This window comes from Pipistrellus hanaki, assembly GCF_964339955.1.
Source record: "Pipistrellus hanaki genome assembly, chromosome: 16".
NCBI classification, from domain to species: Eukaryota; Metazoa; Chordata; class Mammalia; order Chiroptera; family Vespertilionidae; genus Pipistrellus; species Pipistrellus hanaki.
In genome coordinates, this window is record NC_140518.1 from 15,242,706 (window position 1) to 15,312,997 (window position 70,292).

Below are 70,292 nucleotides of genomic sequence, written 5' to 3' on the forward strand. Positions count from 1 at the left end.
CATCTCGCCAGTTCCACTGATCATTTTGCCCCCTAAACACTTTTAAACATTCGTTGAGGGCCATGCACTGTGTTACACACTTCCCCATCCGATGATATACCCGATCCTTCTGTTGGATACGATCTCCCTCTTTCACTTTTCAGATAAGGACATTGAGACTTTGGGACTTTAAGGAACCTGCCCAAGGTTGCCCAGCTGGCTATGGCAGAGCTGGGAGAGGCACTGTGTTTCCCACCGCCTCGTCTCACTTCTGTACATAACTCTGTTGCTAGTGGGAGGATCTGTCGCAGAGCTGAAAAGCTCCCTCTCGTGACGGATCCTCCCACTCAGGTCTCACCTGAGGCTCCGTTGTGTCCCCGAAGAGAGAGAGAGAGACACACACACACACACACACACACACACACACACACACACACACACACACACACACACACACACACACACCGCCCCCTGGCGGCAGGTGAGCGCCAGCGCAGGGCATGCTAACGAGCCCGCGGAGCGGCTCGCTGATTGGCTGGCGCGGATTCCAGCTGCTTCCCAGGGGCGGGAGCTCCGGCGAGTAAAGGGGCGCCGCAGGCAGCAGCCGCCCCCGCCCCGCGCTCTCGGGGTGCCCCCTCCGCACCTCCTTTTGGGCTTAAGGGTGTGCGCGAGGCACGCCGGCCCTTTCACTGGCGGGCTTCTCTCTTCTTCGGTGTATCTGGCTCTCTCCCCTTTGTGCTCTGGTTCTGAAATCCTCCCGGGTCCAGGATGACAATCCGGCACCAAGGCCAGCAGTACAGGCCGAGGATGGCCTTTCTCCAGAAGGTGAGCTGGTCTGTCTCCGGGCCCTGGGAGGTGCGCGGGGACCCAACTCTGAGAAGTGTCCGCGGAGATGCTGGACAGGCTCAGTGCGATCGATCCTGTGGGCAGGAGCGGAGGGCATCCCCTGCGGTCCGTTAATGACGCTGCTGCTGCTATTAGACGACTTCTTTGCAGTGTGTGTGTGTGTGTGTGTGTGTGCATGCCTGTGTGTGTGTGTGTGTGTGTGTGTGTGTGTGTGTGTTTTAAAGACTATCATCATTAGGTTTCCACGTAACCTGTCTGCTGGAGATGGGAAGCCAGGGGCCATGGTGTGCAGCAGGCTCAGAACTACCTGTTACTCAGGAGAGGAGGGTGCCTGAGGCAGTTCAGCCCAGGCTGTCACCTGCAAGACTGTCTCCGGATATCGGATATCGTTATAAGGCACCCAGATGTTAAATTAACATTTTGGGGGGTTATTTTTTGGATCCCAAGCTGCAGTGTTTTTTGTTGTTTTTTTTCCTGTAGTGAAACCGAGTATAATTTTATTTCAGATTTGGAAAGAATATCAGTATCTGTGAGAGAAAAATCCAATTTAAAAATATGTAAACAAACATTTCTGCATGTAGAAAGAAGAGCAGAATAATTGTTTCATTAGGTTATTCTCTTCGCTACGCCGGCTTCCCCAGAGAAGCCGCTGGTGGCTGGGCCCGGGATGGCCAGTCCCCCAGGCCAGGCCGGACGCTCTCAGAGCAGGGCCTGGGGAGCAGGTCCCGCCATGAGGCAACGCCGAGGTTGCCTACCCTTGCCAACTCTCTACAGAAGCAAAAACGGTGGGAGATGGCACCAAACTGTGGTATTTTAAAGTGTGTGTGTGTGTATGAGTGTGTGTGAGTGTGTGTGAGTGAGTGTGAGTGAGTGTGTGTGTGTGTGTATGGTGACTGTACACATCGATCATGCAATGATATATTTGTAGAATCAAGGACACCCCCGCTCCCAGCACCCCCAAATCCCCCATTGGAGCATGTGTATCTGCTTATCTCAGGTCTCCGTGCTGGCAGCAGAAGTCGGACCCTTTCTCTTCGGCCACAGACTGCCTTGGCCCCGCACCGGCTGTGCTGTGGTCGTGGGGGAGGTGGTGTGTGTCTGGCAGGGGGATGTGTTTGGAAACAAAGCGGCTGGTTTTGTTGTGAACTCTTCAGATAAGCAGTGTCTGGAGAGATCGCCGGGGGATTAGGTCCTAGGTCACTCGTCTGCCCTTCCTTCCGTCCACAGCCGCCTTTCCGGGCGCCGTGTCCGCCACCTGAGGCTTATCTTGTTGAGTGGCATTAGCCGAATGCTCCGTGACAAGCGGAGCCCTGGGCCCCTGGAGCTCAGTTTGTGGGTGTAGTCAGTGCCCAACTGTCCTGATTGCCTGGGACGTTCAGTGCTAAAACCTGGACAGTGCTGGGTGCACTGGACCGCTGCTCACACTCCTTTGCCCACTTCCAGGAGCTGTGTTTGTATCCAGGCAGTGGAGGTGTGAGGCTTCTCCCTAAGACAGGCGAAGGTTGTCAGAAAGGACCCCAGGGCTGATATCGCAGACACCAGTTTCTAAACGCAGGGCAGACCACCTGAATCCCTGTCTGAAAGCCATGGGCATCTTCCAGGATTCCCCAAGGCTGTCTTCTTCCTCCGCCCCCAGACAGGCAGGCTGGGAGCCCAGGAGGAACGGTCTGGAAAGCATCTCCTTGTCCTCTGAACCTCAGACGTTCTTGCCATCATGGCTGTTGTCTAGCAGAGTCTCCTCTCTTTACCTTGGCCTTCTGACTGGAGTCTGGTCACCAGCCTCTTCCACCACCATCGCACTCTTACCTCCTCCACCCCAGCCTCCTCCTCCAGCCCCCAGCTTCATCTTCCACCCCTCCCACTCTCCCCCTCCTCCACCCCAGCCTCCCCCTCCTCCATCCCAGCCTCCCCCTCCTCCATCCCAGCCTCCCCTCCTCCACCCAGCCTCCCCTCCTCCACCCAGCCTCCCCCTCCTCCACCCCAGCCTCCCCCTCCTCCATCCCAGCCTCCCCTCCTCCATCCCAGCCTCCACCTCCTCCACCCAGCCTCCCCCTCCTCCATCCCAGCCTCCCCCTCCTCCACCCCAGCCTCCCCCTCCTCCATCCCAGCCTCCCCCTCCTCCATCCCAGCCTCACCCTCTTCCACCCCAGCCTCCCCCTCCTCCATCCCAGCCTCCCCCTCCTCCACCCCAGCCTCCCCCTCCTCCATCCCAGCCTCCCCCTTCACCCCAGCCTCCCCTCCTCCACCCCAGCCTCCCCCTCCTCCACCCCAGCTTCATCTTCAACCCCTCCCACTCTCCACCGCTTCCACCCAGCCTCCCCCTCCTCCACCCCAGCCTCACCCTCCTCCATGCCAGCCTCCCCTCCTCCACCCCAGCCTCCCCCTCCTCCACCCCAGCCTCCCCTCCTCCATCCCAGCCTCCCCTCCTCCATCCCAGCCTCCACCTCCTCCACCCAGCCTCCCCCTCCTCCATCCCAGCCTCCCCCTCCTCCACCCCAGCCTCCCCTCCTCCATCCCAGCCTCCCCCTTCACCCCAGCCTCCCCTCCTCCACCCCAGCCTCCCCCTCCTCCACCCCAGCTTCATCTTCAACCCCTCCCACTCTCCACCGCTTCCACCCAGCCTCCACCTCCTCCACCCAGCCTCCCCCTCCTCCATCCCAGCCTCCCCTCCTCCATCCCAGCCTCCACCTCCTCCACCCAGCCTCCCCCTCCTCCACCCCAGCCTCCCCCTCCTCCACCCCAGCCTCCCCCTCCTCCATCCCAGCCTCCCCCTCCTCCACCCCAGCTTCATCTTCAACCCCTCCCACTCTCCACCGCTTCCACCCAGCCTCCCCCTCCTCCATCCCAGCCTCCCCCTTCACCCCAGCCTCCCCTCCTCCACCCCAGCCTCCCCCTCCTCCACCCCAGCTTCATCTTCAACCCCTCCCACTCTCCACCGCTTCCACCCAGCCTCCCCCTCCTCCACCCCAGCCTCCCCCTCCTCCATCCCAGCCTCCCCTCCTCCATCCCAGCCTCCACCTCCTCCACCCAGCCTCCCCCTCCTCCATCCCAGCCTCCCCCTCCTCCACCCCAGCCTCCCCCTCCTCCACCTCGCTACTGAGGTCCTTGCCAGGTGCACAGCTCCCTAGAGCAGGAGGCAGGATAGAACCAAGGTGTGCAGAGCAGGTCTCAAGAGCCCGTGCCAGGGGATCCTTAGTGATGAACCTGCTGCACTAGATGCCCAGCCTGCTGTGGGCCTGTGTGCACCTGCCATTCACTACGCAAAGGAATGGAAAGGAGTATTTATGAAGTATTTGTATTCCCCAGCGGGGGCCTGACCTACACCCTCTCATTTATCCCTTACGACAGTGGCATTATACAACATGGACGGGTGAAGCAGCAGGATGGTTCGCAGACTCACCAGGGCTTGGGATGGTCCGGAGCGGGCAGGGGGCTGACGGACAGGAAGGCTGGAGGGAAGGGCCCAGAACTGGGGCTTCAATGTCGTGCGGAGGAGTCTGAGGCTCTCTGTGCTCAGGGAGAAGCTGTTTGATGTTTTACAATCAGAGCTGAATGAAATGAGTTGGTTTACAGGTTAGAAAGGTGATTCTGATGAGAGGGCATGAGTTCTTCTCTACCCTGGCTGCTCTTTGAGAAATATGGCTCTCAAGTTACCCTCCTTAGAGTTTCTGATTCACTTAAAAGGTAATTAAGTGGGGTAGAGACCAAGCATTGGCCTTTTTAATGGTTTTTAAAAAAGTATTTTTTATTGATTTCAGAGAAGAAAGGAGAAGGAGGGAGAGAGATAGAAACATCAATAATGAGAGAGAATCATTGATTGGCTGCCTCCTGCATGCCCCCTACTAGGGATCAAGCCTGAAACCTGGGAACCAAACCATGACCTCCTGGTTCATAGGTCAACCCTCAACCACTGAGCTGCCCCAGCTGGGCTAATTGATTTTTTTTTTTTTTTTTTTGAGAGAGAGAAACATCCACTTGTTCCACTTGTTTATGCAATCATTGGTTGATTCTTGTATATGCCCTGACTGGGGATCAAACCCACAATCTTGGCATATTGGAACGATGCTCTAACGCCACATGTGTCAAACACAAGGCCTGCGGGCCAAATCCAGCCAAATCCAGGCCTTGCAATGTGGCCCGCACCGCGCTGTCATCACTGCACTCCGCTGTCAGTTTATGACATTGTCAGTTTATGACTGTTCAGTAAACCATTCGGCCCGCGATTTAGGCTGGATTTTAGATTTTTGGCCCCTTCTCTGATTGAGTTCGACATCCCAATGGTTGGCAAACTGAGGCTCCCGAGCCACATGCGGCTGGCTCTTTGGCCCCCTGGAGTGTGGCTCTTCCACAAAATACCACGGCCTGGGCGAGTCTATGTTGAAGAAGTGGCGATAGAAGAAGTTTAAGTTTAAAACATGTGGCTCTCCAAAGAAATTTCAATCGTTGTCCTGTTGATATTTGGCTCTGTGGACTCATGAGTTTGCTGACCACTGGACTAACCAACTGAGCCACGCCAGCCGGGCAGCATAGGTGTTTTAAATAAAGTCTCTCTAGTGATTTGAATGCAGAGCTAAGATGAAAGCCCCTGGGGCATTTGAGCAACTCTGGAGACATTTTGGGTTGTCACCGCTGGGGAGGAAGATGCTGTGGGCATCTTGTGGGCCAAGGCAGGTGCACAGGACAGCCAGCCCCACAGCCCAGACTGACCCTCCCAGCGTCAGCGGCACCGGCTGGGGGTGCATTTCAGAGTGCAGATGCCAGGGGGGCGGAGCCCGAGAGCCAGGATGGGGGCCAGAGAGGAGACAGGTCGGACACAAAAGCAGAGTCAACAGATGTTGGCCGCTGCCTGCCGGGGTCACCGAGGACGCTCCTGGGGCTTGTGACCAGGGTGTAAAGGGCAGGTTTTGGGGAAAGACTGTGAGCCCCGATTAGGGGATGGCGCTTTCGAGGGTCTTCCAGACGCCGAGGTCCGATGGCCGGGAGGTCAGCTGGCCTCCGTGTAGCCAGACGCATTAGCAGGAGCCCCTCCCGCTTTGTTTGCAAAATCACCTCCTGGTTCCGGTCACTGTCCCCATCTGGGTACAGAAACGTCCTGATTGGTATCACCCCTCCCGGGAGCCTTGCTAGGCTTAAGGGAAAATTCCAGCCCCACAGATCTTGCGCATGAGTGACAGGTCCTTAATGCGAGGCGCCGGCGTGGAGGAGGATGGGGTGCGGAGGCCGTCAAAGCCATCCTTTCTGCTCCTTCGTGATGTGGGGGTTCCCTGTCATGCCGAATGTCACACCGCAGCACGTTGGCAGTTGAGAGAAGCAACGTGGGCCTGACACCCCACCGCCCCTGCCCCCAACACGGGGTCTGGCGGGTCCGGCACAGCCTGGTTCCGTGACATTTCCGTGTTGTCTGGGAAGGCGACGCAGCTGCCTGGAGGTGCCAGGAGCTGAGCCTGACATTTGGGGTGGGGTGGGGATGGCCATCCTCTCCCTCATTCCTAGCGGATTGCCCGCTGGACAGAAGTTGGCAGAGTCAGCAGAGTTGGCAGCCGTTGGGAGCGGAAAGTCATGGACTGGTCGCTCCCTGGAGGGCTTGGGAGATCACCAGGCTCTCTCCTGTCTGCCATGGGCAAAGGGCTTTCGGATGGAGCCAACGCTCAGACCAAAGCAAACATTCGCTCACTTGGGCTGCCGGGACCAAGGGCCACAGGTCGGGGGCGCCCAACAAGGGGACTTGATTTGCTCTCAGTTTTGGGGATCTTGGTGTTGGCGGGGTTGGTTTCGTCCTCGGCCTCTGCTCTGGGCGGCCAGAGGGCTGCTTTCTCCCGTGTCCTCACGTGGTCTTTCTTCTGCGTGTGTCCGTGTCCCAATTTCCTTCTGGAAAGGACACCAGTGGTAATGGAGTTGGAGCCACAACGAATGGCCTCATTTTAATGCCATTACCTCTTATATTTAAAACAATATATTTTATTGATTTCAGAGAGGAAGGGAGAGGTAGAGATAGAAACATCCATGATGAGAGAGAATCATTGACCGGCTGCCTTCTGCACACCCCACACTGGGGATGGAGTCTGCAACCCGGGCGTGTGCCCTGACTGGGAACTGAACCGTGACCTCTTGGTTCATAGGTCAACACTCAATCACAGAGCCACCTGGCCGGGTTCCATCATCTTCTCAAAGATCCTCTGTCCAAATGGGGTCACATTCCCAGGTCCTGGGGGTTAGGACTTCAACATATGAATGTGGAGGGGTCGCAGTTCAGCCCCTGACAGTCCCTCAGAGGTGGTGCCACCAGCCAGAGCCTTTCCTCACTGGGTGGCTGGGAGGCCCTCCAAGGAGAGTCCTGAGGAGAACGACTGGCGTCCCAATGGGCCCGGCTCCCTCAGAATGTTCTTGAGGTCCCTGTAGGCCCCCTCCTTTCTGGGAAGGGTGATCCACCTGCCAGAAAGAAATCTGACTCCCCTCATTGTGTTGTAAAAATAGCTCTCATTATTCCTCCTCGGAAGGTTATTTTCAAGCTCTTTATAACTAGATTTTAATTTAAAATTTTTTTTTTTTAACACTAAGAGAAGGGATCAAATTCCCTGACTTTCTCTCTCAGGGAAACGCAGGTTTCTAACTCATGGGGTGGGTGTCTACATCTTCTCCAGTATCAGGGCCCTCTGTTTCTTCGAAATGCTGCTGTTTCACCTAAAAAATCATTTAAAAATAAATGTGGGATTTCACCCAGCAGGCCCTCAGGCCCCAAAGGCAGGCACTTCTTGAAGCAGCATTGGAAACCACAGCTCAGGGCTAGTTGAGAACTCGGAAGGAGTGACTCCCGCAACCTGTGGCTGCTGTGTCCCCTGGCCATGTCCAGGGCGAGTGAGGCCACCTCCCAGTCCTGCACACCTCCCTCTTAGCTCCCCTCCCTGCTGTGGCCTCTCTGCTGGCCCAGTGGCCTGAGATACTGTGAAGCCTCGACATTGCAGACCAAGAACCGAGGCTCCGAATGGAGCGGAAGGGAAGTCTCCATCCCAGAACAAGCCCGTGAGCCAGGACAGTGTCCTCGCGGAGGAAGCCAGCCTGCAGTCAGTCTTGCACAAGGAGCCCCAGAGCGACCTTGACCATGCGCTTGACCCTGGTTGTTTCTCGAGATGCTGGTTTAGCAACAGATTGAAAGTGGACTCTCAGCCCTCAGCCGTGACTCAGGACGTCGTCCCACACCCTTCCCTCCTCCGGGAGGTGGGGACCTTCCAGCCGCAGGAGCTGTGGCCGAGGGGCCGGGGGCAGGTCTAATGTGTCCAAATCAGGCTTTCTTGGCATGATTTCCCCCCACCCTCCCATCCAGGGCAGCTGGGTCCATCTCTCTCTAATGTTATATCTTTTTAAAAAATCCTCACCTGAGGATGTTTTCCCCATTGATTTTTAGAGAGAATAGAAGGAAGGGAGGAGGGGGAGGGAGAGAGAGAAAAACATTGACCGGAGAGAGACACGTTGATCGGTTGCTTCCCACAGGCACCTGGACTAGGGCCGGGGACTCAACCTGCAATTGAGGTACCTTGACAGGGAATTGAATTCTCAAGTGGCCGATGCTCTAACCCAGGGGTCCTCAAACTTTTTAAAGTGGGGGCCAGATCACGGTCCCTCAGAGAGCTGGAGGGCTGGACTATATGAACTACTAATTCCTACTGTAACACCTTGGGCTGCGCTCACTGCCCAAAAAACCTGGCGGGCAGGATCAGATTCCTCTGCGGGCCGCATGTGGCCCACGGGCCGTAGTTTGAAGACCCCTGCTCTAACCATTGAGCTGCCAGCCAGGGCGCTCATGCTCTATTTTTAAAATTTACTTAATTGCCGGGGAACACTTCTTACAAGAATTTTCAGTGTACAGACGATGTGGTAGCGCAGATCCCTATAATCTATCCATGTTGGTTAACTGACACTTTATGCCCTTTTGCTAGCAACTCCCTCTTCCCCACCCTCCACTCTTCCATTTATGTCGCCTGTTAGACACTTCACTACATGCTTTCACTAGTGGAAGCATGTAGGCTTTCTGTGACTGGCTTAGATCACTTAGAAAATGTCCTCCAGGTTCATCCGTGATGTTGCATGTGGCAGAATTTCTTTTTTTCTTTAAAGCCTGAAAAAGATTCCATTGTGTGCATGCGCCACGTTTTCTGTACCTGCTCATCCATCAGTGGACAGAGGCTGTGTGCCCATCTTGGCTACAGAGGATTATGCTGCAGTGCACACGGGAGTGCTTACAGCTCTTCAGGATCCTGATTCCAGTTCTTTCTGAGAAATATCCAGAGGCGGGGTTGCTGGGTGGCACGGTGATCCCGTGTACTTTTTGGAGGGACCTCCTTACTGTTTTTGTTTTGCATTCGCATCAGCAGTGGACTGTGAAGGTCCTCATTTCAATGTCCTCACTTTCCTGCCTTCTCACTCTTCCCCCTTCCCCCTCTCTCCCTTGGAGCACAGCCCTCCATCCCTGTCAGGGAAATCCGACTCTCTCCATGCACACTGCTTTTTCATCCTCTCAGCCTCCTCTTCTTCCTGGTTCTTATTCCAGTCAGTATCCTCCCTGTTTTTTTGATGCAACATTCAGCCGGCCTTTGCCATCTCACACATGCTTACTTTGTGCATGGCTCGATGCTAAGTGCTTTACACGGATCGATCTCATTTAATCTTCGCATCATTCCTCTGATGGCGAGGCACCTGCAAACTCCATTTTATGGAGAAATGAGTCTTAGTGAGATGTAGCAATTCATCTAGCGCAGTGGTCAGCAAACTCATTAGTCCACAGAGCCAAATGTCAACAGTACAATGATTGAAATTTCTTTTGAGAGCCCAATTTTTTAAACTTAAGCTTCTTCTATCTCCACTTCTTCAAAATAGACTCTCCCAGGCCGTGGTATTTTGTGGAAGAGCCAAAGGGGCCAAGGAGCAGCATATGGCTCGAGAGCCGCAATTTGCCGACCACGGATCTAGCGTATACTTTGGAGCAGGGGTTTGAACGGAGAGTTTTAGCCACCCAGATCCCTAGCATTTATCTCAGTTAAATTTCTGTTTTCCTACAAATGTCTTCCCAGCTCTCCGAAGATGGGCACTATCTCTTTTACTTTGTTCTGTCCTCCGCAGTGCTGGGCATGCCATACATGCTCCACAAATATGTGCTTAATCAATGAATATATTTAATGGGTGAGTAGAGCTAGGTTTTTACTCCCAGGCGTCTGAATGCAGCCCTATATGCAAAGTTTCAAAGATGCATTCATGGTACAAATGCTACAAATGACGATTCTGTCAATAACCACTAACATATGTCTCCTTATAAAGCATCTACTTAGGTTTATATGGCTTTGTCCTTATCTATCTTTATGCAGTATAACATATATCATGCCTTATAAAGTATTTTCACACAATTAGATTCTAAGAGATGAGAAAACCATACTTTGTAATGCAGGGCTGCGCTCAGAGGCCTAGAGAGTGTATTTTATGACGTAGCAGGAGAACGATGGTGATGACACCAGGTGGGTAAAACCAAGGGGAAGAGGTAGACCAGTGAGCTCTTTTAGTGTGGGGAGCAGACAGGTTGGTTTTTGGGTGCAGCCCTCCCCGAGGACAGGTCCAGCTGTGCACAGCTGCCCCGGCTTCCGGAGGGGGAATCTCGGCCAGCGGTTCTGGGAGAAGTGGCCTTGCAGGGCTTCGAGCACAGAGGTGACATGTTCTAAAATGATGAAAGACTCGCTCTGACTGCTCAGTTGAGACTAGCCCGAAGGGTTGACGTGTCACAGGGAAGCCCCATCACTTTCTGCCCAGACTACAGCGACCTCCTTTCTCTCCTGGGGCAACCTTCTGCAGGCTTCAGGGACTTCCCTCTGCCATAGACCACGTTTCTGAAACCCAGGCCAGACTATTCAACCGCTCAGAAACGGCTGCTGGAACAAAATCCACACACTGGGCGTGTTATTCAAGGTCCCTGCCACCGGGCCTCCACCTGTCCCTCCACCCTCACCATCTGACGGCTTTCTCTCCCTCTCACACTTTCCCATGCGTTTGCTCATCCTTCCCCTTTCTGTCCAGGAAAAGCCTTTGTTGTCATGTCCCATCTTCTCCTAAAAGTCTGTGCAGAATCTCCAAGTCAGGAGGAGTCTCCCAAGCACTCCCACAGAGAGGGCACGTGGGCCTGGAGCACACTGCTCCTCTAGTTCCGGTGGCCCTACTCAGTGCCACCTCGTGGTTTGCTGTGTGTCCCTCGACCCCTCAGCCTCTGATACGGTTCCCCTGAGCCACACGGTTTGCTTCTGCCTTGCAGATTGAAGCGCTAGTGAAGGACATGCAGAGCCCGGAGACGGGGGTCCGAATGCACAACCAGAAGATCCTGGTCACCAGCATTCCTCACGCCATGACAGGTAACCCCATCCTGTGACTTAGTCTTCTCCTGGAACAGATCACACAGGGGGCCTGGCAAACTACTGCTCCTGGGTCACATTGGGCCCGCGGCCTATATTTATAAATAAAGTTTTATTGGAACATGTCCACATCCCCACTTATGTATTGTCTTTGGCTGCTTTTATATGACCATGTGGTCGGCAAACTCATTAGTCAACAGAGGCAAATATCAACAGTACAACAATTGAAATTTCTTTTGAGAGCTTTTTTTTTTTTTTTTTTTTTAACTTAAACTTCTTCTAACGCAACTTCTTCAAAATAGACTCACACAATATGTACACAGATAATAATTTAACTTTTTTAAAAAAATTAAAAAAAATTAGGCTTAGGCTTAGGGTTAGGCTTAGGCTTAACTAGGCTTAGGCTTAGGATTAACTAGGTTTAGGTTTAGGCTTAACTATGTTTAGGCTTAGGCTTAAGCTTAACTAGGCTTAGGCTTAACTAGGCTTGGGTTTAGGCTTAACTAGGCTTAGGCTCAGGCTTAGCTAGGCTTAGGCTCAGGCTTAACTAGGCTTAGGCTTAGGCTTAACTAGGCTTAGGCTTAGGCTTAACTAGGCTTAGGCTTAGGGTTAACAAGGCTTAGGCTTAGGCTTAACTAGGCTTATGCTTGGGCTTAGCTAGGCTTAGACTTAGGCTTAGGATTAGGTTTAGGCTTAACTAGGCTTAGGCTCAGGCTTAACTAGGTTTAAGTTTAGGCTTAGGCTTAGGCTTAACTAGGCTTAGGCTCCGGCTTAGCTAGGCTTAGGCTTAGGCTTAGGCTTAGGCTCAGGCTTAACTAGGCTTAGGCTTAGGCTTAGCTAGGCTTAGGCTTAGGATTAACTAGGTTTAGGCTTAGGCTCAGGATTAACTAGTCTTAGGCTCCGGCTTAGCTAGGCTTAGGCTTAGGCTTAGGCTCAGGCTTAACTAGGTTTAAGTTTAGGCTTAGGCTTAGGCTTAACTAGGCTTAGGCTTAGGCTCAGGCTTAACTAGGCTTAGGCTCAGGCTTAGCGAGGCTTAGGCTTAGGCTTAGGCTCAGGCTTAGCTAGGCTTAGGCTCGGGCTTAACTAGGCTTAGGCTCGGGCTTAGCTAGGCTTAGGCTCCGGCTTAGCTAGGCTTAGGCTTGGGCTTAGCTAGGCTTAGGCTCGGGCTTAACTAGGCTTAGGCTCGGGCTTAGCTAGGCTTAGGCTTAGGCTTAGGCTTAGGCTCAGGCTTAACTAGGTTTAAGTTTAGGCTTAGGCTTAGGCTTAACTGGGCTTAGGCTTAAGTTTAGGCTTAACTAGGCTTAGGCTTAGGCTCAGGCTTAGCTAGGCTTAGGCTCAGGCTTAGCTAGGCTTAGGCTCGGGCTTAGCTAGGCTTAGGCTTGGGCTTAGCTAGGCTTAGACTTAGGCTTAGGCTTAGGTTTAGGCTTAACTAGGCTTAGGCTCAGGCTTAACTAGGTTTAAGTTTAGGCTTAACTAGGCTTAGGCTCAGGCTTAGCTAGGTTTAGGCTTAGGCTTAACTAGGCTTAGGCTTAGGCTCAGGCTTAACTAGGCTTAGGCTTAGGCTTTGCTAGGTTTAGGCTTAGGCTTAACTAGGCTTAGGCTTAGGCTTAGGCTCGGGCTTAGCTAGGCTTAGGCTCGGGCTTAACTAGGCTTAGGCTCGGGCTTAGCTAGGTTTAGGCTAGGGCTTAGCTAGGCTTAGGCTCGGGCTTAACTAGGCTTAGACTCGGGCTTAGCTAGGCTTAGGCTCAGGCTTAACTAGGCTTAGGCTCGGGCTTAGCTAGGCTTAGGCTTAGGCTCAGGCTTAACTAGGCTTAGGCTCGGGCTTAGCTAGGCTCAGGCTTAGCTAGGCTTAGGCTCAGGCTTAACTAGGCTTAGGCTCGGGCTTAGCTAGGCTTAGGCTTAGGCTTAGGCTTAACTAGGCTTAGGCTCAGGCTTAACTAGGCTTAGGCTCAGGCTTAACTAGGCTTAGGCTCGGGCTTAGCTACGCTTAGGCTTAGGCTTAGGCTTAGGTTTAGGCTTAACTAGGCTTAGGCTCAGGCTTAACTAGGCTCAGGCTTAACTAGGCTTAGGCTCAGGCTTAGCTAGGCTTAGGCTCGGGCTTAGCTAGGCTTAGGCTCAGGCTTAACTAGGCTTAGGCTCGGGCTTAGCTAGGCTTAGGCTCGGGCTTAGCTAGGCTTAGGCTCGGGCTTAGCTAGGCTTAGGCTCGGGCTTAACTAGGCTTAGGCTCGGGCTTAACTAGGCTCAGGCTTAACTTGGCTTAGGCTCGGGCTTAGCTAGGCTTAGGCTCAGGCTTAACTAGGCTTAGGCTCGGGCTTAACTAGGCTTAGGCTTGGGCTTAGCTAGGCTTAGGCTCGGGCTTAGCTAGGCTTAGGCTCGGGCTTAGCTAGGCTTAGGCTCGGGCTTAGCTAGGCTTAGGCTCAGGCTTAAATAGGCTTAGGCTCGGGCTTAACTAGGCTCAGGCTTAGGCTTAGGTTTAGGCTTAGGCTTAACTAGGCTTAGGCTCAGGCTTAGCTAGGCTTAGGCTTAGGCTTAGGCTTAGGCTTAGGCTTAACTAGGCTTAGGCTTAGGCTCAGGCTTAGCTAGGCTTAGGCTCGGGCTTAGCTCGGCTTAGGCTCAGGCTTAACTAGGCTTAGGCTCGGGCTTAACTAGGCTTAGGCTCGGGCTTAGCTAGGCTTAGGCTCGGGCTTAACTAGGCTCAGGCTTAACTAGGCTTAGGCTCGGGCTTAACTAAGCTTAGGCTCAGGCTTAACTAGGCTCAGGCTTAACTAGGCTTAGGCTCGGGCTTAGCTAGGGTTAGGCTTGGGCTTAGGTTTAGGCTTAGGCTTAGGCTTAAGTAGGCTTAGGCTCAGGCTTAGCTAGGCTTAGGCTTAGGCTTAGGCTCAGGCTTAACTAGGCTTAGGCTCGGGCTTAGCTAGGCTTAGGCTTGGGCTTAGCTAGGCTTAGGCTTGGGCTTAGCTAGGCTTAGGCTTAGGCTTAGCTAGGCTTAGGCTTGGGCTTAGCTAGGCTTAGACTTAGGCTTAGGCTTAGGTTTAGGCCTAACTAGGCTTAGTTTTAGGCTTAACTAGGCTTAGGCTTAGGCTTAACTAGGCTTAGTTTTAGGCTTAACTGTGCTTAGGTTTAGGCTTAACTAGGAAAAAAAAAAAAAATAGACTCGCCCAGTCTGTGGTATTTTGTGGAAGAGCCATACTCAAGGGGCCAAAGAGTGGCTCGAGAGCCGCCGTTTGCCGACCACTGCCCTAGCCCTTTCCAGAATATGTTCGCTGATGGCTGGGCCCAGGCCCCTTCTTTCGAAGGGGTCAGAAGGGACGAAGAAAAGGACTCAAAAGGTCACTTTGTGAAGCCATTCCACCCAGGAGGTCATTTTAAAAAAATGTTTACTGGGAGTTTCTGTTGCTTTTTTGTTTTTGTTTTTATTTTAACGGAATCAGGTAGCAGAAAATAACTATTTGGCAGTAAAAAAAAGTGGCCTTGTTCTACCCTCCCTTACCTTCTAATTTACATTCAGACCCTTCTTAACCACCGTGGGGATGGCACCCAGGGGCAGACTCTCCTCTTGCTCATCTGGGTAAACCCAGTGCTTAGCAGAGTGCGGGCCAGCGTAGAGATCTAATAAAAATTCACTGAGTGAGTGAACTAATGAGTGAGTGAACCTGGTCTAGCACTTGACATTGAGTCAGGCTCCCTGGGATTGAGTCCGTTGGGCGCCTTTTCTAGCTATGTAGCCCTAACCTCCATGTTCTCACTTTAGAAGCAGAAGTGGCAATTCCTGCCTAAGAGAACGAGTGCAGGAATTAAATGAGATAGTTCCATGCCTGGGGCCAGCACACAACGGAGGCTGGAAGAGTGGCAGTAGCTCACAGCTTCCCACACTGTGTCAGTTGACAGACACTGTCAAGTTAGAGAGAGATACAAGCGTCCCCATTTTGCAGCGGGGGGGCCCCGGAGACGCAAAGAGGTCTAGCAACTTGTCCCCACGTCACTCGACTCCTACGTGGCTGAGTTTGGACTTGAGCCCAGTTATGTGACTCTGGTTTTCATCCTCTTATTCCTACCACTGTGCGCTCACTGCTTCCCTGCCTTGCAGGTTCCTGGGTGAGGTGCCCACCTGCCATGCTTCCCTGCCCCTCCTCCCCCCACTCCTCCTGTGCAATTTTTTAAACTTAAGCTTCTTCTATCACCACTTCTTCAAAATAGACCCGCCCAGGTCGTGGTATTTTGTGGAAGAGCCAAAGAGGCCAAAGAGCAGCATATGGCTCGAGAGCCGCAATTTGCCAACCACGGATCTAGTGTATACTTTGGAGCAGGGGTTTGAACGGAGAGTTTTAGCCACTCAGATCCCTAGCGTTTATCTCAGTTAAATTTCTGTTTTCCTACAATGTCTTCCCAGCTCTCCGAAGATGGGCACTATCTCTTTTACTTTGTTCTGTCCTCCGCAGTGCTGGGCATGCCATACATGCTCCACAAATATGTGCTTAATCAATGAATATATTTAATGGGTGAGTAGAGCTAGGTTTTTACTCCCAGGCGTCTGAATGCAGCCCTATATGCAAAGTTTCAAAGATGCATTCATGGTACAAATGCTACAAATGATGATTCTGTCAATAACCACTAACGTATGTCTCCTTATAAAGCATCTATTTAGGTTTATATGACTTTGTCCTTATCTATCTTTATGCAGTATAACATATATCATGCCTTATAAAGTATTTTCACACAATTAGATTCTAATTGTAATGCAGGGCTGTGTTCAGAGGCCTAGAGAGTGTATTTTATGACGTAGCAGGAGAACGATGGTGATGACACCAGGTGGGTAAAACCGAGAGGAAGAAGTAGACCAGTGAGCTCTTTTAGTGTGGGGACAGGTTGGCTTTCGGGTGCAGATCACACAGGGGGGCTGGCAAACTACTGCTCCTGGGTCACATTTGGCCCGCTGCCTATATTTATAAATAAAGTTTTATTGGAACATGTCCACATCCCCACTTATGTATTGTCTTTGGCTGCTTTTATATGACCATGTGGTCGGCAAACTCATTAGTCAACAGAGCCAAATATCAACAGTACAACAATTGAAATTTCTTTTGAGAGCTTTTTTTTTTTTTTTTTTTAACTTGAACTTTTTCTAATGCAACTTCTTCAAAATAGACTCACCCAATATGTACACAGATAATAATTTAATTTTAAAAAATTAGGCTTAGGCTTAGGCTTAGGCTTAGGTTTAGATTTAACTAGGCTTAGGCTCAGGCTTAACTAGGCTTAGGTTTAGGATTAAATAGGCTTAGGCTTAGGCTTAACTAGGCTTAGGCTTAGGCTTAACTAGGCTTAGGCTCAGGATTAACTAGGTTTAGGCTTAGGCTTAACTAGGCTTAGGCTTAGGCTTATGTTTATGCTTAACTAGGCTTAGGCTCAGGCTTAGCTAGGTTTAGGCTTAGGCTTAACTAGGCTTAGGCTCAGGCTTAGCTAGGTTTAGGCTTAGGCTTAACTAGGCTTAGGCTTAGGCTTAACTAGGTTTAGGCTTAGGTTTAGGTTTAACTAGGCTTAGGCTTAGGCTTAGGCTTGGGATTAACTAGGCTTAGGCTCAGGCTTGGCTAGGTTTAGGCTTAGGCTTAGGCTTAGGCTTAACTAGGCTTAGGCTCAGGCTTAGCTAGGTTTAGGCTTAGGCTTAGGCTTAGGCTTAACTAGGCTTAGTTTTAGGCTTAACTAGGCTTAGGCTTAAGCTTAGGCTTAACTAGGCTTAGGCTTAGGCTTAGGCGTAATGAGGCTTAGGCTCAGGCTTAGGCTTAACTAGGCTTAGGCTTAGGCTCAGGCTTAGCTAGGCTTAGGCTCAGGTTTAACTAGGCTTAGGCTCAGGCTTAGCTAGGCTTAGGCTCAGGCTTAACTAGGCTCAGGCTTAGCTAGACTTAGGCTTAGGCTTAACTAGGCTTAGGCTTAGGCTCAGGCTTAACTAGGCTTAGGCTTAGGCTCAGGCTTAACTAGGCTTAGGCTCAGGCTTAACTAGGCTTAGGCTTAAGTTTAGGCTTAACTAAGCTTAGGCTTAGGCTTAACTAGGCTTAGGCTTAGGCTCAGGCTTAACTAGGCTTAGGCTTAGGCTTAGGCTCAGGCTTAGCTAGGTTTAGGCTTAGGCTTAACTAGGCTTAGGCTCAGGCTTAACTAGGCTTAGGCTCAGGATTAACTAGGTTTAGGCTTAGGCTTAACTAGGCTTAGGCTTAGGCTTATGTTTATGCTTAACTAGGCTTAGGCTCAGGCTTAGCTAGGTTTAGGCTTAGGCTTAACTAGGCTTAGGCTCAGGCTTAGCTAGGTTTAGGCTTAGGCTTAACTAGGCTTAGGCTCAGGCTTAGCTAGGTTTAGGCTTAGGCTTAACTAGGCTTAGGCTTAGGCTTAACTAGGCTTAGGCTTAGGTTTAGGTTTAACTAGGCTTAGGCTTGGGATTAACTAGGCTTAGGCTCAGGCTTGGCTAGGTTTAGGCTTAGGCTTAGGCTTAGGCTTAACTAGGCTTAGGCTCAGGCTTAGCTAGGTTTAGGCTTAGGCTTAGGCTTAGGCTTAACTAGGCTTAGTTTTAGGCTTAACTAGGCTTAGGCTTAAGCTTAGGCTTAACTAGGCTTAGGCTTAGGCTTAGGCGTAATGAGGCTTAGGCTCAGGCTTAGGCTTAACTAGGCTTAGGCTTAGGCTCAGGCTTAGCTAGGCTTAGGCTCAGGTTTAACTAGGCTTAGGCTCAGGCTTAGCTAGGCTTAGGCTCAGGCTTAACTAGGCTCAGGCTTAGCTAGACTTAGGCTTAGGCTTAACTAGGCTTAGGCTTAGGCTCAGGCTTAACTAGGCTTAGGCTTAGGCTCAGGCTTAACTAGGCTTAGGCTCAGGCTTAACTAGGCTTAGGCTTAAGTTTAGGCTTAACTAAGCTTAGGCTTAGGCTTAACTAGGCTTAGGCTTAGGCTCAGGCTTAACTAGGCTTAGGCTTAGGCTTAGGCTCAGGCTTAGCTAGGTTTAGGCTTAGGCTTAACTAGGCTTAGGCTCAGGCTTAGCTAGGCTTAGGCTTAGGCTTAACTAGGCTTAGGCTTAGGCTTAACTAGGCTTAGGCTTAGGCTTAACTAGGCTTAGTTTTAGGCTTAACTGTGCTTAGGTTTAGGCTTAACTAGGAAAAAAAAAATAGACTCCCCCAGGCTGTGGTATTTTGTGGAAGAGCCATACTCAAGGGGCCAAAGAGTGGCTCGAGAGCCGCCGTTTGCCGACCACTGCCCTAGCCCTTTCCAGAATATGCTCGCTGATGGCTGGGCCCAGGCCCCTTCTTTCGAAGGGGTCAGAAGGGACGAAGAAAAGGACTCAAAAGGTCACTTTGTGAAGCCATTCCACCCAGGAGGTCATTTTAAAAAAAAGTTTACTGTGACTTTTTGTTGGTTTTCTTTGTTTTTATTTTAACGGAATCAGGTAGCAGAAAATAACTATTTGGCAGTAAAAAAAAGTGGCCTTGTTCTACCCTCCCTTACCTTCTAATTTACATTCAGACCCTTCTTAACCACCGTGGGGATGGCACCCAGGGGCAGACTCTCCTCTTGCTCATCTGGGTAAACCCAGTGCTTAGCAGAGTGCGGGCCAGCGTAGAGATCTAATAAAACTTCACTGAATGAGTGAACCAATGAGTGAGTGAACCTGGTCTAGCACTTGACATTGAGTCAGGCTCCCTGGGATTGAGTCCGTTGGGCGCCTTTTCTAGCTATGTAGCCCTAACCTCCATGTTCTCACTTTAGAAGCAGAAGTGGCAATTCCTGCCTAAGAGAACGAGTGCAGGAATTAAATGAGATAGTTCCGTGCCTGGGGCCAGCACACAGCGGAGGCTGAAAGACTGGCAGTAGCTCACAGCTTCCCACACTGTGTCAGTTGACAGACACTGACAAGTTAGAGAGAGATACAAGCGTCCCCATTTTGCAGCGGGGGGGGCCCCGAAGACGCAAAGCGGTCTAGCAACTTGTCCCCACGTCACTCGACTCCTACGTGGCTGAGTTTGGACTTGAGCCCAGTTATGTGACTGTGGTGTTCATCCTCTTATTCCTACCAATGTGCGTTCACTGCTTCCCTGCCTTGCACAGGGGGTGCACTTGGTTCCTAGGTGAGGTGCCCACCTGCCATGCTTCCCTGCCCCCCCTCCCCCACTCCTCCTGCTGGGGAACCCCAGCGGCTGTTGGAACAGGACGCAGGGAAGGAAGGCCTTGTCTTGCAGCTGCAGATCAGCTGAGTAATTGGCATCCAACTCCTCGGATGGCAGGTGACCCAGGACTTCTGGGGTCGAAGGTGGCTGATGCGGGAGCCCGCACAGACCATGCGGTGCGGATGCCAGCGGCTTGTCAACTCATTTGACTTATTTCAGGGAGCAGTCAATTGGATGACAAACCCTTGGCTGCTTGGCGGAGAACACTAATCTGTCTGCTGTCTGTCTGGGTCTTTCTCTCTTGGTCTGCATAACCTGTATAGCGTTCAATGAGATGTGGGTGGAAAGGCTAAAACAGCCAGTCCTCCCCTGGCCCTAGCCGGTTTGGCTCAGTGGATAGAGCATCAGCCTGCAAACTGAAGGATCCCAGGTTCGATTCTGGACAAGGGCACATGCCTGGGTTGCGGGTCCGATCTCCAGTAGTGGGTGTGCAGGAGGCACCTGATCAATGATTGTCTCTGAACACAGTGGGGGTGGTTGGGTGGGTGGAGGTAGGGAGTCCCTGAAAGTATTGAGCAGAAGAGGGACGTGATCCCAGCTGAGCAGGGTGGGGAGGCCAGCCAGGCAACAGCGTGGAGGCCAGCGGGTGTGTTAGGAGGCTCTGACAACGGCCTGACATTTGTTTTTGCAGGAAGCGATGTTCTGCAATGGCTCGTCCAGCGGCTCTGGATCTCCAGTCTGGGTGAGAGCCCGTCTGGCACTGGGTTACCAAGGTCTGCTGTGTGTGCAGCCCACGGGAATCTGCATGGAGGCTTAGCCCAGGTCTCTGGGAAGCTGACATTTGAATTGAACAGACGAGGCCTTCCTGTCTAAAACAGCCAGAATCCAACTGGGGGGACAGACTTGTTTCGTACAAAATATTGGCCGGGGAATCCTCCTTATTGGCACGTTCCCCAGCTGATCCTCGCCCACAGCCGAGTCCAAGAACCTCATTCCCTCCCTCCTTGATTGACGTGCTGGTGGGATGGAGGCATCTCTTTTGGAGTCCGGGGTGCTGTGTGTGTGGGCCGGGTAGCGAGCTGCTGCCTTCGGCCTCTGCTCTTAACTCCCATGCTTCCACCGCTTTTCCCCAGAGGCACAGAACTTGGGCAACTTCATTGTCAAGTACGGCTACATCTACCCCCTGCAGGACCCCAAGAACCTCACACTCAAACCTGATGGCAGCCTCTACCGATTCCAGGTGAGTAGTGGCCTGGACTCTGGATGTTAACATGGGGGCACTCTTATCTGAAAAGATGGTTGCTTGGCTTCACAGCCTCCCAGAGCAGGACTTTGGAAATAAGTAGAGGGCACGAAGGATGTTTTATCTGTTAAACCACATGGCTGGGGCCTTCCTGGGTCAGAGCCCACTGTCTAAGCGAGGTCTCTTGGTTTCTTTTGCAGACACCGTATTTCTGGCCGACCCAGCAGTGGCCAGCGGAAGATACAGACTACGGTAACTGCCCTCCCCCTTGCCTTTGCTAGTGCTTAACGTGCTGCTTGCTTACTTGCTGCATTTGGTGGCATTTGTCTTGCTGACATCTTGACCTTATATCAGCACACACCTGTATTGGGAGTGTTACTGCGGGAAGGGAGAAGGCCTGCTGTGTTCTCTTCACCCGGCTGAGCACAGCAATCCCACGTACAGAGAGACTACACATGTGGTTCTGAGACAAGATGATGGGAAATGTCATTGTTTTCTCCCTCAGCCATCTATCTGACCAAGCGAAATATCAAGAAGAAAGGGGTTTTGGAAGAACACGAAAAGGTACAGAGATACTTTCAAGTAAAGGTTATTATACGTGAGTGGAATATAGTATTGAGTTGTTGTTTTCTTCCCCATTTCCCTCATTGCTATATTCATATGTTTCCTCATCCAATCACCCAACCATCCATTCATCCATCCATCATCCATCATCTATCCACCTATCATCCATTCATCATCCATCTATCCATCATTTGTTCATCATCCATCCATCATTTATCCATTCATCTATCATCCATCCAGTCATTGTCCATCCATCCATCCATCCACTCACCCACCCCTCCATTCATCCATCTATCCACCTATCCTCTGTCCATTATCCACCCATATATTTAGAAGCAGCTTCCTGAAGTGAATTTTTCCCTATGTTGAGCTTCAGTTTCTCATGCTGTAATTTAAGCCTTTGCTGTTCCAAAATGATATGAATTCATATGTACGATAATGCATGTTATTTGGTGAACAGGTTTGAATTTGAGTTTGTATTGGGAAAACAATAGTATAGGCTTTTGTTTTAGGCTTGAGAAATCATTTCTCAAAGAATGCATCCCAGCCCTCTGTAGGCTAGATTTCTGGGTAGATGGCAACAATTCTGCTGTATTTTATGCATTATACACATGTTTTCAGAAGAGCCAGCATCATACCAAAGTTAGGTCTTATCTTTGTGGATTTGTGATGCTTAGTTGTTGAGTATTGAGTTTCCATGTTCCTCAACACACTGTATTCCCTTCTTCCTAATCAGATTTGAGAAACATACATATATATATGTGTATATATATATATATATATATATATATATATATATATATATATTTTTTTTTTTTTTTTAAAAAGGCTTTTTTAGAATTTGGAACTACCCCCTGAATGAGCAGCTTTGCAAAGCTGGGTGAAGGCTTGTTGGCATGCCCTCATTGACTTAGGGCTTTCTGCCCGCTACATGTGGCATACCGTGTTTCCCCGAAAATAAGACATCCTCCGAAAATAAGACCTACTTATAGGTTTCCTTCTGAGTGAAATATAAGGCATCCCCCCGAAAATAAGGCCCCCTCTCTAGGCTAAACATGAGAGATTTGGTCCACTGATTCTGAAAGAAATGGAGTCACAAGAAATTCACCAGGAAATTCAGGAATTGGATTGTTATGATGATGTTCCAGAAGATGATGACATGATTGTCATTGAATAAATGAGTAAATTAAAAAAAATATATATTTTATTGATTTTTTACAGAGAGGAAGGGAGAGAGATAGAGAGCTAGAAACGTCAATGAGAGAGAAACATCGACCAGCTGCCTCTTGCACACCCCCCACCGGGGATGTGCCCGCAGCCAATATATATCCCCTTCACTGGAATCGAACCTGGGACCTTTCAGTCCGCAGACTGATGCTCTACCACTGAGCCAAACTGGTTTCGGCTAAATGAGTAAATTCTTGATACTGTAGGGTTCACAGTTTGTCTGGTTTGTGTTGACAACTACCGTACTACTGTATCGTATACAGGTAATAAATTTCCTTTATTTTCATTTAACAATAAATGTGTACCGTATTCTTCTTCATGGGAAAATAAGACATCCCCTGAAAATAAGACCTAGCACATCTTTGGGAGCAAAAATTAATATAAGACACTGTCTTATTTTCAGGGAAACAGGATATGTTATGGGCCTTGGTGTTCTCACTGTGTTTTCCTTCCTTAGGAAAATTACGATTTCTTGAACAAAAAAATCAACTACAAGTGGGACTTCGTCATTATGCAGGCCAAAGAGCAGTACAGGTGAGTGAACGGTCCTGGTTGTCCTCTGTCCTTCCTCCGTCCCTTCCTTGTGTCCTTCTGGTAAAATAACCCTTTATTGGGTATTGAATAACCCAAGCATTGGGCTAGGCAGAGGGAATACAGGACACAGTCTAGTGGGTCAGGCTGATGGTTGTGATGCTGCAGTGGTATGAGAGCCACAGGTAGGAGTTTGCAGAGGCGCTATAGAAATGACATCGAACTTGGAGGCATCCAGGTGAAGGACGGTGATGGTGCATGGAGTGGCGAGGTGGGAGACACCGTGTTCTAGGCAGACAGGACACGCTCAAGCCTGACGGCAGGGGATGGCAGAGGGTCTGGAGGCAGGGGATGCCCACTTGACGCAGGTTCTCATAGCAGAAGTGAAGAGCGTGAAGCTTGGAAGTGGCAGAAGTGGGGATGGAGATAAGGGCCATGGGGAATATTTTAAGCAGGGGAGGTATGTAATCAAACTCACATGTTAGCACCACCCACTGCTGCTCTCATTTGCCTGCTGTTCACATTAGAAATGGAGCTAACATCCTTCTGGAGGGCTCTGTCTCTTTTATTTTAATATATATATATATATATATATATATATATATATATATATATATATATATATATTGACTTCAGGGAGGAAGGAAGGGGGAGAGAAAAATAGAAACATCAGTGATGAGAGAGAATCACTGTTCGGCTGCCTCCTGCACATTCCCCCACTCCCCTCCACTGGAGACTGAGCCCTCAACCTGGGCATGTGCCCTGACCGGGAATTGGTCAATTGCGTTATTCACAGGACATTAGCTTCTAGTTCATAGGTTGACACTCAACCACTGAGCCACACTGGCTGGGCTGAAGAGCCCTATCTTGTCCACAAGAGCCAGATGTAAATGCTGGGAGGGTCTATCAGTCAGGATGAGGTTAGGCTATTGTAACAAACAGTCCCCACATCTCAGGGGCATGAAACCACAGAGCTTACTTGGTGCTAGTGTCCCAGGGCCACTGTGGGTCACCCGGGACCTGTGCTAAGGAGCAGCACCGTCTCGGCTTTGCCTGTGTCCAGAGCAGTGGGGGAGAGGCTGTGAGGATCACAGGTGCTGCATGTCATCTCTGCTCACGATTCATTAGCTAAAGCAGGTCCCATGATTAAATCCAATTTCAAGGGAGGATGATGGGTGGGGGTGTACAATATTTTCTTGTGTGTGTGTGTGTGTGTGTGTGTGAGAGAGAGAGAGAGAGAGAGAGAGAGAGAGAGAGAGAGAGAGAAATTGACTTGTTATTCCACCCAAGCATGCATTCATCGGTTGATTCTTGTACTCTCCCTGACCAGGGATTGAACCCCCAACCTTGGCATACTGGAAAGATGCTCTAACCAACTGAGCTAACCAGTCAGGCCACGGGGATGTACAACATGATTGTGTGTAGGGGTGGGAGTCAGGAATATCTGGGGACTGATGCAGTGGCCAGCAAAGTGGATTAAGGCCAGGTGGCCCACCTTCACTCACCTTGCCGGGTCCAGATCCTGGCAGCTCTAGACTGGCTAGCACATGGCGGGGCTGGATGGTGGGGACCCCATTCTCAAGAAGCAGCCTGGAACCAGAGTGGTGGTGGATTAGTCAGGGTTCTCTAAGAAAAGAGAGCCAATTGCGTATAAACACACAGGTTAAGTTCCAAAATCTCTAGTTAGCAAACCCAGGAGAGTGAATAGTTGTAAGTGCCCGGATGGTGTGAGTGCCCAGCACGAGCTGGGATGGGGCACAGACATTCTGTCCATAGCAGTCCTTTTTTTTTTTTTTTTTTTTAAATCCTCACCTGAGGATATTTTTTCATTGATTTTTTAGAGAGCATGGAAGAGAGAGAAATATCAATGTGAGAGAAGCACATCAATTGGTTGCCTCCTGCACACACCCCAACCAGGCCCCGGGCCAGGGAGGAACCTGCCACCGAGACACATGCCCTTAACCCTTCAGTCTGCAGGCGGATGCTCTATCCACTGAGCCAAACCAGCTAGGGCCATCGCAGCCTGTTTGATTCACCACTGTACTCCCAGTGCTTGGAACGTGGTGGGAGATCAGTACATGCACGAATGAATAAGTGAATGTGACGCTGTTGCTGAAAAATCACAATATGAAAAAAAAAATCATAATAGGACACACTAAAATCATTCCCCGTTTACTGGCTCCCTTGGGTTCCATTTGCTACATCTGTCTTCCAGTAACACCTACGAGGAGAGCAGCAGAGTGAAGCCGGGAGGGACATGGGAGTAAATTAGCGAGCGACTCTGTTTACAAGACTGACCAGCGTGATGGACACCTCACAGTGCCCCAGGCTCCGGAGGACAGGGGAGGGGGGGCGGGGAGTGAACCTGGTAGAAAATCCAGTTAGGTTGGCAAGGGAGGGTAGGAGTGACGCGGTGTTTGTATTGAATTTCCCCACTGGCGCGGCCCTCCCCACCCATCAGGGAGTCTGGATGTGGTTGTTATTCACAGGACATTAGCTGGCGAATAGATCTGTGGCTCTGTCTGGCCTGAGGCGTGTGCGTCATCCCAGGTTGCCTGGGAAAACAAGCGTCAGCCAGAGCGAGCGCAGGTCGCCGTGGAAATGGTGCTGAGTGGGGCCCCGGGCAGGGTAATGGACGTGGCCCGGCTCCTGTAGGAGCAAAGCGCGGTATCGTTTTCTCTCCATCGTGGGGGAGGGGGAGACCGGGAGACAAGAGGGAAAGGAAGAGCCCGCTGGAATAAGGAGTTGGGCTCAGACAAACCCTGGCTTGGCACACAGACTTTGAAGTGACAGAGCGGAACTGACAGGCAGGGAGGCGGGGACACGCCCCGAGGCCAGCGATCTCCCGATCTCCCCGTCAGGGGCTCTGGCGATGCTGGCTGCCTGCGAGTCCAGATGTCACGCCTGTCTGTCGTTTAGCAAAGCAGGGAAATGAAGAAGGCAGGCGGGCAGACGGCGGCCCAGAGTGCCACCCACGTGGGCCCAGAGGTGAAGGCGGTGGAGTGGATTGGACTCTAAGTTTGCACCCCAGCACCACCATCTCAGGCAAAGCTGCTCTGTCTGGGACCAGAATCCCAGTTCAAGTCTTCCCCCAACCCCCACTTACTGATGGTGGGTCCCCCAATGGGACATTCAACCTCCCACGAAAAGGTCACTGGGGGGATTAAGTGGTTAGACAGGTGAAAGCGTTGAGCAGGGCACGGAGCGCCCCCTGTCGGTGAGCATTGGGTGTTGCCATCACCATTACGGCACACGCGGATTAGCCGGGCAGACTGGGCGAGTGCTGTGGCTCCGCAGGCATGGGGGCCGTCACAGAGCAAAAGATACAGAGTCTCCCTGGCCTTCAGCACAGCGTCCAAAAGAAGGAACTCTTACCCTTGGCGACAGCATGGAAGGGCACAGAGGGCAGGATGCTAACTAGACGCTGAGTTAGCATCTGAAGAACAAACAAAAGAGAAACAGACTCACAGATACAGAGAACAGACTGATGGTTGCCAGAGGGGAGAGGGGAGGGGGGATGGGTGAAAAGGGGGAAGGGATTCAGAAGGACAGATTGATGGTAACAGAATAGTCACGGGGATATCAAGTACAGACAGAGAATACAGTCAATAATATATATATATTTAAATATATTTAAAATATATTTTATTGATTTTTTACAGAGAGAAAGGGAGAGGGATAAAGAGTTTGAAACATCGATGAGAGAGAAACATTGATCAGCTGCCTCCTGTACACCCCTTATCGGAGATGTGCCCGCAACCAAGATACATGCCCCTGACCGGAACTGAACCTGGGACCTTTCAGTCCGCAGGCCGACGCTCTATCCACTGAGCCAAACCGGTTTCGGCTAGTTAATAATATTGTACTAACTATATATGGGGCCAGGTGGGCACTGGAGATAACAGGGGGGAACACTTTGTAAAGTCTATGGTTGTCCCACCACCATGCTGTACACTTGAAATGAATACAAAACAGATCGCGTGCAAGCTGTAATCGAAAGAAAACTTTAATTACTAATAACCTGAAAAATACACACAAGGAAAACATGGCTTTTGGCTTTTCAGGACCGGGAAGGAGAGGAATAAAGCAGACAGGTATGCCCTGGACTGCCAGGAGAAGGCGTACTGGCTGGTCCACCGAAGCCCTGTGAGTATTCCTCCCTTGGTCTCACCGTCTTTCCCCGGCCTGCACCCCCCCCTGCCCTCTCGGTGCCCCCTCCCCCAATGCCTCCCACCCCACCCTGCCCTCTCCGCCCCGATGTCTCCCACCCCCACCCTGCACTCTCTGCCCCTGATGCCTCCCATCCCCACCCTGCACTCTCTGCCCCTGATGCCTCCCATCCCCACCCTGCACTCTCTGCCCCCGATGTCTCCCACCTCATCCTGCACTCTCCACCCTGATGTCTCCCACCCCCACCCTGCACTTACCGCCCTGATGCCAGCTCAGGACCCACTGGAGCTGGAATACTGAGGCATGGCAGGGGCTGCCCAGTGTTGAGTTAGCGTGCAGTGCCTTGTGGCTGGAGGAGTAACACACGCCTGGATGGGCGCTGCTCATGGCCGTTCTAGTGGTGGTTGAACCACGTGAAATTCCTTAAGCCATTAAACCTCATTAAACTAGAATGAGTTTGTCTTTTAAGGGGACGAGGCCTTTTTTTTGGGCCAGAATACCTTGAAAAGAAGTCTTAAGAAGAAGGAACTAGGACATAGGCTCCAAAGCATGAAAACAAAATGCTGTGGTGGAGAGCTGGCACTCTGCAGACAGAGCCAACGCCATGGCTCCCCCTCCTTCCCTCTCCTGGTCTGCACCCCCCGCCCCCACCCTCAGGCTGGGATGGGAGGAGGCGAGAGGAAGAGTGAGTGCGGAGCCACATCTCTGGCGGTGGGGCTTTAAAGAGCCCAGAGAGACAAGCTGTACATAGTGATGTGACTTGTCACGGCTCATCCCTGGGAAACGGTGGCCTCATCTGCCACTGTTACCCCCGGGGTTAGCTCTGCTGCCTCTGTTCACGCTGTCAGGCCCATGTGCTGCCATGGACCATGGTGGGTGGGAGATGGGGAAGGCAGATGGGGGAAAAGTGAAGAGTTCAAACGTTCTTCGTCTTCCTCCTTGAGTTCTCTTGCTCACCAGGCAGCCAAATTCTCAGAGCCGGGCAGCAAACCGGGTCAGTTGAGGTGCCAAAGCTCCTGGGTGATTGAACGCCAGGCCTGTCAGATTTTGGCTGTTTGGCTTGTTTTCTTTCTACACTCAGATACCCCACAGGGGTCCCATCTTGGGGGCATTGGCTCGGATGACTTGCTGCCGAGGTTAAGGAAGGTCCTGGGGTTGATCTCCAAGAAGCTTGCTTGGTGTAGCTTGGCTTCAGCGCCCTCCTCTGGGTAAACCAGTTGACCATCGCCCAACACGGGGGCCGGGAGCTGGGTGACGATGGATGACCGGGCCCAGGGCACGGGAGCGCAGGAGTGAGCTCTCTGTCTGAGAAGGGAACCAAGCGTTGTACAGCCTGCCTTCAGACGTCCGTTCCTAAAGGGGGAGTCAGGGGGAGCCTTGGGGAGGATAAGGGCCAATGGCAGATAGGCCACTCCTTTGGCAAGATGCCCTGGTGCCCGGTGGCAGCCGGGACCGAGAGGATCCTGGTCCCTGCAGGGTGGGGATGGCTTCCATTGTACACGTGGGACTCCGTGGTGGGGGGATGCCCATGCGACTGCATCCCTTGCAAAGTGACACAGACTGACCCCGAACATGACCTTCCCCGGGTCCTGCTCCTCTGCTCTGTCCCTGAACCCCAGAGGCCTATGGGGAACAAAATGGAAATCAGATTATCCAAGTTCTCCCCAGTTCTCTCGGGGTAAGCACTCAGCCCCCGCGCCAGGCAAATGGCTGAGTGGCTCCGCACTGGATGACTCAGAGGTACCTAAACCTGACAAGGTGTCTCTGTGATGACTGCTTTCACCATCCGCTCACACCTCCACCACCTCCCACATTGCCCCACTGTCTCCACCTCCATCCCCACCATCACCACTGTTGACATGGTCGCTATCATGATCATGATCATGATCATCATCATCATCATCGACCTGAGTCGAGGATTTTCATTGTGCTGGACACATCCATCTACAATCTCTGCCTTTTGAGTATTTCATTTTTGCAGTCCGGTGTGGGAGGCAGTATTATTAGCCCCATGCTGCCGATAAGGAAGCTGAGGCTCAGGGATGTTACTTAATGGCCAGAGGCACACAGCTAGTGGGCACCGGAGTATCAGAACCCACAGACTGCACGGCCTTTCTCTCTTAGGCCCTCTACTCTGGTCTCCCAGGACCACGCCCCGTGATGTCTTAGTGCATGCAAGACCCTTTGGCAACCTCCGTGGTGATGAGGGCGTGGCATCAGTCACTGCTGCTCCACCAACCAGGCCGCCAGGGCTCACAGGAGCCTGGTCCCTCTGCGATAGCACCGGGGAGCCAAGTTCAGAACGAGGCCTTGACGCACGCGGAGCAGTTGTAAAAAATCCCTTGGACACAAAATGCTTCACAGCCAGTCTCTCTCTTACTGCTCCCTGAAGTCGAAACCGGATCGTCCCAGATGAGGCCGGAGGGCCTGTGGGTCCTGCTCCCTCCACTTTCTGAAGACACTCACAGCCTTTTGGGGTTAGGGCCGTGCTCTGCTTGGAGAGTGTCCAGTTTGAGGTCCGTCTCGGCCTTCAAGCTGAGCAAAGCCAGGAAGCCCGGGAGCTCAGCACTGTCAGACCGTCTCCCGGAGACCCAAACAGACTCTCAGTCCCCTGGGAATGAAGCCAGCCAGGCAGACAAAGCACTTGGCTCAATGGCCTGTGGAACAGATTGCATGTGAACTGACGGGGACCCATTGCTGTGGGCGGGGCACGGCCTGCAGTTACCGAATCAGTTCATTCCCCTATTCACTGGTCTGTGCACTAACCTGTGAAACCTTCAGGAGGCCCTGACTCTGTGCCAGCAGAGCAGTGAGGGTCCTGGCATAAAATAACTCGAGCTAGAAATCATCGTCGAGTGCCTACTGGGTGCCTGTTAAGCTTTTGGCACAGATGGTCCTATTGGCCCGGGGATGATGCTGTGAGGTAGGGAGTAGCCTCATCCCCATCCTTGTCCAGATGGGGAGATCAAGGCTCAGGGAGGTTCAGGAGCTTGCAGGGGTGAACCTGTACTGCACAGAATGCCAGGGCAGCTGGCTGCGGGAGACGGGGTCCTGCCTCAGATCGGGGATCCGGGAACACCTGTTTGAGGAAGTGATATTGAAGCCAAGATCTGCTTCGAGCAGGCTTCTCCAGCCCGTGCACCCAAACTCATCTCCCTGCTTCAGCCTCTTTGCCTGGTTTTATTTTGTTTAATGAAACTATTTGGAATTTTATTTATTACTAGAGACTCCGTGCACAGATTCATGCACTGATGGGGGCCCTCAGCCTGGCCTGCACCCTCTGGATCCTCGGGGGATGTCCGACTGCTGGTTGCAGCCCAATCGCTACAGGTCAGGTCGAGGGACCGCACTGATGCAGGAATCTGTGCACCAGACCTCTAGTATGCATATAAGACGTTTGGTTAATCTCTTCTCACCCTCTCCCCTTCCGCCTCCCCCCTTCCCTCTGTTTCCATGCCTGTGCGTTGACATCCTTCCCCTGGTAGTCAGTGTGCATCATAGCAACCAGTCACATGGTTGCACGGTTGCTTAGGCTTTTATATATAGATGGAGGCCCGATGCACAAAATTCGCTCATGGAGGTGGGGTTCCTCAGCCTGGCCTGCGCCCTCTTGCCATCTGGGACCCCTCACTCTTAACTGCTTGTCTGCTTGCTCCTAACCATCCACCTACTCGCTCCTTACCACTTGGCTTACCAGCTGTGAGCCCGGCTCCTGGCTGAGCGGTGCTCCCGCTGTGGGAGCACACTGACCACCAGGGGCAGCTCCTGTGTCAAGTGTCTGTCACATCTCCTGATTGTCAGTGCACGTCATAGCGATTGGTTGTTCTGGTCGTTTTGCCATAACAGTCACTGGGCTTTATATATATATATATATATATATATATATATATATATATATATATATATATATATATATAGATTTTGTTTTCTGTCCCATGCACCAAAGGTTCTTAACTGATACGTTAGGGAAGAGAGTGATGATGAGAGAAAGTGAGGCGAGCACGAGAAGGGCTTGGTGGAGTGTCAGCTGGCAGTCACCACAGGGATGCCATTGCCCTTGTTTCCTGGGCACTGACAGGCCGCTCTGGGTTATCTCCGTTCAAGCATCTCCTTGCGTACCAGACACCACTTCAGCTGGCTCTGGTGACTATCATGGGAACAAAGACTTTATGCTACCTGATGAATGAATGAATGAATGAATGAATAAATGAATGGAGCCTGGAGGTTTTCCCCATCTGGCAGAAGCAGAAAGGCAGCCCCCAGGGGAGTTCCGAAGGCAGGGTGCTGGGATGGAACACAGCTCTATAGGCATTGCTGAGACTTATGCAAAGGCCGAGAGGAGGCACGTGCCCAGGCAGCAGGGCAGCCCTTCTGTAGAGCTGAAGAGAGCCGGGAGGGCTGGCCCTGGACAGGCTGGCAGAATAACAGAGCCCCATGGTCAGCCCAGCTCTGAGTCCAAGGCTGTCTGGTCTGCGCAGCCCTGTGCTGATGATGGTTACGCAGGTGCACCACTGAGCGCTCGGGCGGCCACAGTTACATAACAGCATGAGTCAAGTTCAAGAGAAAGACTTGGAGAACTAATTCGAGACTCAAGATGACTGCACTGGCACCGTGGAAGTGGGAGCATGCGTGCACTCAGAGTGGGTCTGAGTGTGACAGAGTGTGTGTGAGGGTATAAATGCGACTGCGTGTGCTAGCGGATGTATTTGTGTGAGATATGAAAGTGGTATGAGAATATGTGTTTGTGTGTGTGTGTGTGTGTGTGTGTGTGTGTGTGTGTGTGTCTGTGTGTGAAGTCTTCAGTTAAACTGGGGGTTTCTTATACCAGATGGAGGGGGCAATTTCTGGAACCGACTGTAGGTAAAGGCCCTGATTCTGATGCCCCCGGCACCCCATATGCTGGGTTAGAGCAGTGGTCAGCAAACACATTAGTCAACAGAGCCAAATATCAACAGTACAACGATTGAAATTTCTTTTGGGGGGGGGGCAATGGTAAGATATGTACACAGATAATAATTTAATAATAAAAAAAAGATTAAAAAAAGAAATTTCTTTTGAGAGCCAAATTTTTTAAACTTAAACTTCTTCTAATGCCACTTCTTCAACATAGACTCGCCCAGGCCGTGGTATTTTGTGGAAGAGCCACACTCAAGGGGCCAAAGAGCCGCAGGTGGCTCTTGAGCCGCAGTTTGCTGACCACTGAGTTAGAGCCCACTGAAGGCTGGTTTGGACTTCTATACTGTCCCTTCACAACACTTGTTATAACTGTAGCTCATCATTTGTGTGATTAATTGCTGAGTGGCTGCCTCCTCCTGCTGGGATGTTGGAGGCAGGGGGTCCCTGTCCCAAGCACCATGGGCTCCCCAGGGCTGAGCACAGAGCCAGCCACCGGAAGTAGCTGCTAAGTATGTTGATTGAGGTCCACATGTAACAACAACTCGGGTGAGGACGGCCATCCCCTTTCATTGTCCTCCTCCCACCCACCTCCTACTTCTTTCTTTCTCTTCCCTGCCTAGGCGGTAAGCCCAACATTGGCCCGCATGGTAGCCTGCTGAGCTAAGTTGCCAGATTTAGCAAATACAATCCATTATGCCCAATTAAACTTGCATTTCAGATAAACAGCAAATGATGTATGTCCCAATATTTTGATACTCATCGCGTGCTTCTACTAAACACATATGGAGTCTATTTTTTTAGGCAAAACCATATAATCAAACTATTTGTTATTTATCTGAAATTCAAACTGAACCGGGCATCCTAAAGTTTATTTGGCAGTCATTCTTCTGAGCTGAAAAATGTGACTGATGCTGCTGATGAGGCGGAATCTGATGGGGAGAGAGCCCAGAAGCTTCCTGTCTCTGCTGCAGTGAAATCGGCCTTGTGAATCACACGAGAACTTGATGGCTGCCTGGCACCCAGCCAGCACAGAGGGAAGTGCAAGACCCGAACTGCCGGCCTCAGAGAATCGGGAGAAACCAGGCCAGATGGGCTGGAGAGCGGGTGGCCTGATGGAGAAGGGAACTGCCCAAGCTTGAGACCCAGCGGTGGGCCAGGCCTCTGTTTACGCACACCGTCTTGGAATGAACACAAGCCCTTGCTCAGGAATAGCGGCCTTCTGCCGAGCGAGCTTCACACTCCATCTTATTAAATCCTCACAAGAACCCGACAGGCGGGAGCAGCATCGCCATTTCTCAGAAAGGAAGCGTGTGCAGAGAGGAATACGTTCTAAGACCTTCCTCGGAGCTAGGAAGTGGCAGGACTGGGATTAGGTCCCAGAGGTCCCTGGCTGAAGCCTGGGCTCTCTGAAGCACTGCACTGTGGAGTAGGAAGGAGCACCCGGGGAGAAGTTGGGAGTCCCAGGTGTTAATCCCAGTGAACTCTTATTGAAGTTGAGTTTTATTTGTACATCAGATCATCCATCCACCTACCCATCCATCCATCACCCATCTACCTCCTCATTTATTCATCTATCCATGCAACCACTCATTTGCCCACATACTCACCAGAGCATCCATCCACACATCTATCTACCCTTTACCCACCTACTGACCCATCCCTCCCTCCATTCATCCTTACACCTACCCACCTATCTACCCATCCACTCATCCATCCATCCATCTACCCACCCACCTATTCATCTACCCATCACCCACTTACTCACTCACCCACCCGTCCATCAGTGCATGCATGTATCTCCCCATCCCACTGTGTTAGGGTCTGGGGATGCTGTGGTGGCAGAATGCTCAGGAAGCTCACCAGAGGGTCTTACTCCCTCGTAGCTCCCCTTCTCTGGGTAAACCAGGGACATCAGCCCTTCTCAGCTCACTCTCACAAAGTTAATTGGAAACCGGAGACTCTCCCAGCAGTGGTCCTTATGTTATTTTTATTCCCTTCAGCCAGGAATGAACAACGTGCTGGACTATGGCCTGGACCGAGTGACCAATCCGAATGAAGTGCAGGTAAACCAGGTAGGTCTCTGCTGCCTATGTTGGGCGGACAGGGCCTAGGTCAGGGTCTTAGTCTGGGAAGATGCCCATCTGTCTATTGTCCAGTTGTGTCTGTTGGGGCAATGACATCTCCTCTGGGAGAGTGCCTAGGAGAGGAGGACTATGGGCTCCGTGGCATCAGTGTTGGGGGCGGGGACGCCATGGCCAGGGCCCTGCATAGAGAAAGACAGGAGATCTAGAGTGCAGGTCGGAGCCAATGGGATCCAGACGGTTGGCTTTCAGATTTTTCGGAATCACTTCTTCCTTTGAAAATCTGATGAAAGTTATGAAGCACTCTGCCTAAAGACTCCTAGCAGACATTTTGCATACCATTTCAGCCAGTTCCCGGGCTCCCTGAAGCTTTATAGGCCCCAGGCTTACAACCTTGGAGTCAACTTTGGGTTTAAACCTTCATCCTCCACAGGACCTGGGATGCCACTTTTTTTTTTCTTCTTCTTTTCATCTCAGTAGGCTGGGATCTTTGCAGAGGTTCTCCTAAGCTTTTGTTTTAAAGGGACTCTTTCCCCCAATACAGCTACTATTGATGATGGATGGCCAATGTCCCATGATGGTTTCTTACGTAAAGAAAAGCAATTCATAAGCTGTTGAAACAGCGAGCATTCTGGGCAGGGTTTCTCAAAGCTGGCGCTACTGTTTGGAGCTGTCCTGGGCAGTGTAGGATGTTTAGCATATCCTGGCCTCTCCCCACTGGATGCCGTTAACATGGTGCCTTTCCCTGCCCACCTCCCAGTCCTGACAGTCACAGATGTTTCCAGACGTTGTCCCATGCACCCTGGGGGACAAAATTATCGTGGGTGAGAACCACTGATCCCAGTAAACCAGCCTAAACCCCACTGCAACTGGTTTCATTGGTTTTTGTCTAACGTTGTCTTTGGGCAGCAAGGGGTCAGTGACCTCCTTAGCCTAGTGTGTCATCTCTAAGCATAGGTATTGCCTTAAGGCCTGAGTGGGAGCCAGGAGGGAGAAGGGAGCCAGCGGGGAAAGAAAAAGAAGCAGGAACAAGCAAGCCAACAGGCAGCTGTGACATGTATACTTTTGCCCTCTGGGACCCAGAACTCAAAATGGCCCTGGGGACTTCTAACCAGTGCGTTAGACAGATGCCCAGGGATGGAGTCCATCTGGAGAGAGATTCCGTGTCCCCAGAGGGCACCACGGGGTTGGGTGGCATTGCTAAGCCCCTTGTCCCCACTCAGAGTGACCCTTCCTTTGATACACTGTCAGCCTTCAGCAGCCTTTTCCACGTTCCCCTCGTCAGATGATAGATAATTGCTGAGGCCTTGTCGCTTGGTTGCCACGGAAACAGAATCATCAAGGCAGATACTGAACCTGGCTTGAAGATGTGCTTTTCGCGTTTTCATTTTTTATGGGTAGAGCTGGCAGCTCTGGAAACCGCTGTGGTGGAGGTGGGGAGGGCAGAGGCGGAAAGCACAGCACCCTCCCTGGTCAGGCTCCCAGGAGAGGGTGCCCTCCGCTTTCAAAGCCCATTTGGCCAGTTGCTGGCAATTTCCTCCCCTGGGTCAGAGGTCGGAGTGTGTGGTTTGGGCAAAGGGCTTGTATGTCTGCTGATGTTTGCCATGGGGCTGCTTTCACTTGTTTACCATTGTTCTCTCTCTCTCTCTCTCTCTCTCTCTCTCTCTCTCTCTCTCTCTCTCCATCAGCACCCTTTCTCCTGTCTGCACTCTGGCTGTTGTGGAGAATTGAGAAGAATTAAGAATTCTCACGCAGGCGGGGCCCTCCTGCCTGTCCCCTCAGCCTGCCCCAGCGGGTGCCTGATCGGCTGTTAGGGAAATAGAGGCTGCTGCTGGGTTTATCTGTCTGCAACATTTCCCCAGTTTGACTCAGCGTTCCCTGTTTTTCGGGTTTACCTGCCCTGAGAGGAGGGGGTGGTGGGAATGTGGAGTGTCTCCTAGCATAGCTAACTGCCTGCCTCCCGGCTCCTTTCTTCTGCTTTGCATTCACTGCGTCCGTTCTGAATTTCCTGGTTCCCCACTTGCTCTCAAAGCTTGCCCACCCCAATTCCTTAGGCCTCTCCCCGTCCCATGTTTTGCTCTGTGCTTGCCTTTGCTCCCTCCCCTCTCCCCTCACCTCTTGTTTTTGCAGCTCCCCGCCTGGCTGCCTGATCCCAGGGTCCTGGCTTGTCCCTGTTCTGGGCTCCTGCACTTCTGGGCACAGTGGCCCGAGGCCCTCACAGGCCAGGGCCCTGACCCCTGCTGCCCTGGGATTATTGGTGCAGCCCGCATCCGGCGCTCAAGGTCAAGGAGTGGGCCGCGGAGCTGGGTAAATAAGCTCCAGCTCTGCCCCTATTTGGGCAAATCTGCAAGCGAAAAATAACAAGCTAGAATCCCAAGAATGTAGGGCATTTGGAGATTTCTTAGACTGAGCATCTCACTGTGCAAAGTGTGTTACCCAGATGAGGAATAGAGAGAAATGACCCCAGTCCAGGAGGGCCAACTCTGGGAAGGCAGGGGATCTGTGTGTGAATTCCAGGGTCAAAAAATGTTATTATTTTACCAGGAGGTGGCTTACTTTGAATTGCTTACAAGAATGTGTATGTATTTTTTATTTTTATTTTTATTTAAAAAAAAAAAAAAAATATATATATATATATATATATATATATATATATATATATATATATATAATTGATTTTTCACAGAGAGGAAGAGAGAGGGATAGAGAGTTAGAAACATTGATGAGAGAGAATCATCGATCAGCTGCCTCTTGCACACCCCCCACTGGGGATGTGCCCGCAACCAAGGTACATGCCCTTGACCGAATCAAACCCGGGACCTTTCAGTCCGCAGGCCAACGCTCTATCCACTGAGCCAAACTGGTCCCAGCCCGTGTGTATGTATTTTTTAAATAACTTCACTTTATTTAAAACTAGAAGCCCTGTGCATGAAATTCATGCACGGGTAGGGTCCTTAGGTCTGGACAGGGATCAGGGGCGATTAAGGGCCTTCTGGCTGCTGGCTGGGGCCATCCTTCGTTCTACGCTGCCCTCTGGTGGTCAGCTCATGCCATAGAGAGCAATTTGACTCCCTGTCTACTGGTCAAATTCCCAAGGGGACACTTTGCATATATAGATTAATGTTTCTTATGGCCTTGGGCTAAGTAATAATTTTGATAGGTTTATGAAGTTTGGCAAATGAAAATGTAGGGTGGCCAGTTACATTTGAATTCCAGGTACATAACAAGTACCTTTTGTAGTGTGTACCAAAGATCGCACGGGCATCCTGGGTTTTATCTTGTAAGTAGGGCCAAAGCCATGCCACGTGTGTTCTCAGCAGTATGTGACTCCTACGCCACTGGCCACAGTCACTTGTCTGTTGTCTCTCTTAATCTCTCCTTTTCCATCTCCTTTCACCAATGAGAAAGCAGAGGCTTTGAAATGCTAAAAATCTCATCCAAAGTCACGTAGCCAACAAACCACAGAACCAGGATTTTGACCTTGGCTTGATCCCCACATCCACTGTCTTTCTTCCACCCACCTTTCCATCAGATTTTCTCTTGGTCTTTTAAAGACGTCCAGAACACTCACCCCCACGGCCCCATACACCCCCACCCCCATACACATACCCCTACAAGGACAGAGATGCCCTGTGTCCATCTAGAGCAGTGGTCAGCAAACTGCGGCTCTTTGGCCCCTTGAGTGTGGCTCTCCCACAAACTACCATGTGCGGGCGCGCACGTACTACGATTGAAACTTCATGGCCCATGCACAGAAGTTGGTTTTCGGCTCTCAAAAGAAATCTCAATCGTTGTCCTGTTGATATTTGGCTCTGTTGACTAATGAGTTTGCCGACCACTGATCTAGAGGAAGCTATCCTATGGGCAGCTGTCTTCAGAGCTAGAAATAAATGCTCCAGTCCACTCCCACGTGGAGGTGGGGAAACCCCAGATGCAGCTGTGCCTTATGATCAGAGAGCTCGCTGCAGTCCGATTCCCGGAAGGTTGCTGGTCATCCCGGGAATCTGAAACCCAACAGCGAACCTCACCGCCCAGGCAGGGCCCTAAGAGGGTAATAAAAGCCAATGCAGGGCATTAGCCTATGAAACATTTGGAACCCGGAAGACTGAGAGAATGGCCCCAGAAACAAGCATGTGAGGCCAAAGTCCGACCACGCCAGGTAGGATAGAAATGCCCGCAAGGACAGCCCGCCTCGGAGCCTGGAGAACATCAGGGCGGACTTGTCTGTGACTGTCCACGCGGGAGCCCCGTGGCCACAGGACGGTGGCCGACAGGAAGTTGGACCTTGGGAACCAGGCACTTGGAAGGAGGGTGTGTAGGATGCTGGCTGCCGAGCGCAGGCCTTGTAATGACCTTTACCATCATTCCCATCTCCCCTGCTCCCAGCTCCACGGAGATACTGACGTGTAACATAGCTAAGCTTAAGAGATGATTAGAGACATGTGGCAACACATGACCACAGTAAGATTAGTGAACACCTACCTCTGTCCCCTCGCATAATTAGGATTGCGTGTGTGTGTGTGTGTGTATGTGTGTGTGTGTGTGAGTGTGTTAACATTTTAGAGCTACTTGCTCAACAACCTCCAGGCCTGCACTTCAGCACCGCTAAGTACAGTCGCCACGCTGTGCACCGGGTCCCCAGATCTTACCTATCTCAGCGCCGGGAGTTGGTTTTACCTCCACGATGTGAATTAAAGAGCGTTTCCTGTGTCTGTGTTCCCTCTCGGCGCTGGGGCTCAGCTCTCTTTTTACATTTTACTTGAAATGGCTGGACAGAGTCATTCTATTTGGCATCGTCCTCCGCGTCAGGGCAAGGGCAGGCTATTTTCTGTTTCTCATGGATCCCTCCTCAGCTCCGCAAAAGGCAGAGCTGGGTTCGAATCTTGGCCCGGCCACTTACTGACCAGGCGCTGCTGAAAAAGCTGCCCATAACCTCGTCCAGTCTCAGAGCGGAATATGGGGACACTAAAACCTCTCTCCTTCCACAGGTTTTAGTTTTGTCAGGGCTCCACGAGGTGCACATGGCTATGCACTAATTGCTAAGTGGTGGCTGTTATGCACCAGTCCAGCGTCCCCTGTGAGCAGAGGGCAGAGGCCAGTCCGTACTATTTTTACTCCATTTCAGCAGATCACAACAGAAGCATCTGGTTACATCAGGTTTGCACGCAAATCTGCTATGGCCCCGGGGTCCTTTCCTACCAGAAGTGTGTGTGTCTTCTGAAACAGCACCCCATGTGGAGACAGAATGGGAACGCATAACCAGTGTGGTTGCCAAAATATTTGGATCAACTTTTTAAGTGGAGACATGTTCTATTAAGCTTAGAATACATCTCCATTTTTTTTTTCAGGCCTCAGTACATGGCAGTCATCATGTATTTAATATTTATTGAGCATCTACTCCGCACCAGATATTACGCTAGGGCAGACAGACAGGGCCGCCCTGCTCCTAATGGTGCCTAGTGGGTGATATGTATATTAGAGAGCCGCACAAAGAAATATATCATTAATTGTGATGAAGGCTATGAAGAGGAAGTCAGGGTGTGTGGGGGTCCCCAACAAGAGACCTACCTGAGTTTTACCTTCCTAGGATACCTCTCCCCACTCCCCACCTGGGAAAAGGATTTCCTGTGAAAAGCAAGTACATAAAAGCAATCTGATGAAGCAAAATAAAAACTGGCAAGGACACTGAACATGACATTCTAGGTTGGAACCTCCTGGGCCATAAGTTATTAACTGGCTGAGGAAAATAGTATCCTCCTTGGCCTTTTTACCAAGTGTGTGTGTGTGTGTGTGTGTGTGTGTGTGTGTGTGTGTGTTGATTTCAGAGAGGAAGGGTGAGGGAGAGAGAGATAGAAACATCCATGAAGAGAGAGAATCACTGATTGACAGCCTCCTGTATGTCCCACACTGGGGATCGAGCCTGCAACCCAGGTATGTGCCCTAACTAGGAATTGAACCCTGTTCTTCTAGTTCACAGGTTAACTCTCAATCACTGAGCCTCACCGGCTGGGCTCCTGTGTGATCCCTACCTCCCACTTGTGGTATCGGTGAAGCTGTTACAAATGAATTAGGAATGAGTCTCACCATTCATTCAGCTCTCTCTCTCCTGTGAGAGGAGAAACAGACACTCATGCCGGTTCCCCATCTTTACCTCCTAGTCCATTTCAGGTGGTTCGGAAGGCATGGCAGTAGGTGGGGACCAATCCCAAACTTAGTCTTTCCTGCATCTTGGCTTTTAGGAGAGCAGGTTCAGGTCACAGTGGTAAATCCTACCCTGCCTTCATCAAGTCTCTCAGTTGATTGAATTCTCCAGTAGTTGCCCAGAAGAGGGTGGAGGTGGTGGGGAGGGGGAAATTCTATCTTCTCAGTAAGAGCAGATGGACAGTTTTCTCATGGGGAGTGTGTTTTTATTTTCCAAATGGGCCTTTGGACTGTGATGATTTCATGGCATCTGTTTAACGGCTCTGGCTTCTTTGTTTTACAGAAACAAACAATCACTGCTGTCAAAAAAGAGGTAATTTGCCTCCCAGTCCCAGGGACGTTTGGTTTTAAATCCTCCAACACGTTACATGTACTTGGGCTTGAGGCTCTGCCCTCGGCAATGAGAGAAAAGCCACATGTAACGTTCAGAAGACTGTTTACGAATGAATGGACATCACAGCATGGCAAAGCATCCTCTGTGAGATCTGAATGGGGCTGATGCTGGACTCGGCTTCTGAGACACTCCCAGGAGCCACCTATCAAATGCTGTGGGGTCTGCATCCCCACCCTGGCCCTGGCCCTACAATTACAGGGCTGTTCAGAGTCTGCCCAGGGTGGCACAGGGCCCATTTTGACATGTAATCGTTGGCCATTGAGGTTAGATCTGCTTGGTTAACCATCTGTCCTCATAGCTTGGTTTAATGCTTCTTAGAATTCTCTTCTCCCTGGTCGCCCCAGCTTAGGCCTTTTCCAAGAGCAACACATGATGGGTGAAGAAGGCCCCTCATTTGAAGTTTGGGATCACCCATCTACTGTGGGCCTGAGCCCTGTTGGTACTGAGGTGTCTGGCTTGAGGGGATGGAGTGGGATGCCATGATGGGTATAAGGTGTCTAGTTCTGGAGGCCATCTGTGACACCCAAGGGTGGGGCAGTCGGACATCTTCTCATGACCATGTCTCTTCCAGATCATGTATTACCAACAGGCCTTGATGAGGTCCACGGTGAAGTCTTCGGTGTCCCTTGGAGGGTATGTTCCTAACTTGTTGGTCTTGCCGAGGTGTGAACAGCGGATAGGCAAGAAGAGAACTTTTGCTTTAAGGCAAACTTGAGAGGTCCTAGACTGACTTAAGATCCTAATGTACTTTGTGGGACAAGAGAGGTCTTTTGGGTGTTGAGTTACTGGTGGTCCACTTGGTGCAAGTCTCCAGGTCTCATCTTGGGTTCAGCAAAATCCGGGGTGGGTGAAGTTCTGCACAGGACTGTCATCTCTTTTGTGGTGGGAAGATGAGGCGAGTTCATGGGCTGGACCCTACGGGGGTCCATGGTAGCCTGGCATTGATGTGTTCCTAGCATCACCTTCCAAACTAACTGGGGAAAGGTGGGTTGTAGTCAGAGTCAGGGTATTATTAAGTGTCCATTATTAATCTCTGATCTGAAATCCAATGAGGACACATTGAGGTTAGATCTGCTTGGTTAACCATCTGTCCTCATAGCTTGGTTTAATGCTTCTTAGAATTCTCTTCTCCCTGGTCGCCCCAGCTTATGCCTTTTCCAAGAGCAACACATGATGGGTGAAGAAGGCCCCTCATTTGAAGTTTGGGATCACCCATCTACTGTGGGCCTGAGCCCTGTTGGTACTGAGGTGTCTGGCTTGAGGGGATGGAGTGGGATGCCATGATGGGTATAAGGTGTCTAGTTCTGGAGGCCATCTGTGACACCCAAGGGTGGGGCAGTCGGACATCTTCTCATGACCATGTCTTGTTGAATGGTTTGTTGAATGTTCAGGCTACCTTGACCCAGTCCCCTGGAGGACATTATCTGAGACACACAAAGGGTTTAGGGCCAAGATACAATGTCAAGAGCCTGCATTTAAAAAAAAAATTAAATCAGTTACAGAGAAATTAAAAAGGGACTGGATTGGGAGACAGCACTTCATTTCACAAGTAGAATGGGGACAGGTTTTCGTCAAATGCCTGCTAATCTGAGTGCTGTTAGAGTGTTTTCCTGAGAAGGCAGTAATAATAGGCAACTAAATCAATAAGGGAGGACAAGCATGGACTTAGTCTCTTGGGTGTTGAACTCCTCGGAAATTTTTTCCATTTGCTTTGCAGGATCGTCAAATACAGTGAGCAGTTCTCGTCCAATGACGCCATCATGTCAGGCTGCCTCCCCAGCAACCCTTGGATAACAGATGACACCCAGTTCTGGGATTTAAATGCCAAATTGTATGTATTCGATATGTTGGTTTTTGAAATACAGCTTTTTGACTTATTCACACGCCATACCATTCATTCCCCCATTTGAAGTGTACGATTCAATCTTTTCTTCATGGAGTTGTACAACCATCACCACAAACCGTTTTAAACCACTTTCATCACCCAAGTGAGAAGCCCCCCTCTCATACCCTTTGGCTATTACCTCTCCCCACCCCCAACCCATGCTCCTCCAGCTGTTGGCAACCACCATATAACTTCCGGTCTCTGGGGGTTTGCTGGTTCTGGACACTTCGCATAAACAGGATCCTATCCTATATGGTCTTTTGTGATTAGCTTTTTCACTCAGCACCCTGCACGCATTAGTGCTCAGGCCCTGTCTATGGCTGAATGATAGTCGTTGTAAGGCTAGACCGCACTGTGGTTTTCCCTTCCTCAGTTGATGGGTATTTGGGTTGTCGTTGCCTTTTCATTATTACGAACAATGCTGCTGTGATTATCCGTGTTCAGATTTTTGTGTGAACATATGTTTTCGGGTCTCGTGGGTGTATACTGCTGGGTCACATGGTAACTCTGTGATGAGCAGCATAATTGTTTTTGAAAAGAAGACAATTATCTTTATGGTTTTGTGTCTTGGGTGTCTAATTAGAGTCAGACTAAGTTCCTGGAGGGCAGGGCCCTAGCGCTGCCCTGGCGTTTATACTTCCCACTCCTCAGCTCCGCCTGTGCATTTCACTTTTAAAATGTATTTTTTATTTGTTATTTAAAAAAAAATTTTTAATTGATTTCAGCGAGGAAGGGAGAGGGGGAGAGAGAGAAACATTGATGAGAGTGAATCATTGATTAGCTGCCTCCTACTCCCCACCCCCCCCCCTTCCCCCACTGGGGATCAAGCCCACAACCTGGACATGTGCCTTGCCCGGGAATCAAACTGTGACCTCCTGGTTCATAGATGGGTGCTCAACCACTGAGCCACACCAGCCTGGCTGACTGTGCATTTTGAATGGTTGTTGCTGCTAACCGTGCCTGCATAATCCCGTCATTTGGAAGAGGGGCAAAGGCAGTAGTAATGCAGAGGGAGAGTGTAAGCCAGCAAAGGGAGAAAGCAATGGCGTAACTGTCAAGTCAGAGGGGAAGGTAGAGGAGGAGGAGTGGGGAGGAGGGGCTGGTAGGAGTGTAAGACCAAGCTTACATCAATGCCAAGGCCATCACAGCTGTATGGGGAGGACACAGGAGGCCCGGGTGCAGCCAGGTAAGCAGGCACAGCTGGAGAGCCTTTCCCCTGGCCCAGGGAGCCTGCCCTGGGCAGCTGATGGTTAAGGAGGGCACTCATGTGAGTTTGGGGTGTCAGTTGCAGAACAGAAGACTTCTGGGGGAGGGGGGTCTTTCCTCCCGCACTGGGAGCCCTGGTCATTAGGAGGGTTTTCCGGAGTCTGTGCCTGTCGCCCAGTTATCAGACAGGAGAGGCCGCCTGCATCTCCTTGTGGACAGGGTGGTGGCATTTGACTCTCAGGGAGGAGAGGGCAAGGTCACCCGGCCAGGGAAAGCGCTGTCCTGAAAGGGTAGGAAGGAGACCTTTCAAAACACCAAGCGGAAAGGGACTTGCATCCTCCAGGAAGCCCCGGAGAGGGGCAGAGATGGCACCGGGGGCGTGTGGCCTGAGGCAGGAGGAACATGGAAAAGGGCCAGCTGTGCGGTGGGTGACTGCCATCGAGGGGGTGGCTGTGTCCATGGCACCCATTGCAGTGCTGTTTGGAATCTCCTCTCCCCTGTCCGACATGCAGCCTGCCCTCTGCTGGCCGGCCACAGGCCCAGGAGCAGCCTTCCAGCTCTTTTGCCCCAAAGGCTGAGAGCGCGGGCTCTCCGTGGCCGGACCTTCTCACCTTGGGGTGGCCAGCTCCTGCTGGGAGGCCCAGGGCCCTGTCTGAGGACGTTTGTGCAGAATGAGGGGAGGGAGGTGGCTGGGGGAGCCGGGGCCGTGGGGCTGATGCCAGGAGCTAAAGCCTTCCCCCCAGTCCAGGCCGCCGCCTGGCACAGCCCCCTCCCACGGGGTGTCCGGTGCATTTACACCGTGTCCTCCCTGCAGGGTGGAAGTCCCAACCAAGATGCGCGTGGAACGGTGGGCCATCAACTTCAGTGAGCTGATTCGAGACCCCAAGGGGCGCCAGAGCTTCCAGTACTTTCTCAAGAAAGAATTCAGTGGTGGGTCTTTGATTAAAAAAAAAGAAAAAGAAAAAAGATTTAACATTTAGAAGCACTCCTGTCGTGTCCAGCACAGGGTTCCCCAGGGGCCTCACAGTTGGGGTGGGGGGGAATTTCACTCGCTCACAGGAATATTATTCACATTTTCATGTTCCCCTCCATGCTGGCTGCCCCATTTCTTACCCTGATCCTGGGGTCACCAGCTCCTGCTCCGTGCAGCTCCCCGAAAGCGGACGAGGAGAGAGGCGAGGCAGAAAGCAAGCTTTCTCTTGTTTCTCAGCCTGACGTCCTGTAGCTCCACGCTCCTCCACGCCGGCTGCTCATGCCCGTCACCTGGGGGTAGTTTAGACTGCTCGCCCGGGACCCATCCCACAGGCTCCTTTTTAGATGATTTGGGGTGTAATTTCCCAAAGGTTGAACACTTCCCAGGTGATTCTAATGTTGGCCATAATGGATGGCCGCTCTCCAGCGCCGCTTCCACCGGGGGCTTAGGAGGGTGCGGAGTTTAACGGCCCAGGTGGGGCCATGTTCTAGATCCATCCCGTCTCTGGATGCTTCACACGGTAGACGCTTGCAACTTCTTAAGTATACAGACAGCACTGAGAGACCCCTGGGGAGTCATAGGTCAGGTCGGGACCATTTCACTGGGCTGAGCGTTCCACTGGCTTCCACACTTCTACTGAAACATTTACTTTTATAAAATATATATTTTATTGATTTTTTTTAGAGGGGGGTAAAGAGAGAGAAAGAGACAGAGAGAGGGAGAGAGGGAGAGAAAGTAGGAGGGTAAGAGGGAGAGAGAGAGACAGACATTGATCCAATGCCTCCTGCATGCCCCCTACTGGGGATGGAGCCGGAAACCCGGGGATGTGCCTGTGGATGTGCCCTGACCAGGAATCGAACCAGCAACCTCTCTCATAGGAGGACGCCAACCCACTGAACCACGCCACCAGGGCTGAACTATTTACTTTTATGGGGTTCATTTACTTCCTTACCAAGTCCCAGCTCTGGGGAACACACATGAGCGCCTCATCATTCCGCTGCTTATTCCCCACGGCCCACCTGTCTGTGGGGTTGTTCCTGAAAGTACCCTCGAGGGACGTCCCGTTAGGGGGTTGGATGTGACACATTACATTATAGTATGTATTCTTGAACATCCTTCTCTCAGATCCAGCCGAATTGCCATGCTACAAGGAAACGCATTGTACATGGTGGGGAAGGGGAGAGCTTTCCGAGCCAGACAGAAGCATCTGGCCAAAGAGTGGAAAGGGTGCCATCTAGTGGCAAAGTCACAACCCACACCCCGAGTCTCTCCCACCCACGCATTACTTAGTAACACAATCTGTGGAAAGGATTTCCCTGCGTTATCAAAATAGCGCTATTGGTGATCTCCTCATGACATCCCCGAGGCTCCAGGAATGAACAGGGCAGGTGAATCATCCGTTTTCTCATTTAATTAAAAAATCATTAAGCCCTAACCGGTTTGGTTCAGTGGATAGAGTGTCGTCCTGAGGACTGAAGGGTCCCAGGTTCGATTCCGGTCAAGGGCATGTACCTTGGTTGTGGGCACATCCCCAGTAGGTGGTGTGCAGGAGGCAGCTGATCAATGTTTCTCTCTCATCAATGTTTGTAACTCTATCCCTCTCCCTTCCTCTCTGTAAAAATAAAATAAAAAAATCAATAAAATATATTAAAAATAAACATCTTTATAAAAAAAAAATCATAAAATTGAGATATAATTCACATACCATAAAATAACATGGCATGGCCCACATACCCTTTTAAAGGGTACAATTCAGCGGTTTTAGTTTATTCACAAAGTTGTGCATCCATTACCACTATACAATTCTAGAACATTCTCACCACCTCAAAGAGAAACCCCAGTAGAAATGTCCTGTTCTTCTCCCTTCCTCCGTCCACACGTCCTCCCTGCCCCCAGCCCTAGGCAACCACTAATCTGCTTTCCATCGTCTCGGATTTGCCTCTTTCGGCCGTTTCCTGCACACTGAATCACAAAGCAGGTGTCCCTTTGTCTTCTTTCACTTAGCGCAGTGTTTTCAAGGTTCGTCCATGTCAGGGGTCCTCAAACTTTTTAAAGTGGGGGCCAGATCACGGTCCCTCAGAGAGCTGGAGGGCCGGACTATATGAACTACTAATCCCTACTGTAACACCTTGGCTGCGCTCACTGCCCAAAAAACCTGGCGGGCAGGATCAGACTCCCCTGGGGGCTGCATGTGGCCCGCGGGCCGTAGTTTGAAGACCCCTGGTCCATGTGGTAGCACACTTCGATGCCTCATTCTTTTTCACGACTGAATAAGATTCCACTGTGTGGACACACCACATTTTGCAGACGGGGCCCTATCGCCGAGCAATGCATGTGTGGCCTTGTTCACGCATGTGCTACCCCTAACTTCCAGGACAGAGGACACGGCAGCCTCTGGGAACTGACGTGAGCGGAGCTTGTGTCCTTGGGGACGGAGCAATGACCACAGGAGACACCCCTCCAGCTCCTGTCAAAGACACGTGTGCAGCAGACATAGGTCCATGGGTCGGCGTGGCTGCTCCTTGTTTTGTCTGGCCCACAGGCACCGCACAGCTGGGAACTGAACCTATCCTGGCTGACCCGTTTCTCCTCTTTCCTTCTCCCTGCTGGTTCCCTGTCTGGCTTTTGTCTCCCTGTGCAGGAGAGAACCTGGGCTTCTGGGAAGCCTGCGAGGACCTCAAGTACGGAGATCAGTCCAAGGTCAAGGAGAAAGCGGAGGAGATTTACAAGTAGGATTAGCCACCTTATTGGGAGAGCCGTTCCTTCCTCCCCATCCCCCCTGCCCCATCCTCGCACACCCCTGGTGTCAGCCAGCTCAGTCCTGCACCTGCCATGCTATAAATACTCACTGCCGCTGCGGAAGGACTCCTGATCCTGGGGGAAGGTGCTTACCTAGGAGTTAAAGAAGCAAGCCGCCCTGAATGACAGTGCTCTGTCTAAGCCCCTAAGGTCTCCTGAGAGATAGGTGCGCCCATGCCTGAGAGAGAGAGAGAGAGAGAGAGAGAGAGAGAGAGAGAGAGAGAGAAGAGAAAGAGGCCCATGCGGGGAAGGGAGGTCCCCCAAATGTCCGGGACTGTGAGCCCAGCCTAGGATACAGCTGTGGGCACAACACTTATGTTGCCGTTACCGGCTCCACCCCACTCACTGCGTGTAGTAATAAGCCTATCCCTCCACGGGCCTGCCTCTCCTCCGAATTCCCCTCCAAACTACCAACAGCTGAGGGTGTCCCTTCAGGCGGCCAGCCCTGCTTCTGGTGGCCGGGTGGGGAGGGAAGGGGCATGGTGAGGCCACCAGCACGGCCACGGGGCACAGCTGCCGGGGTCGGCACCCGCCCCTCCTCCCCCGGCAGGGTGCTGGTGTCTTGCTGTGGCCACATCTGGCTAGTCTCCTCTGCACTGGCCTTTTCGGACACCTGTCTCAGGCTCTGAGGGCCCAGGGCAGAGAGGGAGGGAGAAGGAGAGAGACATAGAAACATCCACGATGAGAGAGAATCATTGATCGGCTGCCTCCTGCACGTCCCCCACTGGGGATTCAGCCCGCCATCCAGGCCTGTGCCCTGATTGGAAATCAAACTGTGACTTTCCCGGTTGATAGGTCGACGCTCAGCTACTGAGCCACACCAGCCAGGCAGCTGTGACCTTACTAACCGACTTGGCTGAGCTGCTTTTTGCTAACATTTCCCTCCCCGCCCCAGGCTCTTCCTGGCCCCCGGGGCGAGGCGGTGGATCAACATCGACGGCAAAACCATGGACATCACGGTCAAGGGGCTGAGGCACCCCCACCGCTACGTGCTGGACGCGGCGCAGACCCACATCTACATGCTCATGAAGAAGGTGGGTCTTCTGACGGTCTGCTTGTTGCTTTACTGCCTCTATATCTACCTTTTGGTTCATCAGTTTATAATGTTCTTTATGAGCCATAAATGAGTGAGGTCATGTGGTGTTTCTCTTCCATTGACTGGCTTATTTCACTCAGCATGATGTTCTCCAATTCCATCCAGGTTGCTGCAGATGATGAGAATTACAGCGGGGAGGGGAGGGATATCTGGGGGAGATAAGAGATCAACCGAAGGACTTGTATACATGCATATAAGTACAACCGATGGACACAAAACTCTGAAGAGGGTGGGTATGTATGGGAGGGGTGGGGCAATGGTAAAATATGTACACAGATAATAATTTAATAAAATAAAAAAAAGTAAAAAAAAAAAAAAAAAGAAGGTGGGTCTTCGCTGATGGTGCTGGCGGTGGGGGTGGGGCAGGGGCCCAGAGAGTTCTTTCGAATGGGGGCAAGAGACGCGGCCTGTGGCTACAGTTTTGCAGGTGCTGTCTCCCTAAACGCTGGCTCTTCCATCCGTGCTCTGGGCTGGAACCCCCTTGAGCCCCCAAGCTTGCTGGCTGGGAGGACCCCGTCGATGCCGTGTGTTTCCACTGGGCCTCTCGCTCCGCAGTAATGCCTCTGTCAGGATGGTGTGCTCTGAGAGCCATTAATGACTGAGGGTTTGCAAGACGCAGTCCGCTCAGCAAAGCATGGAGCTTCGTATCAACGACAGCCCAGGAGGTGGGGATGGCATCTCCGGAGTCTAGCAGTTTGCTCGGGGGTCCCCCCAGAGGTGGAGCCAGATTCAAGCTGTGCTCCTCGGAGCCGAAGGCTGAGCCCTCCCTCCCTCCCTGCCACCTGTGGATGGCGGTAGTCGGGACCACCCTTGAGGTCTGTTGCTTTTGACACACACACACGGACATGAATACCTTTCACGCAAGGAGACACATTCTCTTCACCGCGCCATCTAATTGCCGAGGGAGGGCTTGAAAACGGCAAGCGTGTTCATTTGATTTGACATGTTCCCTCTCGTAATTACTGTTTTCCTCTCGTTCCCACTAGGATTCCTATGCTCGCTATTTGAAATCTCCTATCTATAAGGAAATGCTGGCCAAGGCGATTGAGCCTCAGGAAACCACCAAGAGAAGGCAAGTGGAAGGCCTGTGCCTGCCAGATGCCTGCTGTTTGTGTTTACAGAGAATCGGGGTCTCTTCCAGGCCAGTGGCCATGGTTGAGAGATATGTGTTTGGTGGAAATACTGCGGACTGGGATGTATTTCTTAAGGTCTGATGGCCTCATTGTCCTTAGAATGCCCTGATATCATCCTAGCAAGATTTCCTTCATCATTATGGCCAATGAGCTGTTTTCCTCTTGTGCTGGTTTGCAAAAAAGTGTTTTATTAGACTTATAGTTACACTTATCACAAATAGAAGCAACTCATTGGTGTTTTATTTTTTTTAGTTAAAACACTTTATTTTTTTGTAATGCATTGGTTTTTAAATCTATATATATAAAACCAGTCGACCATTTGACCTGTTGACCATTTGATTGGTTGCTATGATGCGCACTGACCACCAGGGAGCAGATGCTCAATGGATAAACTGCTCCCTAGTGGTCAGTGCGCTCCCACAGCGGGAGTGCTGCTCAGCTGACCAATGGGCACCAGAAGCCTGGCTCACAGCTGGTGAGCACAGCTGCCGTGGCAGGTGCAGTGGGGCTGGGATGAGCCCGAGTGGCTCAGCGCCTGGCCTGGGTAGGGCTCCTCCCTGGCTGCCTGCTGCTTCGCGCACTACTACATCCCTGGGGAGATGTCAGACTGCCGGTGCAGGGATTGGGCCGAAACCAGCAGCCCGACATTCCCCAAGGGGTTCCAGATTGTGAGAGGGTGCAGGCCAGGCTGAGGGACCCCATCGGTGCATGAATCCATGCATTGGGCCTCTAGTATATATTATATATAATTGATTTCAGAGAGGAAGGGAGAGAGAGAGAGAGAAACATCAATGATGAGAGAGAATCATCTGCAGGCTGATGCTCTATCCACTGAGCCAAACCAGCAGGGGCCAGTTTTTTATTTGCTGTACTTCTCCACCTCCCTAATGAATGGGGATTAACTTAGTCACATCTTTGTATCCTTGTAGTGTCCTGAGACCTTACAGGGAATAGCAGAACGCACCACAAGAGACATGGTAGATGGTTAGGGGAAACGAACAGTGACGTTCCAAGTATTCCTGGGGGCCCTTTCAGTGTCTGTTGTCAGCACCTTCCTCACTGGGGATGTAGGTCGTCTCATCTGGCAGAGCCCTGGCGTGAAGCATGAAATCCTGTTCTGAGGGGGCAGTGTGAGCCCTCCTTTTGGCAAAAAGAAACCTCGATGGTAGCAATTTTTGACCTTTGTCATCTCATGGCACACATAAACTAATTACTAAAATTCCGAAGCACACCAAAAATACATTTTTTTTGGCCAATTTGACAAAAAAGTTATAATTTTGATTGATTTACAAAAAAAAAAAATAATAAGAGTAATCACCTATGCTTTTTGCTCCAAAATTACTTTTTAAAAATATCAGGTGTCTCTACTTGTATATAAGGATTTGTGGTATGAAGAATTAACCAGTCAGATGCAACTTGATTATGCGACGTGACCAATAAGATGCAACTCTGTGCCTGGCCGATGTGGCTCAGTGGTTGAGCATAGACCTATGAACCAGGAGGTCACGGTTCGATTCCTGGTCAGGGCACATGCCTGGGTTGTGGGCTCTATCTGTGGTTTGGGGCGTGCAGGAGGCAGCCAATCAATCACTCTCTCTCATCATTGAGGTTTTTCTCTCTCCTTCTCCATTCCTCTCTGAAATCAATCAATCAATCAATCAATCATACACACACACACACACACACACACACACACACATCACACACACATATACACACAAAAAAATGTAACTTTGTTATATGACCTCTATATTTATGGTTCAAGACAGGGAATTCACACCAGATAGCTATTGCTGTGTTGGCTGTCGTCATTTTTTTTAAAATTTTTTTTTTAATTTGACACTCTCAGGGAAAAGAGGTTAGCGCCCCTGACTAGATAGGCAGGCATTGCATGTTTTAAACATTCGTGCAGCACACCAGTTGAAAAATCTCTGATCGATGGGGATTGAAGATTCAAAATAGTAACCAACGACTCGGGACTTTGGCAGAGGTGTTCCCAGCGCCAACGCATGGCCTGTCCCCGCGGCGTGAGTCAATGCTCCCGCTTGCCAGCTCGGCCCACGCTGGGCTCCTCTCCAGCATCTCCAGTCCATTCAAAAGCACGGTGGTTGGACCGGAGCCTTCATCAAAGGAGCTTTCAAAAGAAAGCCCAACTCGGTTTCATTCTCGAGGATAATGGCGCTGCTATGAAAAGGAGAGAAAGGAGGTCTCTGTGGTGCCATTCTTCTCGGTTACCCGGGGGAGGGAGGGAGTTCAGGGTCCCTGGGGATTTGAAAGCGTCTCCTTTAAGCCACAAGAAAGGGCCATAATCACTCCACAAGTCCTGCCAGGAAGTAGTGGGGCAGGAAGGAAGGGGAGTCTCGCACTGCTCTCTCCAGAAGCTCCGGGAGCCGGGGCGGACGGAGAAACTAGCGAGGATCTCTGGGCACCGGTGCCGGGAGGGCTGCGTTGGCATCGGCCCCAGGTGCGGTGAGAGGCGCTGGTGTTGGAGCCGGGCGATGCTGTTCCTGCTGCTGTGGGCGTGGGGTACGTGTGGGAATGATTTTGTGACATTGAAGCTCCGCCTGTGACCGTGGGGGGTCATGGCGAGTGTGAGTTCGTCCCATGATGTGCGGGTATAAGGCTACGTATAAAACGTCATTTTTCCAGAACAAGTTACATCGAGCTCTCCGCCTTCGCTTGGCAGGGCTGGTGGGAGATCCAGGATTGGGCATGCCTTGCTGTCGGGGAGCCCTCCTCCTCCCTAGGGTAGATAGAGTTCTACAGGCTCCTGTAGTCCAGAAATTTGGGGATAACCTTTGCTGCTAAATGCGTGTCTCCCAGCCTGTGGGTGGCTTAGCTGCTCCCTCTCCCCCGAATGAGTCAGACCCCTAGAGCACTGTCCTGGCTTCTTCCAAGGCCACGTCAAGAGAGTTTGGTCCCAGGAATCCACGTTTAACCTCCGTGGAAGGTTCTGACTCCCTGGGTGCATGTGCATGAGGCCAACAGCTCCCCAACCCTCTTCCGGCCCCTTTCCCCTTTCTCGGCCCACTGACCTCCTAACCAGCCCAGCTCTTCTCCGTCCCTGAACCTTGGCTTTGCTCCAGCTCTCCCTTGAGGCAGGAACCCAAACCCTCCTCTCTCCCTCCTTCAGGAAGAGCCTGCAGGAAGTCAGGATGACAGGTGGACTTCGAAAGGTTGTATGTGTGTCTAACCATCGCCACCCAAGCAGGCTCCCTGGCGCCCCGCCTAAAATCGGATGGCAGTTGGGGCTCACTCTTGTGCCATGCTCCAAGGGAGGAGAAGAGGGCTGAGGTCGGACACACTGCCGAGAGCCCCACCTGAAGTTCACCAGGAGCAGGAGGGGACAAGTCCAGCTCTGGCCTCCCAGCCCCACCTCCTAACCGGGTGCGGAGAGGCCATCGCTGGGCAAGCCTTGTGGCTTTCTGCTAACCGCCCGTGCCGTCCCTCCTTCCAGCTCCAGCCTCCCGTTTATGCGGCGTCACCTGCGCTCCAGCCCGAGCCCCGTCATCCTGAGGCAGCTGGAGGAGGAAGCCAAAGCTCGGGAAGCGGCCAACACGGTGGACATCACCCAGGTCATGAGCAAGCTGGACCGTAGGAGCCAACTCAAAAGAGAGCTGCCTCCTAAATGAATCTGCCATTGCTGGGGGGGGGGGGGGGGGGGGCGGGGCAGGCGCTTGGGAGAGGCAAGCAAAGGCAGGGTCAGAGTCTGGAAGAGTCCATCCCCGATCAGTGGGGGAAATGCATCACTCCTCTGACCTCCTTCATGGTGGCTTCCCAATACCACGGCAACGTGAGCTTAGCTCTCTCACCCCAACAACCAAGGGGCAATGTGTGTGTGTGTGCCGGGGGGGGGGGGGGGGGGGGAGGTCTCCTGACTCAGTTGCTGTGTGACCACCTATCTCACCATCGGGGGTCCTGGTAGTGAGAATCATAGAGAAAACAGGCTGACTTGTGTTCCATCATTTGCTTTGAAAAATTAAAGAGAAGGCCTCTCTGCCCCCTACTCAGCCCAGGCATAGTTCTTCAGGCACATTTGTTTCAATAGCTCGGTGAAGCGCCTCATCTCGTCTTTTCTCTCCAACTCAGACGTTGCTTCCAAAGCAGTTGGAGGCCCCGCCAGGAGACCAGTTGCAGGGTTTCCCTATAGACAGACTCACGTCACTGCACGCCTCCTCTACACCTGCCTGGAAAGGCCCTGCTAAGACATGTCTCTTGAGCTTGTGCTCAGTCACAGTTACCGAGGGTGGGTGGGCCAGAGACATAAAAATACCAGTGGAGTGCTTACTTAGGACAATGCCTGGCATGTCATAAGTGCTCAGTAAAGGCTAGCTGCTGATATTATCAGCACAACAGTTATAATCATCACCATCATCACCCTCATAACTATCATCCCTGCCATCACCAGCATCCTCATCCTCACCACCATCAGCAGCAGTACCCTTATGATCCTCCTCACCAACAGTATCATCACCCCATCATCATCATCATCACCATCCTTCTCCTCCTCATCCCTAGTAGCTTCATGGTCTCAGAGTAAGCTTGTGCTTTCTTATAGCTGCCAGTGTTGTCCAATACAGTGATTTATTATTATTATTATTCTTTTTTAATATGTAGGGCATTTCCTGAGGTATACCCAAACCATTTTACTTCTCTCTCAAAGTCTTGCAGTGTGGCCCTCCCAGCTCTCTAGGGACCATTAGGACATGGACATGTTCAAGGGGAGGAGATTAGGGCGTTGGTGTCCTGTCCTCTGTCTGCAGCTCCCGCTAGAGGACTAGCCAGCAACAGTGTAGGGACTGGTCAGGCTTTTGGTAACGAGTTCCATGGCTGAAGCAAAGGCCCAAACGAGAAGGACTGTGTTGGGCTGAGGATGAGAGGAGGTGCTCAGCCGTGTGGATTTGCCCTCATGGGGCCATCTTTGCTCATTGGCTTTTGGGGTCGCGAGGGAAGGGCGAGTGAGAAGGGACTATCGGGGGTGACGGTGCACACTGCGTGCTCAGCCTGAACGCAGCCCTCTCCTCCCCTGCTCGCTCCCAGGAAGTAGGAGTTCAGGGGGCTCAGGTCTCATGGGAATTCTCACTCAGTTTCCAGACGGAAAACTAATCGCTCCTCTTGCGCCATCTGCTTTGCCTTTCATTTTGATCCTGTGATTGTGTCCTCATGTCAACACACCTGCCCATTTCATGCTCCTCCCCCCACTCCTCCTGGCCCCCTTGCACAATAAAACAGCAGCACAAGCCGAGCCAAGCTCACTGTCACTGCGTCTCTGTCGTGTCTCATTTCTTCGCCATGTGCCTTGCATGCTACCGCTTTGCTGCTTCACACCAATGGTGGGTGTGGCATGGGCTGGAAGGGCTGGGTCTGCAAGTGTAAGCCTTAGGCCTCTTGGGGGGGGGAGCGGCCAAGGTCATCTTGACAGGGGTCGGGGCGGGGAAGTGGGGTTTGGAAGGGGTAGGAAAGGCATCCTGCGTAGAGTGCCCAGGGCCAGTTGGGCTCATGGCTATTGGCCGGAAGGAAGGACCTTCTCAGGCCAGGTGAGTGAAGCAGGACAGCGGCCACCTTCCTTACGTGTACTGTCCTTCATCCTGGAGAAGAGGAGGAGCTGGGGAAGGAGTGAGGTGGGGAGAGGGCACAGAATTGGGGGGGGGGGGAGTATAGGGAGGGACTCCTCCTGTCATAAGCTGTGTGATCTTGGTCAAGTTGCATCATCTCCATGAGCGTCAGTGTTTTTATCTGGAAAGTGGGGGTTCTAACAGGAGTTTATCACTAATTCTGAGGAAGTAGGAGTCAAGTGAATGGACTGGGGTGGGGGGTAGGGGTGTCCTCAGTCAGTCAGCTGAGGGCGGAAGACACTTTGGTGTCTTTATTGCTCCTAACAAAGCTTACTTCGTGGGTTTGGTGTTTTAGTTCGTTCTCAGGACCCCATGTCCTATTGAAACCCCACAGGCCAGTGGTCAGCAAACCGCTCTGTTGACTAATGAGTTTGCCGACCACTGTCATATACTACCCTTCACCTCTTTGCACACAATATGCCACAACTGCCTAATCCTCACAGCTTCCAACTACATTTAGCCACTGCCACAGGCAATGGGATGGCAATCCATATCTGCGCATCCTCAGGAGGGGACACAGCCAACCCTGGCCCATGACCCTGGGAAGGGAAGAGAGGCGACAGAGGGGAGCTCCCTGAACTTTCCGATTTTAGTTTTCCAGCTCAGGCAGGCTCTCTCAGGCTCCTTCAGCTGAAGCACACCTGACCCTGCCCTCCTGCCCCAGTGCTACCGGACATGAGGGCCTCGGTGGCCCAGGGAGGTCGAGCCCCTTCTGCCATGAGAACCCTCCCTCCCCGTATTGCCTGCCTCCTTCTCCCGGCGTGTCCAGGTCCCACACGCAGTCTTTCCTCCCAACCACCTGCTCTGCCCGCTGGAGGCACGGGAGGTGCTGGGGCCAGGCCATCCATCCCCAGGCGTGTCTGTGGACACAGGTAGGGGTTCAGGTCAGCGCGCGTGGTCTCAGGCCTGGAAGAGTCAGCCAGGCACCAGCTGGGGCTTCTCCTGTTTCCGATGCCTCCAGCCCTGAGGTTGGGAGCCAAGAATAGAGAAGGGATGACGGCGTGTGGCAGGTACTGAGCATTGCTCCCTGAGGGACTGGACCTGAGGGGGGATTGGAAATTCACCTGGCCCAGCATCCCAGCCTGGAGGGTGACCAGCCTGTGCCTTGGGATGCAGGGCCCACGTCTGGGGATCTGGGCTTGGGACAGGGCTTGGCAGAAGGCCTGTGTCTGGGCCATTGTCACAGGTGGCTTTGGGCATCCTTTCCAACCTCCCAGGTGAAGCCACGCCAGACCTGTGCTTGGGACACGGGCAGGGGCCGAGTTATCAGAGGGCAGCCCCTGGGCCCATGACCGGCCACCCAACTCACCCTGAGCTCTCTTTCCTTCCCGCAGCCTGGCCAGCCCGCCGCGCCCAGCCCCCACCTGGCCGTGTACACGGGGACTTGCGTGCCCCCCTCTCCTTCCAGCCCCTTCTCCTCCTCCTGCCGCTCCCCCAGGAAGCCCTTCCCCTCGCCGGGACGCTTCATGCGGAGGCCCAGCAGCACCGTCTGCCCCTCGCCCATAACCGTGGCCTTGGAGGGCTCGGAGCAGAAGGGCGAGGCCGGCGGACCCGGTGCCGGCCAAGGACCCTCCAACACAGACACCAGTGAGGCCTCCGCCGACGGCCCCTGGCCCCGGCCTCCGCCCAGGGCCCCCCTCAAGTCCCGTGTGGCCCTGTCCTTCAGCAGTTTTCTGAGACGAGGCTGCTTGGCCTCCCCCGTCTTTGCCAGGCTCTCGCCCAACTGCCCCCCGGTGTCCCATGGGAAGGTGCAGCCCCTGGGGGAGGTGGGCCAGCAGCTGCCACGGCTGAAGTCCAGGAGAGTGACAAAGTAAGTGCCAGTGGATGTGGTGCTGCGTGTGTGTATACACGTGTGTGGATATGTGAGCAGGTGTCTGTTGGGACACATGTGCATATGTGGGCATCTCTGTGGGCATATGCATGTGTGTGTGTGTGCACATATGCCTGTGGGTGTGTATGTGTGTATGTGTGCACACATGTCTGTAGGTGTGTATGTGTGCACATATATTTGTGGGTGTGTGCATACATGCCTATAGGTGTGTGCATGCGTATATGTGTGCAGATATGCCTGTGGGTGTGTCCATACACACATGCATGCATACATGTCTGTGTGTGCATTCATGTCTGTGGGCATGTGCACCTATCTGTGGGCATGTGCATGTGGGTATATCTGTACACACGACTCTGTGTGTGCATGTGTGTACATACATGTATGTGTGCATACATGTCTGTAGCTGTGTGCATGCATGTCCGTGGGCATGTCCACATGACTGTGGGCATGTGCATGTGGGTATATATGTGCACATGTCTCTGTGTGTGCATGTGTGTTTGTGTACACATATATCTCTGGGTGTGCATGTCTACTGATTCTCTCCATTGGGTGTTCGCCCTGCACTCCCCATCCTCGCTTTCCTCTTGCGTCTGAAGCTTTTTTCAGATTAAAATGGATGTGCCTGTGGAGAGTGGCACCTACCTGATGGACCCGGAGGACACGGGGCCGGGGGCCTCGGGTGACCAGGCCATCAAGAAGGAGGTCATCTGCCCCTGGGAGAGCCTGGCGTAGGGCGCGGCTGGCTGGTCAGGGGCCTGGGGCCACGCAGGGGCTCCCGGCAGACTCTGCTGGACGAGGCCACGGGACGCTCCGGAACCAAGTGCTTTAAGATCATATTTGGGGGCCGAGAGACGAGATGACGTGGATTTGGGGGAAGCGTGCTTTGTCTGGGCTCCAGTGGCCAATTCCCTCCCACCCTCTGACCTTCCCTCCCTCGGCATGTGGATAAAATGGCTTTATTTGCTGCCTTAAAACCGATAAACGGTTAACTTGTAAGAACCTCTTGGATTGAAATGTGTGTGTCTGGTGTTCTCAGTTATGTATGAGCTACCCGTTGGCTTGTGCGTGATGCTTTAGCCTTGGAGCTCTCCAGGGAGATGCCCTAGGGTGTGGCACCACCCAGGAAGGGGTCCGGGGAAAGGGACCCTTCTAGAAGGCCAGGTGTGCTGCTCAAATCCAGCAAGAAGCAGATGCCAAGGTGGGGTGAGGTGGGCATGGGCTCTGCTGGGGTAACACCTGGAAACCATGGTCGGCAAACTGTGTCTCTTTGTCCCCTTGAGTGTGGCTCTTCCACAAAATACCATGGCCTGGGCGAGTCTATGTTGAAGAAGTGACGTTAGAAGAAGTTTAAGTTTAAAACATGTGGCTCTCAAAAGAAATTTCAATTGCTATGCTATTGATATTTGGCTCTGCTGACTAATGAGTTTGCTGACTGCCTCCTGGGAAGAATGCAGAGTAGGAGCTGGAGGAGCAGAGCAGGCCTTCGGACCATGATGCTAGGCTGACCTCTGGGACGGGAGGAGGGGGCAGGTAGAGTGTCCGATGGGACCCCAGTTCCAAGAAAGTTTTGGCCAGGTTGTTGGGGTGTCCCTCAGCCAAAGCCACTGTCAGAGGTGTCCTGCGTCTTGTCCTCTGCATTAGTGCCCTCCCCAGGCAAGGCCATCGGCGGGGAGCCCCTGGGGGAAGCCTGAGCTGGGGACCTGAGCGCACGCTGTCCTGCCTACTGCACCCGTCCGGTGGGCGCCTCTGCAGGGCCGGCCTCGGGGTGCCCCTCCCAACCCTCCTCCAGACATTCACGCAACAGGGCTTTGCTGAGCCCCTGCCATGTGGCCGGCCCTGTGCCAGGCCCCGGGGCTGCTCCTTGCTGCGTGGGATTCATCTAGAGCAGTGTTTCCCAAAGTGTGGTCCGCGTCCCCCCAGGGGTACGGGAAGAGTCTGGTGGGGGTACGCGTTGCACCGGAGTTTGGTGGGGATATGCACTGCACCGTGCTTAGCTGCACCTAATTCTACGTTCTCATGAGTACGAGGGGTACTCAGCGTTACGAAAATTATAGAAGGGTACACATACGTCAAAAGTTTGGGAAACACTGATCTAGAGCAGTGGCTCTCCACCAGGGGACACCGTTGGGCCCAGGGGACACTGAGCCGTGCCTGCAGACAGTCTCGGTTGTCAGGACTGGCTGGGGAAGCTACCTGCATCGAGTGGGCAGAGCCAGGGATGCTGCTGAACACCCTACTGTGCGCAGGACGGCCCCCATCCCTCCACAACAAAGGTTACCTGGTCCCTGAAATAAATGACAGGCTTCGCCCTGCGATGCTGAGCAGGTGCCTCGTGTCCTTTGTTTTTGCCCGAGAGGTCCTGCTGGGACCAATTTGGATTGGACAGCGGGTGGAGGTGAAGGGGTACAGGGTGAGTAAAACGTTTCCCCAAGGATGCCTGGGAAGTCACCAGGAGAAAGATAAATTCAAGGGTTTGTCCAACCACTCCTTATGCCCTCCCCTCTCATCCCCCGCTTTATCGGAATCCAATTAGTAGATAAGGGCCCCACATTTGCTTTTCACCCCGGACACCTTACCCCACTTAGCCCATAAATGCCGGGGCTGTGAGTCACCTGTCTGCGCACTGCTAAGGATGAATGGCGGGTAGGTGCCTGGCCAAAGCCTGGGCTCGCCGAGCCTGAGGAAACACAGCTTCCCCACGGAAAGAGCTTTGAGGTTTAGATTCTGCAGAATCCACTCCCGCGGGCTCACCAAAGGTCACTCACCTTGGGGTCAGGAGCCTTTCCTCCCAGGATAAGTGGAATTGGCCAGGTCCCTCTTGGAAGGTGAGGGGCCAGCAAACGTGATGGCCTTCTTTGCAAAGCTGCTCTGAAGTGAGATTGAAGGAACTCAATCCATCCTCTTTGTCGACCGGCAGCGTGTCCGGGAGAAAGGAGAAGCTCAGTCCCGGACTCGCATAGAGTGTTGCAGGGCTCCACTCCTACGCCGCCTCAGGATCCTAAAGAGAAACCGAGGCCTAACCGGTTTGCTCAGTGGATAGAGTGTTGGCATGTGGACTGAAAGGTCCCAAGTTCGATTCCAGTCAAGGGCATGTACCTTGGTTGTGGGCATATCCTAGGAGGGGGTGTGCAGGAGGCAGCTGATGGATGTTTCTCTCTCATCGATGTTTCTAGCTCTCTATCCCTCTCCCTTCCTCTCTGTAAAAAAATCAATAAAATATATTTAAAAAAATAAAGAGAGAGAAACCAAGTCCGCGTGGATCTCAGTAGGGATGACCAGAGCCTGACGGAGTCACCGGTTGGATTGGCTGAGGCCCAGGCTGAAGTGCAGTGACAGAGAGACCTCAGAGGTAAGGAAGTTCAAACACGAAGGGGTTTCTGCCTCTGTCACTTAATTGTCCAAAGGCCAGGAGCATCGGGGCGAGTGGACTCCCCCGAGCATATTTTTCCATTGTTTTGTTGTTGTTTTTTCCCCCCTAGAGAAAGCGTGAAAGAGAGAGGGAAAGACACAGAGAAACATTGATGTATGAGAAACACATCGATTGGTTGTCTCCTGTACAAGCCCCGACCAGGGCCTAGGCTGAGGAGGAGTCTGCAACCAAGATATGTTCCCTTGACCGGAATTGAACCTGGGACCCTCAGGTCTCCAGGCCGGTGCTCTATCCACTGAGCCAAACCAGCTAGGGCGGGATTGGTATTTTTTAAATCTTGTTTCTCCACACGTGTCTGTGCAGGCACCCGGGGCCACACGGTACACCCTGGCAAGTGTGTGCATGGAGCATGTGTATGGAGTGTCTGAGAAAGCCCCTAGCCACTGGTCTGATGATTCTTCTTGGGGGAACCTGGAAAGGCCCTGTGTCCAGGACGCGCCCAGTCCAGTCATGTCAGAGTCTCTGAAGATGGATAGAGGACCAAGATTTTTTTTTTTTTTTTTTTGCCTTTCCCACGGCCTGGGCTACTCCCGCCCACGTGGTGAGTACCTCATTGGAACCTCTGCAAGCGCTTGGTAGCGACTGCTGTATTCTCAGCCTTCGGGGCCACCGCAGACATGGAGATAGGAAACAGCCTGTTTTCATACCCCATCCAGTCGGTCAGAGTGTCAGGGACGTGCTCACGTTCCTTCCGGTGAAAACCTGCCAGGTGAACAGGGTCTCGGGGAGTCCTAGGAGGCTGCGGGCTGGGACACTGCGTGGCCCTCTTGAGGCTGTGACGTCACTGCCTGAGAGGCGACAGTGCTGTTCCCTGTGTCAGCTGTCAGGAAGGAGGAGAAGAAGGATTTTTTAAGAGCCTGTACTGGCCCAGGACTCCGAGGTCCCTGGGTGCCCAGAAGGTGAGCTGTGGACAGGGAGGGGACATGGGACTTCTGCTCACCTCAGCCTCTGACACACTCTGCTCTGGGCACCGGCTCCTCCTCCCGCTTCACCAGAAGAGGGAGTGCGAGGCTCACGGATCCCCAAAGGGAGGTGGCTGGGATTGCCCCTTAAAATGCAGAGCCTGTGCTGGAGGAGAAGGAAGAGGGACTTGGAGACAGGTGCTTTGCTGTGTTGGGGGTGGGGTGGGGGCACTGGCAGCAGAGGGAGGGCTGTGAGCATTGTCCTCCTGTCCTCACCCCAGAGCCCCTGAAGCTGGCCGAGGTGGGGACCTTGGGAGAGAGAAGTCTCAGGGGGCCTCAGGCTCCTGGCAATGACCTTGGCTGTGGGCCCTGCAGGGTCCTCCTGGCTGCTGTGCCCCATGGGGCCGAGGGGCCGATGCTCTCTCTTCCTGATGCTGTGGGTGGGACTCTGCAGAGAAAACTCCTGCAGAAAGAAAACTCCTCCCTTGCCTGCGGACTGCAGCCAACAGAATCCCTCCCATTAGGGTCCTCTCTTTGGGTCAAGGTCTGACTCCTAGGCCTGGAAACCGATTAAATTTCACCCTTCACTCCTCAGCCGCAGCGATTTGCCAGCTCCTTGGTGAGAAGGCGAGGCTGGGGGCCTGGGGCACCCAGAGGGCCCACAGTGGGGTGACATATCACGGTAATAAATGGTGCTGATGGGAGGGGCCTGTGTGTGGCTCTGTGACGGACGGAGAGAGGGGCAGCTGCTTCTCAGGAAGTAGCAAGGGGGTGCTCGCAGGCCCCTGTGAGGAGGAGGAGCATCTCAGGGGCAGCTGGGTCGGGTTTAGGTGCTGGTGTGTCAGCATCTGCCACGTCCAAGACTGCCGATGTGCATGGAGTCTTCCCATGAGCATGCCTGCGTGTGTGCACATGTGTCTAGGCAGGCACCCAGGGCCACATGTTATACCCTGACATGTGTGTGCATGGAGTATGGGTATGGGGCGTCTGAGAAAGTCTTGTCGGTCCCAGACTGTGGCTGTGTGTGTTGAGGAGCGTGTGGCAGGGAAGGCCAGAACCTTGGGAAATGGATCTCAGCATACTTACCTTCCATGACACGCAGAAGAACAGGGTGAGGCATTGTCCAGAAGGCTCAGCGTGAAGACGGCATCCACCTCTGTAAGGAGCCGACAGCAAACATCTGGGATTCGGTTCCTGGAGGCCCAGGGGACAAGGTCAAGCAAACGTATCTCCGCCCGCAGGGAAGCATGGCTACCCATTTTGAGAGCACCGCGAGGCTCACTCCCAGGAGGGCCCACACGCCTGGCGAGCCATTCGCTTCTGCTGTGGGTGCTGTTCATTAGGTGTCAGGCAGATCCAGAGCAAAGCGCTCTCGGTGCTCCTGGCAGAGTCCCCAGCCCTGGTCCTTCTCTGTGCGCCTTCTCCATGCCCACCTCCCCATTCCATCTTTGGCTTCGAGGCAAAGAGACACGGAAGCATTGTAGTAACAGGGCACTCCTGGGTTTTCAGCCACGTTTCTGGGTGGCCGGAGCACAGGCCCCTGCCGCTCTGTCATGCTTATTGAGTTTTATGTTGGGGCTGATTGCTCTCCTCTCAATGCATGTCCACAACGGGAAATTCTAAAGGGTGGGAGGCCTGTCTGCAGCCTCTTCTTTGTATAGAACCTGAGATAAGCGCCACCCCCAGCGTGGGCTTGGGGTTTGGAAGATGCGGCGTCAGTGAAGATAAACATCTCCTGATGATGCAGCTACATCGCTCTGTACGTGGAGGTTCATGTTTTGCGCTGGTGGCCCTTTCATTACTTCCCGTCTACATCTCTCATGAATCTCCAGTGTTTGTTTTTTTTGAAACAGGATGAAAAGTCAATGACTTCAGAGTAGTTATTGATCTGAAATTTCTAGTGTCTTTTAAAAAATTCTTTCTGGTATTTCTTTTCTTTTTTTCATTGAAATACTAGTCATAACAGATTAGGATGGCCCCTAACTCTAGCGACAGAAATCCCAGAGAATAGACAGAAACATGCTGAGGAGCCCTAGCCAGTTTGGCTCAGTAGGTAGAGCATTGGCCTGCTAACTGAAGGGTCCTGGGTTCGATTCCAGTTAAGGCACACACCTCGCTTGCAGGCTTATCCCCAGCCTGGGCTCTGGTTGGGGCTACTGCAGGAGGCAACCAATCTCTCTCTAAAAAAAATAATGGAAAAATATCCTCGGTGTGGATATTAAAAAAAAAAAAAAAAAAAAAAAAAAAAAAGAAAGAAAGAAAGAAAGAAAGAAAGAAAGAAACACACATAGGAAAGAAGACCATATAGAGATGAGGGCAAGGATTGGAGTGCTGCTGCTACAAGCCAAGGAATGCTGAGAATTGGGAGCTACCAGGAGCTGAAAAAGGCAGAAAGGAGCCTCCCCTAGAACTTTCAGAGGGAGCATGGCCTTACTGACTGACACCTTGATTTTGTTGGACTTCTGGCCTCTGGGACAGTGAGAGAATACATTTCTATTGTTTTAGTGTGTGGCCCTTCGTTACAGCAGCCACAGGAAACTCATACATTATGCTTGTATCATGGTTTGAATATGACGCTGTTTCCATTTTTTCATGAAAACAAACAATGTTGTATTGAACACCCTGGTATATTCTTCTGGGTGCGTCTCTACAAGTCCCTCCCCATGACAGAAACAAAGAAGAGGGGTTAAAAAGTGTGCACACTTTATTATGATTATTTTATTATTTTTAAATATATATTTTATTGATATTTTACAGAGAGGAAGGGAGAGGGATAGAGAGCTAGAAACATCGATGAGAGAGAAACATCCATCAGCTGCCTCCTGCACACCCCCTCCTGGGGATGTGCCCGCAACCAAGGTACATGCCCTTGACCGGAATCGAACCCGGGACCCTTCAGTCCGCAGGCCAACGCTCTATCCACTGAGCCAAACCGGTTTGGGCAAGTGTGCACATCTAAAAGACCAGTCCACCTGCCGAATTGCCTTGTGAGACGTCTAGGTTTCTGACTACGAGACTGTACGAGGGCAACCTCTCCTTACATACATCCAGAACTGATACTGACAATGTCACGTGGTTCGTACGGATATTTACTCAGTGAAACCACCTGGAGTCAAGCACATTCTTCTAGAGGCGAGCAGGGCATGAGCCACGTATGCCAGGGCTGCTGTCCCCTTGCTCAGTCCTAAGCCTGGAAGGACAGGACAGCGGGGACGACCACAGAGACCGGGGGCCCTGTGCCTCCCTGCCTGTCTCCTCTGGGGCATCCCAGCCTGTTTGGTGCCACCCTCAGCAGTGATCCCAGTGCACAGATTCACAAAAAGTGAGGGAAACTTTATTATGATCTTAGTTACAGCACAACAACACAATTCAATACACTAATTTGTGTTGTTTCAATATATGATTCATCCCCCCAAGAGATGGTGACATCCCCGGGATTGGGTGTTATGACCATCATCTTTGCATGGTTCTGCAGGGGAGAGAGATGAGGAACTGTTTTCAGTTTCCTTGTTGGATTCTGCCCTTGAGGTTGCTGGTGCACCCAGGACTCCCCAGCAACGCAGTCTTTCTCTGGAAACATAGTGTGATCCACTCCCCACTCCCTTATATCAGGCCTCAGGATGTCAGCTACGGGGTGACCCCAGAAAACAACTCCGGTCCCTCAGGCGCATCCTGGATCCTCACTGTGGGGTGTCCCGCCCCCGTGAGGCTGGCTCCAGGGTTGCCGGCACAGAAGAGGCAGGTTCTGCGGATGTCTGCTTAAAATTCATGTTGCCATAGCAGCGTGGCATTAGGCCACGGGTGATCCGGCTGCACAGAGCTTTGATCTCGGGGACGTCAGGGTTTCTTTTGCTCTCAAGCTGGTTCTGAGGGGCCACTGCCTTGGGGTCAAACTTTGGATTGAACCAGAAGTGGAAAGTTGACGACAGGAAGGCAGAGAAGGAGATCCTCAGAAGTCGGCTAAGCCCTGAGACTGAGATTCTAATCTGGGGGAGTTGGCTTGGCACCCTCGGGGCAAAAGATCTGGGTGTGGAGAGAGAGGCATCCGCAGGGTCTGTAATGAGGGCTGTGTCTGCTCTGCTTGACTTGAGAGGCAAGAGCAGGTGAGTGGGTTTGCGTGTGATGTCAGTAGCAGAGCTAAGGAAGAGAGCGGTTTGTCAATAGACGTGGCCTGGCTCGGCGAGTCTCAGCAACATTAATAATTTAAGGAGGTTTTTTTTTTTTTTCCTTCCCGAAACCGGTTTGGCTCAGTGGATAGAGCGTCGGCCTGCGGACTGAAGGGTTCCAGGTTCGATTCCGGTCAAGGGCATGTACATTTGTTGCCAGCACATCCCTGGCAGTGGATGTGCAGGAGGCAGCAGGTCAATGTTTCTAGCTCTCTGTCCCTCTCCCTTCCTCTCTGTAAAGAAAATTCAATAAAATATATTAAAAAAAATAATTTAAGGAGTTTTTTTTTCTTCAATACCCATTCTGAGGACCTATTGTGTGGTTGGTGCCGGGGATGCCAGAATGGCCGCTGCCCTCAAGAACGTTCTGAGTTTTCAGGGCTCAAAAGCATGCATTAAAACGACACGAAGCAGAATGTGAGCAGGAGAAGAGCGTTCCGGGGGGGGGGGGGGGGGGGGGGAGAGAATCGCCCCACGGGTGCCATCGGGGTTTCTAGATGAGTTCAGGAAGCATCCCAGCTGGAGGAAACCACAGGACAGCGGATGGAGACAGAGGACAGACAGGAAAGAGGGGCTGCAGCCAAGAACCATGAGGAGTCCAGTTTGTTAAAGGGACAGTAGGAAATAATGTCCTCGACAGGCTGACCCCAGACCTGAGCTGAGGAGAACAGATGTAGTTAGGCCGTGGGGAGCCAGGGAGGGTTTTGAGCCTGATTCTGGCTGATGGAAGTCACACTTCGAGAAAAAGAAACCCGAGGACGGAGTTTGGGACGGACTGGGCAGCGAAGCAACAGTAAGTTTGTGAAATCTTCATAGGACGGAGCAGGTAAGGGGGCCGCGCTAGGATGCCGACAATGAGACTGGAAAGGAAAGAACAAAACAGCCCGAGGGGTTGAACAGACACAGGCTGTGAGGGCAGGGGAAAGGAGCAGTGAATGATGGCTGCCGCCATTGGATGGGACCGGAAACCAGGAGTGGGGAGGCTCGGGTGGGGTAAACGCAGGATGCTGAGTTTGACAATGCTGAATGGGTCCCTGGGACAGGAGACAGGAGTGGTGACACAGTTTTTGTGGACACCCTCAGAGATGTAATGGAGATAGCGACAGCCTGGGAATAGAGGAAGGTATTGAGGGACTGAGCAGAGGGAAAGAAGAGAGAGGGGAAGAAGGTAGAAAAGTGAGATCTGGAGGAGACAGGAAGTGACAGTGGCTGGAGGAATGCAGAGGGTTGCCCAGCAGCGTTGAGGCCCCGCAGGTGGCTCCGGAACATGAGTTTCTGTTGAGGGCACTCAGGGAGGTGGTCGACTGTGTGGCCGCTCCATGTCACACAGTTTTCCATGCCTCAGCTCCACTCGTAACTTACATGTCCTTCAGGGCATTCTCCCTCTAGGCTCACACTACATATTTGACCTCATAAGTCTCATTTTTGGTGAGTTTCAACCCATTCTACTTTTTCCCCCAAGACAGAGTTGAAATTCCTTGGTAATGCCATTCCTATGTTGTACGCAGAAAAGTAGGTTTTATCCTTAAACAACTTTTTCTTCCACATGTAGCTCTCCCCCCTCCACCCATTGTGTGCAATCAGGGGCATACGAGTAATAATATTATTTTCCCTTCCCTTAGACACATTGTGATATAGGTTTCCTTTGTATCTCATTGGTTCCTAAACTTTGTTGTTCCACTAAAGGCCATTTTATTATTCCATTCCATCCACATATTCCAAGTTTAAAAGGAATTAAGAAAGGGAGTTTATTTACTGTTCATATGTTTTCCCATTTTGTTAATTAAAAAGTAAGTAACTCACAATCAGCACTTTAGCTCTTCTGATCTTTTTTTTTTTTTTTTTTTTTAAATCCTTACCTGAGGATATTTTCCCATTGATTTTCAGAGAGAGTGGAAGAGAGAGGGAAGACAGAGAGAAATATCAATGTGAGAGAAACACACAGATTGGTTGCCTCCTGTATGGGAGGTATATGTCCTTGACTGGAATCGAACCTGGGACCCTTTGATCCGCCGGCCAATGTCTATCCACTGAGCCAAGCTGGCTAGGGCAGCTCTTCTGATCTTTTCAGGATGCTGCAAGGCATTCATATGGTTAGACACTGGTGCGAGGGATGGAAAGACCAGGGGTAAAGCTAGTGGGGTAAGGTAGATTATGAGCACCATTCTAAAGATAAGATTTTTCTACAAAGACAGCGGAAAGCCATAAAAAGATTTCAAATCAGGAAGGACATAATACAATTTGTATGGTTGAATGTTCTCTTTAGTAGCAATGTGGAAAATGAGTTAGATGAAGCAAGGAGGTGGTGATGAAGGAGAGGAACAGAGAATTTGAGGAATGTGTAGGTGGTATAATCAACAGGACTTGGGTAACCATTTGAGTGCAAGAGAGTGAAGGTCAAAGATGAGAAAACAGTGCTTGGTCTGGAATGTAACAAAGTAGGTCATAAGGATTCCAAAGAAGCAGGAAAAAAAGAGAGAAAGAGAGAAAGAGAAGAAGAGAGAGAAAAAAACTATTTGGGGAATAGATATAAAAGAATATACATTATACATTTCAGGGAAATTTTTAAACCAGGGTATAAGTTCATTCATTCAAATATCAGTGCCATAAACATTGATTGAACACCAGATATATATTAGAAACTATCTCCTTCCTTGAAGAATGGAGTGTCTCCATAAGAAGACAGACATGCAAATAAGTAAATGTCAACACATCTATACAAAGTTTTATATTTCCCTTAAGTTATATTTGTTGCATACATAACACTTTCTCAAAAATTTTACTAGATCTTTCTGCTGTCTCTATACCAATATAATGTTTTATATTTATTATAACTATTTTTTACTATTACCTTTATAATTTTACTGTTTTTTTTTTTTAAACAATGGAGCAAGAGTTGAGATAGAAATTGGAAAAGGAGAAAAATATCATTTGTAGCTATTAGAATTGTGAATATGAAAAACTCAAAAGAACCACCTACAATTATTTAAATTAATTAAGAATCTATTAAGAGGGGTAACAGACAATAACTCAAAATTCAGTAACTTTTTTTAAATGGCACCTTCTTTATATTACCCACCTTGTCCCCATAGGTCTTTTCTTGTGCAATCCCTGATTTAATCCTTGGATTTTATCAAAGTATCAGAGAGCCCTTTCCCTCAACCACACTACTTTGGTTCTTTGCCATCAGCTTGTGGAATTTGTTAACTATGATCATTGTAGGAAATTGTTGAGGGGGTGGTTCTTTTATAATCCAGAGGACAGATCTTTCTCTGCACTCCATGCCAGAAAATACCTCTGCTTCTCTCCAGCCATAATTTTTTTTTTTTTAAACACATGGATGCCATGAATCATGTGACCCATCATGGCTTTCTCAACACTGGCTTTTTACTTATCTGTATTTTCTCTTTTTCTTCAATGAATATACAGATAAGGGAAAAGCAGATCTAGATATTTTATAAAGTACAATGTGTTAGAGCCATACAACATTTGTTGTGTGTATAGAAAGAAGAATGGAAGGAGATACATTAAAGCATCAACAGCAGCACTGTAGGAGGGTATCCTAAAAGCAGACCCTGAGATGAGGCTCCATGTGCAAGTGATTTATGATGACAGTGCTTCCAAGTGAACCCAGTTCAGGAGTAGGGGAAGCAGGGTTGGAAAAGGGAAAAGGCCAAGTAGGGATGTGCCCTTAGCACAATGGAGAGTAACTTCAGTCTCCTCTTACAGGGAACTCTGGAATGCAAGTCACGTCTCACAGTACCGTGTACTTCTTCACATGCAATCTGCCCGCCATGTTGGCCCCTCTGCACATTTGAGCAAAACGGCTCCAGTTACCTGAGGGTAGACTTTCAGCTGAGAGCCACTGCACCCAGAGGCGGAACTCCAGAAGCAGTGAAACAGTTCCATGGCACCGGTCTCTGCTATGAAGTGATCGTTTCTGAGAAGCAAGATTATGTGTGATTATTGTACGTTTCATACATTTTTATTATGTTCAGAGTTTCTACAAAACCAGAATATTATTTTATGGCCAGAGTGCAGATGAAAATAAAATGTTAAACCACCCCTGGACACTATTTTCTTCTAGCCTCTAGTTTCTCTTCTTTCCCTCTTTGCTAAGCTTGTCTTAAAAGAATATTTACGGCACATTTAAGATGATTTAAGATAAATTTTATTTATTTTTTTATTACAAAACTAATGCACATTCATTGAAGAAAAAGAGAAAATACAGATAAGTCAAAAGTAGAAGATAAAAGCTACACAGAGATAACCACTGTGAGTCACCTTCAGGCATATTCTTCTAGATGTGCGTGTCAAATCGAAATCAAATAGTACTGTAAATACTTGCTTTTCAAGGTATTTAGGTAAACTTTTTTTATGTGAGATTAGTTTTAGAGTTATAGACAAGTTTCCAGATCCCATATGCCCTTCATCCAGTTTAACAACTGCCTTTCCTCTCCCCACTTAATTGGTCTTGTCAACTTTTTCTTAACAATAAATGTTCAACGTCATTTTAAATGATGGATCATCTTCAATTGTAGGGCCACAGCATGACTTATTTAATCCCCTTTTGTTGGGTATATGGGGTGTTTCTAATTTTTCACT

The 70,292-nt window shown here is 51.3% G+C and overlaps 1 protein-coding gene across 3 annotated transcripts; it reads left to right on the forward strand.

The window, feature by feature from the left end:
• The first annotated feature begins 547 nt into the window (after nucleotides 1-547).
• RGS9 (regulator of G protein signaling 9) lies at nucleotides 548-58,200 on the forward strand. 3 transcript variants are annotated; one of them, XM_084864086.1, is made up of 19 exons: nucleotides 548-804; nucleotides 11,114-11,210; nucleotides 20,036-20,086; nucleotides 20,478-20,584; nucleotides 20,788-20,839; nucleotides 21,093-21,151; nucleotides 22,836-22,912; nucleotides 26,974-27,055; nucleotides 33,976-34,038; nucleotides 40,541-40,570; nucleotides 41,223-41,284; nucleotides 42,369-42,482; nucleotides 44,557-44,672; nucleotides 47,357-47,444; nucleotides 48,410-48,548; nucleotides 49,597-49,682; nucleotides 53,201-53,318; nucleotides 56,693-57,168; nucleotides 57,786-58,200. In XM_084864086.1, the coding sequence occupies exons 1-19, from the start codon at nucleotides 748-750 to the stop codon at nucleotides 57,919-57,921; spliced, it is 2,010 nt and encodes a 669-aa protein (XP_084720212.1). In that variant the 5' UTR covers nucleotides 548-747; the 3' UTR covers nucleotides 57,922-58,200. The 3 variants fall into 3 exon arrangements, with proteins under 3 accessions (XP_084720212.1, XP_084720210.1, XP_084720211.1); XM_084864084.1 differs by having other exon boundaries at nucleotides 33,976-34,047; nucleotides 57,786-58,181; XM_084864085.1 differs by lacking the exon at nucleotides 40,541-40,570 and having other exon boundaries at nucleotides 33,976-34,047; nucleotides 57,786-58,181.
• Nucleotides 58,201-70,292: the final 12,092 nt, after the last annotated feature.

What these genes read in the sequence shown, in the direction of transcription:
- RGS9 (XM_084864084.1), top strand. Translation starts at nt 748, where the DNA reads ATGACAATCCGGCACCAAGGCCAGCAGTACAGGCCGAGGATGGCCTTT. An exon ending in GCAGCCTCTACCGATTCCAG is followed by an intron (nt 20,585 to 20,787) that starts GTGAGTAGTGGC and finishes TTTCTTTTGCAG; the next exon opens with ACACCGTATTTCTGGCCGAC. An exon ending in TCTCAAGAAAGAATTCAGTG is followed by an intron (nt 44,673 to 47,356) that starts GTGGGTCTTTGA and finishes CTCCCTGTGCAG; the next exon opens with GAGAGAACCTGGGCTTCTGG.